The 57,531-nt window shown below is 46.2% G+C and overlaps 1 protein-coding gene across 1 annotated transcript; it reads left to right on the top strand.

Moving 5' to 3' along the window:
- The first annotated feature begins 37,658 nt into the window (after positions 1-37,658).
- On the top strand, positions 37,659-55,216 carry GPR139 (G protein-coupled receptor 139). Its single transcript, XM_035132234.3, has 2 exons — positions 37,659-37,764; positions 54,282-55,216. Exons 1-2 carry the CDS (start codon positions 37,659-37,661, stop codon positions 55,214-55,216), a joined length of 1,041 nt encoding a protein of 346 aa, XP_034988125.1.
- Positions 55,217-57,531: the final 2,315 nt, after the last annotated feature.

Raw genomic sequence — 57,531 nt, 5'->3', positions numbered from 1 at the left:
AAGTTTCGGACTTGCATCTAAAACTTCACTGGAAGGGAAATTACCTCTTGATCATCTTCAATCAGATATATGGATTAAGCCATTTGGGAACAGAGGTTAATTCTGAAATTTGTACCCATGGCCAACTGTGACATGAAAAGCATTTTCACACACAGGGTGAAATGCAGGTCTTGTTTCTGTCAGGTTTGAATGTTAGAACTTTGTTCAGGGCAGATGTAGAATCATAGAATTGTCAAGTTGGGAGGGACCCCATGGGTCATCTAGTCCAACCCCCCTGCAATGTGGGAATCCTGCCCACAACCATCCCTGGGTGCTCTCGAACCACCGACCTTCTGGTTAACAACCAGGTGCATTAACCCACTGTGCCACCAGCCCTATTCCACTGTTATTACCTGTTTATCAATGGAACCATTATATGGATCATGTTTTCCCATGAGCCTTCAATCAATCCATTGTACAAACACTTCGCCAATCAAGGGTTGTAGCCAACCAAGTTCTACACACCTCTCTTAAATGAGGGGACCAAAGTTAGTCATGTCCATTGATTTCAATGTGTCTGAATAGACCTAACTTTGGCTACAACTCCTAGTGTAGAAGTCCTGCAACAACATGTTGTAGTGTAGCTTCAGTCCCTGGCAGGCCTAAGGCAGAGAGAGAGAAAGAAGATCTAAACTTGGCCGACTCAATAAATTTACTGTAATAGGTCAGTGAGGAAGGGCCATCGCTCATAGGTACAGCATCTGCTCAGCATGCAGAAAATCCCACCATCGATCCTGGCTTGTAGGGCTGGAAGAGACCCCTGTGAAGTGTAGGTGCGTTCCCACAAGACAAGACACAATGATAACAGCAAGACTCTTTATTGAACTAACAGAACTGGACGACAGGGGCAAAGCAACTGCTTATATACGTTTCTGAGTGGGGCCACACCCACTCCCAACGTGATTGGCTGTCTAAACTTCCAAGCTGCGAATCATAACTCAGAGTTTAAGGGCCAATGGCAGAGGCCCGAAATACCGAAATGTTCTGTGATTGGATATCATGTGTCGAATCAGAACACAGGGGCTCAGAATCCTTAGTCCAGGCTCAAACTCAGGTAAACACACAGCATAAGGCAGCTTCCAGTGTGAGCTTACTTTGACCTAGTGGTAGGGACAACATCAGCCATAAAAAGGCAACCTAGCCTTCTGCAATTTCAAACCAGTAGGCTTGTTGTTGTTGTTTAGTTGTGTCCAACTCTTCGTAACCCCATGGACTAGAGCACGCCAGGCACTCCTGTCTTCCACTGCCTACCGCAGTTTGGTCAGGCTCATGTTGGTGGCTTCGAGAACACTGTCCAACCATCTCGTCCTCTGTCGTCCCCTTCTCCCAACATCAGGGTCTTTTCCAGGGAGTCTTCTCTTCTCCAAAGTATTGGAGCCTCAGCTTCAGGATCTGTGCTTCCAGTGAGCACTCAGGGCTGATTTCCTTAAGAATGGATAGGTTTGATCTTCTTGCAGTCCATGGGACTCTCAAGAGTCTCCTCCAGCACCATAATTCAAAAGCATCAATTCTTCAGCGATCAGCCTTCCATTACTAATCAAACTATATAGCTTCTAAGACAGGAGTTGCCAATGTGGTGCCCACAGGTGCCGATGCGCCTGCAGAGGCTTTCCTTGGACCCTGGGGGTTCACCAGCCCTCTCGAAATTTGGCTTGCAAAAGGCATTCCATTGTATCCAATAGAACAGCTTGCAGGGAGTGCTTGGTGTCCCCAAGATGGATAAGCATTTGCAGCTGAGCCCGCAAGCCCCGAAAGGTTGTCAACCTCGACCCTAAAACCTTGCTGTTTCAATGAAGCTGAATTATGGGTAGCTTTAAATAAGGCATATAGATGTCTTCTTCTGAAAGCTCTGCTTGGGTACAAACGTTTCAGGTGCACGATTTGAATGCCCTCAAACGGATAAATCCATATTTTATGTGGTGGGTTGGTCAAAATGTAAAAAAAATATCGATCTTCAAAAGTGCTTAAGCGTAAGGCAGAAAATAAGGCAAAGTTTTTTTTAAAAAAAAATCAATAGATCAACAAGAACTCCTTTTTGCTCTATGGAACCAAGGAGGACTATGGACATTAAGAGCTTTTTAAAAGAGAATAATCCAGCACAGCAAATGACAAAAATAGTTTGAATTGCCTTTTTATGATAATTTTATATGTGGAGTTAAGGCATCCATTATGCATGGTTCTGAATTTTGAAAGGCACCAGGTATTAGCCCTGAAAAAAGCAAATGCATTACCAGGCCATTATTATCTTCTGTTACAAAAACAAGACTATAATCTTAGATAAGGCTGCTGGATCGGACCAATAGCCCATCTAGTCCAGCTTCCTGTCCTCGCAGGGGCCAACCAGATACAGTGGTACCTTGGGTTAAGAACTTAATTCGTTCTGGAGGTCCGTTCTGAACCTGAAACTGTTCTTAACCTGAGGTACCCCTTTAGCTAATGGGGCCTCCCACTGGCGCCATGCCGCCGCCATGCGATTTCTGTTCTCATCCTGAAGCAAAGTTCTTAACCCGAGGTACTATTTCTGGGTTAGCGGAGTCTGTAACCCGAAGCGTCTGTAACCCGAAGCGTCTGTAACCCGAAGCGTCTGTAACCCGAGGTACCACTGTACTAGCAGGAAGTGTGCAAGAGGGACTTGAGTGCAACACCACTCTGCCCGCCTGAGATTCCCAGCAACTGGTGTCAAGAGGGATGCTCCCTCTGACAGTGCAGGTAGTACATAGTCATCATGGCTAATCACTATGGGTAGCCTTGTCCTCTATGAATTTGCCCAATCCTCTTTTAAAGCTGCCCAATTTGGTGGCTCCCTGTTCCATGGTTTAACTGTGCACTGCTTGTACTGGGTGACTCCTTCTGGGCCCCAACTCTCCCTGTATCCAGGCTGGTTTACCTGCCTGATGGACATGCCGTTGACTTTTCAAGCCCCTCTAGTGTCAGGAGTATGGGCAGGAGTCAGGCTCTGGGGCCTGTAGTGCTTTGCAGGACTGGGGCCTGCCTCAGCTTGTGCTGGAGAAGCAGGGAGTGGTCACTCAGGTGAGGCCTCAGCTTGTGCTGGAGAGGCAAGGAGTGACCACTCAGGTGAGACCACTTGATATCTCACTGCACCTGGTGGCAGGAGCTGGGAGGGATAAAAGCTCAGCATTTCCCTTCAGCTCTTTGCCACAGCAACGCTTATCCCTGCCTGGTTGCATCTGGCCTCTTGCTCCTTGCTCCTTGGACCCTTGCCTTGCCGACGCCTTGCTCCTTGGACCCTTGCCTTGCCGACGCCTTGCTCCTTGGACCCTCGCCTTTGCCGATGCCTTGCTCCTCGACCTTTGGACCTCTGCCTTGCCGACGCCTTGATCCTCGACCCTTGGACCTCTGCCTTGCCGACGCCTTGATCCTCGACCCTTGGACCTCTGCCTTGCCGACGCCTTGATCCTCGACCCTTGGACCTTTGCCTTGCCGACGTCTTGCTCCTTGACTCCCAGACCTTCGCCTCTGCCTTGCTCCTTGACCCTGCGACTGCCTGCTGCTGGACCCTCAACCCTGCACCTGTTCCTGCTTCTACACCACCATCTTGCCTCTGGTCCTGACGTCCTCAGCCAGGGCTTCAACCACCCACCGACTGGACCATGACATCTAGGGCCATCTGATCTGCTCCAGAGGGCAGGACCTGATCTAATGGACTTACGTTAACAGCAGGTGCAGCCGGTGTTGTGGGTGTCCTGTTGTGCAATGTGGTTCCACTCCTTCCTCCTGGATCGTGTCCAGAAAATGGTGTTGGGGTGAGTGTTTGGACACCTGTGGGGTATCTCAGGGCTCTGTCTTCTTCCCCATGCTTTTTAACATCTATATGAAACCAATGGGAGAGATCATCAGGGGGGCTGGACTCCTTTAGTTTGGAACCAGTGACAGTGGTGAACATCTCATGTGAGTGTCTGGAAGGGGTTGGAGGATGGATGGCAGCTAACGGATTGAGGTTGAATCCCAACAAGACAAAAGTACTGTTTCTGGGGGGCAGGGGGCAGCAGACATGGGGGACTCCCTGCACTTGTGATCCACAACAACTGGTATTCATAAGCATACGGCCTCTGACCATGGAAGCACAGCATAGTCATCTGTCAGGGGTTGGATTGAGGAGGAATGGTGGGGGCTGCTCCCCCTTCTCCTGAACCTTCCCAAGAACAGGAGGACAGTATAGATTTAGAGCAGTGGTTTGCAGAAGGGCATAGTTCAGAGGCTGCAGAGGGGAGAAGTTGGGAAATATTGGAAGAGGAACAGCAGGAAGAAGAAACACCAGGGGAGAGGCAGCTGACAGACTCGGTGTCTTTGGAAAACATTACTGACCATCCCTCCCAGGACCAGGCAAGTATTGAGGGTAGTAGAACAGAAAGCTCAGATTAGCTGACACAGGGGGGGGGGGGGCGTAGAATAGGAGAGGTGTAGGGGATGGGACTTGGAGCAACACCATTATCAAGTGGGGGGACTGCATTCCTTCACCTCTCACTGTGAATCTTGAAAAAATTAATTGGCAAGAACTTTTATTGTCTATCTGCTTCTTGGCTGCCACTATGGGAGGTATCAGATTCCGCGAAGCCTGACATCATCATGGCTTGTTGCCACGGATAGCCTTCTCCTCCATGAATTTGTCCAATCCTCTTTTAAAGCCATCCAGGTTGGGGGCCATCACTGCCTCCTGGGAGTTCCATAGTTCAACAATGTGCTGTGTGATGAAGTACTTTCTTTTATCAACTTTTCAGCCAAAGTAGCATCACTGATCCTTATCGGGACAGGGCAGAGTAGGAGCACCAGATGGGAGCCCATGCAGCCCTGACCTTCATGTTGCAGTGGCAGTCTGGGTCTAGCCATGCTTTGAATTTCTCACAATGCTTTGTTTAGGAAAACGGAAAGTAAAAAAAAGGGGGGGGGGACATGATAGCTGTGTATAAAATGATACATAGTGCAGCGACAATGGATAGCCAGGGGTTCCTCTGCCTCTCAAATAATGCGAGAACTTAGAGTCATCCAATGAAGCCAAATGCTGGGAAGGTTCCGAAGAGACAGAAGGAAAGAAACCTTTGCACAATTCAACTATGGAATCTACTCCTTTGAGTTGTGGTGGTGCTCATCAACTTGGGTAGCTTTAAAAGAAGATGAGACACATTCCTCGAGCACAAGAACTATCAGGGGTCATTAGCCATTGTGGCTGTGTGGTGCCATCACTTTCAGAGGCAGCATGCTTCTGAGTACCTACTCGCTGGGCCATCACCTTGTCGTGGTGAGTGGGCTTGCATGTTCCTATGATTCTTCAACATCAACTTCGTTGGACTGGTCATGCTGTGCGGATGCCTGATGATCGTCTTCCAAAGCAACTACTCTATTGGGAACTTAAAAACTGAAAGCATAATGCTGGTGGTCAACAAAACAGGTTTAAAGACTGTCTCAAGGCAAATCTTTAAAAATGTGGTATAAACACTGACAACTGGGAAACACTGGCCTGCGAGTGCTCCAGTTGGAGAACAGCCTTTACCAAAGGTGTTATGGACTTTGAATAAACTCGATCTCAGGACGCAAGGGAGAAACGTGCTAAGTGGAAGCCATGCTTGGCAAATCCACACCGTGATCAACTCCCGCCTGGAAACCAATGTCCCCATTGTGGAAGGACGTGTGGATCCAGAATTGGCCTCCACAGTCACTTACGGACCCATTGTTAAAACCGTGTTTATGGAAGGCAATCTTACCTGGCTACGAGTGATCGCCAAAGAAGAAGCTTCTGAGTACCAATTGCTAGGAGTTGCAAATGGGGAGAGCTGTGTCGCACTCAGGTCCTGCTGGCAGGCTTTCTGTGAGCATCTGGTGGAGCACTGAGAACAGGATGTTGGACTAGAGATCATTGTTTCCCAAACTTGGGTCTCTGGTTGTTTTTGGACTACAATTCCCATCATCCCTAGCTAGCAGGACCAGTGGTCAGGGATGGTGGGAGCTGTAGTCCAAAAACAGCTGGAGACCCAAATTTGGGGAACACTGAACTAGATGGACCTTTGGCCTGATCCAGCAGCACCCTTCTTGTGTTTGGGGGCATTGTGGGAAATGGCAAAGATGGCTAGCCTTGGTTGCTTCTGTATATTGTAGGATGGAAGGCAGGGAAGTGGAGCCAGCCCCAATGACAGACAAGAGCCAACTCATTTACAAAGGCAAGAATGTGCACTTGTTGCTCTACACACCGCTGGAACATGGCCCCTGAAAGGTTGTGCAGGAGGAAATGCAGCCCATGACCTGGAAAAGATTCTTCATCCCTGTCCTATACAAAAGGCATCTCTCTCTCTCTCTCTCCCTCTTGTAGCAATCAAATCGAAAACCTGCATTCTGCCCCCTTTTCCAGTTTACATACATTTATTTCTATCTCTCACCGCCAGTCCCGACAATGTCTTTTCTCTCTTCCTATATCTGTTTCCAGTAAAGGAAATGTTCAGAATGTATAATTCCTACATGAACTGAAACTCATTGACTCTGACAGCTTTGTAGCATTTTTAAGATTAGAACTGGCGAGGCTTCCAATTATTTGTGGAAGGAATCCAAGCAAATTGATTTCTGACAACAGGAAGTTAACAAAATGAATGTCGCCGGTGGAATATAACGTATGGCGCATCTCCACGCTTCCTGGTGTTCTGGTGGTTTTGATTGCTTTCCACGTGTGTAAATAACAGGAGATAATTTACGGCGCCTTTCCCAGTTTGTTGCTTGCTGCATTCTGACTTGCTTCCTTAAAACTGTCAGCTACCCTGAAACAACCCCAAAAGTGACAAAACGAAAGGGCTAATCAAGATCGCAGGATGAAGTGAAGAAGCAAAGGAACGAACCCCAAGTTTGTCCTGCACCAAGGAAGAAGAAAGCCACTTCCGCATCACACGGAGGTGGTGTTGTGGGCAGGGCCTGAGCGAACCCTCGCGAGATGGGAGTTCCCACCTGCATCATAACCAGGCCGACCAATTCGGGGGTTAAAGTATTGGTTGCGGGTGTGAGGCTATTGGCGGCGAGCCTCTTGAGGCTCGAGTGGCGGTTAGGCATTGGAAATTTGCATAAAGAAGAAGGGGGGCAGATTACGTCATCCTCTGCCCAGAAATTGGAGATTTAATCCCGTTAAAGGGGTTCCGGGGGCGGTAGCTTTGTCCTGAGCCTGCGGAGGTCAGGGCCTTATGGCACCCCCCAACAGTGGCCACAGGAGGTGTCTCAGTAGATGTACATCATTGGGCTCCTTTCTGGTGGTTAATTTCTCCCAGACTGTAACACACGGGTTACAGTCGGATATAGTCGGTTAGGTTCCAATGCCTAAGCCAATACCGCTCAACATCCGAAACCAATAAAGTTGTGGCCTTTTCGCCCAATTAAAATCATTTCACTGTGTCTTGCGTCTTATTTCCTGGGGAGCGAGGGTCATCGCCACACAAAGCACGAGAAGCAGGCAAAGACAAAGTTGTGGCCTGCCTCAGTCACCTCACCTCCCTCTCACCCCAGTGGTGAGTGGAGTCCTTTGGGACTGGCAGAGTGGCAGGCAGGGAGCCCAACAGCAGGCGGGACCGGAGCCAATGGCAGGCAGAGTCTACTAATCCCAGTTTTGCCCCCATCTCCCTCACTGCTGAGTTCTCCAGTGACAACCCTGAGACTAAGGAGGAGGAAGCTGACTGGCAAGGCCACCCCTTGGGCTGGTTGTAAGTAAGGAGGCAGGAAGATGAGGGGCTGGCTGTGGGCAGACTGAGGTCAATGTGGCGCTGCATCATTTCCCATAATGGATTTGCTTCCACGAACACCACCTGCCCTGTGGGAAGCAAGAAGAGTGTGAGGGAGACAACCCTATCACTAACACTTCACCTGCTAAAAGTACACACACACACACACACACACACACACACACACACACACACACTGGCCGCTGTACCTGCTACCCCAGAATAAAATCTAAACACTCTGGAACCAGTCCTGTGAACATCACTTTTTAAAAAGAACAATGAGGTCATGTTAACATGCTTTGAATATCCTTCCTCATCTCAGCCTTGACTTCATCTCCTTACTGTAAATCTGACACAGGATCCTGCATATCATTCTAAGCGATCAGGTAACATTATAGAAAGTTATTCCAGTGTGCGATTTGAAAAAGAAGGGGGCTACGTTATAGCTTTGAGTGGAACTGTTTGCTATTGTTTGGTTGCCAGCCAAATAGCATCCAGATGTTGGTTAAAAAAAAAAAACCTTTTCATGTTGTTGTTGCTGTTGTCATAATTTTTTTTAAAAAAATGCATTTCAATGCTGAGGAAAAATCTGGGGGCAGACTGAAGAGGGAGGTGATTGCATGCCACATCTGCAGTATAATATTTCTTTTCTGTCTGAAGGTTTTTTCACCTTCCTCCTTCTTTCCATTTTTTTTTAAAAAATGTAATCACTAGGATGAGAATTAAAGCCCTCTCCCTGCTTTCCCAACAGTATCCCCCCCCCATGTAAATGGGGGAAAAGGTGGAGATGTTTCTTCAAAATGTTGGTGTGTGTGTGTGTGTTGCTGCTTCCCTTTTCTCAGGATCCCCAATTGGCCGTCTCAGGTAGCAAGAAGGAAGGAACCTCCACACCAGGGGAGAGCGAACCTTGTGTCCCTCTAGGTCTCTCCCTCTGACTCTCAGGACTGTGTCCACACCGCATCCCCTTCCCAGCAAGAGGCAAAACAGACAATGTCCCGGACCTTCTTTGCTGCACACCTGCCATGCATCTGTGGTGGGCAGGCACATAACAGAGGAGGTGGAGGATGCAGTTGACAAGCACTGGAGGTCAACAAGTGTCACAATCTTTAGAGGCCAGATCTTCCACCCACCCCTCTGTCAGGGGCTGGCAGGACACTGGCAAGTGTGCACCAGGGGAAGGGGGGCTGGAGTCTGGAGAGGGAGACAGTGATTTATGGGAAACCTCCGGGCAGAAGGGAAGAGTCAGAGGCAGGGGGAGCTTCAGAGCTGGAGGGTGGGGCACAGGATGCGTTGGAATTAGGAGAGGGAAGAGGCGGGGCCGGCAAGTGAAGGGCTAGGTCAGGCATCCCCAAACTTTGGCCCTCCAGATGTTTTGGACTACAATCCCCATCATCCCTGACCACTGATCCTGTTAGCTAGGGATCATGGGAGTTGTAGGCTAAAACATCTGGAGGGCCGCAGTTTGGGGATGCCTGGGCTAGGTACTTCCCCACCCTCTCCTGCACCACTGTCTCCCGGAACTAGGAGGGGATTGAAAAGGGATGAGCAGAGGAAGTTGCCATGCAGGCACAGTCTCTGGCTGCATGCGTGCAGCCTATCGGGGAGGAGGTGCATAAACCGGTGGAGAGGGAGTGGCCCCCCGTTGCTACAACTGCTCCATAGAGCGTGGACTAGGAATAGCTGCCCGGGTAATAGATTGGTGTGCGTAGAAATCTAGAGCTGTAGAAGTGACTGTGTTATCTTTGCCCTTGACACCCTCCCAGCTGCCCAGGGCCTGCTGCTCTGAAGCCACTGCCTCACCTTGCCCCCATGGGCTTGGCTCTTGCCAATGCCGATGGGGGTTCTGGATGTCTCACCCTCTTAGGAAGCACTCTGTTCCCTCCAGGGGTGCCAACCTGAATAAGATATTGTGGGGGGCCAGGTAGGCACCACCCCACATAATCAATCACATGACACAGTGCACACACACACCATTTGAATGCCCATCAACTTGGGGGAGACAGCCCTCTCAAATATTTTATTGTGCGGGCCGAAGCCCCCCAGATCCCTAGGAGTTGGCTCCTATGGTTCCCCCATATCTTACACAGGAACAGAGCAAGTCACAGGGGTCAAGGCCAGGAAGGCAGAGCTGCTGCTCCGCGTGCTAAGAAACACAGCACCCTAAAGTTGTGTGCAGGGCCTCATAACTGCTGCCATTAGATTACATATCTCTTCGCCCACTAAAATACTCAAATGCAAAACACAATCAAATAGCCAAACACTGGCTCTGCCAGCAAGCAGGTCATTAGTTATCTTTGTTTCGGCACTCTATAAATTATTTGTGGCAGGTCTCTGCTTTTAAGAATAATGATAAAATAGCCTGTCAGTAAGAATAAGCCTCAAAGAGTATCTGAGGATGAGAAATGTGAAAATGCATTAGTTAGTAAGCTTGGCGGGCCAGATTAAAACAGGGACCATCTGAATACAATGGAAAAGCACGTGAATTCATCAAGGAAACACACATCTCCAATTCCCCTCCCCTGACAGGGTGTAGCTGTGAACACAGAGAAACATGTCGTCCAAGTTAGAAGATGATTCCTCAGCCTGACAACTCAGGCGGCAAACTAGGAGGTTTGAATATGTGCATTTGGAGCCGGTTCTCACATCACATTCACCCCATGCATTTCAAGCACATGGCTTCCCTCATAGAAGGGACTGCAGTTTCTTAATGGTTCTGGAAACTGCAGTTCTGTGAGGGGTCAGCTAATGTTCCCAGGATCCCTGGGGGTGGGGGGGAGCTATGTGCAAGAAATATGGGGTGGATATTACCTCGGTTGCCCCCTTGAGAAGATGGTTTTTAGCTGGCCTGTGTCGTCTACTGTCATGAACCTAGTGCCTCCTTCTCAGCCCATTTGGACAGAGTTATAAAGTTGTAATTGAACTTTATGGCTACCAGTTCCCCACCCCAGGTTTATAGTTGGTGCACTAAAAATTTCCATCTGTTGGGTATGGGGGAAAACGCTGCGGCTCCATCAAGGAGTTGACCCTTCTGTCGCCTTTGCCTGCCTTCCTGTAAGCAATTTTGCAAGAGCGGTAAAACTGCACATGTCCATTGGCTATCTAAACCAGTTAAGTTCTTCAATGAGAACAATCAATAGCTTCCTTTCGCCTTGAAGCGCTGTGCCATTCAGCTGGTAGACCCATCCCACAGACAAATGGTTTCCTATCCTGTCCACATTTTCAGACTGAACATAAGAAGCTGCTGGTGGCCCACCTAGCTCAGTGTTCTTTACCCTGACTGGCAGCAGCTCTCCAGGATTTCAGACAGCGAGTCTCTCACAGCCCTACCTGGGGATGCCAAGGATTGAACCTGGGACCTTCTGCGTGGAAAGCAGATTCTCTATCCTCTCTGCAATTCTATGATTCTATGGTCTATGCCAGGCATCCCCAAACTTCGGCCCTCCAGATGTTTTGGACTACAATTCCCATCATCCCTGACCACTGGTCCTCTTAGCTAGGGATCATGGGAGTTGTAGGCCAAAACATCTGGAGGGCCACAGTTTGGGGGTGTCTGGTCTATGCATTTAAAACAAGGATAGATGATTAGAGTTGTGTGACTGGGAGTGGGCACCAAGGCCATATAACACTGGTCCTGAAAGACCTACATTGGCTCGCAGTATGTTTCCAAGTATGTGTTGGTGCTGACCTTTAAAGCCCTAAACGGCCGCGGCTCAGTATACCTGAAGGAGCGTCTCCAGCCCCATCATCCAGCTCCGAGGGCCTTCTGACAGTTCCCTCACTGTGAGAAGTGAGGTTACAGGGAACCAGGCAGAGGGCCTTCTCAGTAGTGGCGCCCGCCCTGTGGAACGCCCTCCCATTAGATGTCAAGAAAACAAACTACCACCTGACTTTTAGAAGACATCTGAAGGCAACCCTGTTTAGGGAAGTTTTTAAGGTTTTATCTTTTATCGTGTTTTTCATGTTCTGTTGGGAGCTGCCCAGAGTGGCTGGGGAGACCCAGCCAGATGGGCGGGGTATAAATAAATAAATAAATAAATAAATAAATTTGTTGTTGTTGTTGTTACATAATAAACAGGTTTATTGAGCTTAATGCCTCTTAAACCTTGGCTGAAATTCAACCTTGGGGATCCATGATGCTGTAATTGTGAAATCTACTAAATCTACAACCATTGGACCTCCTTGGGGGGGGAGATCCAGTGCAGGGGTGGGTGGTGGAGACAGGTGGTAAAGCTTTTAGTGTTTCTGAATAGGATCTATCTCCTAAGAGCAGTTTGAATAAGATTAATAAGATGCATCTCTGACATGTATATGCAGGCTGAAATGTCTTTATTTCAGCTAACACCTTAGGTCAAAATCACAGCTTGCTGTTTAAACAATGAAACCAATTTGCAGGATATTTCTATTCTCCAAGTGGCTGCCCTCCAGCTGCCCACAAACACACAAGTACACAATTTACTGCTGGCTCTTCAGCAAAAACCAAGCAGCATAAAGGAGTAGCCAAAACACACTTAATGAGCCCAAAATACGGCTCAGATCAGCAGCGTATGTACATAGTAATGTTAGTGACCACTGGAAGCTGCCATACAGTGGTCCCTCTTGTTGCGAACAGGATCCGTTCCAGAGGCCCGTTCGCAACATGAAAAGGCCGCACCCTGAAGCGCCGCACCTGCGCACACGCGTGACGCAATACGGCGCCTCTGCGCATGCGCAAAGCGTGATTTAGCACTTCTGCGCATGCATGCAGGTTACAGACGCGTCGAACCCGGAAGTAACCCATTCCGGGACTTCCAGGTTTGGCGCATCCATAACCTGAAAAGACGCAACATGAAGCGGACCTATCATGAGGTATGACTGTATTACTGAGTCAGACCCATTGGTCCATCTAGCTCAGTACTATCTACACTGACTGGCAGCAGCTCCCCAAGGATTCAGAAAAGGGTCCCTCTCGACGCTACCTTGAGATGTTGGGGAGTTGCATCACTTATGTGGATATTACAGTTTCCACTCAGTTCATTTCGATGCAAAGGGAATGGAATGCAAACAGGGACAAGGGACATAATTAGTTGCATATCACTTCCAGACTGAAAGCAGCAACAGCAGTGAATATTAATCATATATATTCACAAGATTGATTTGCGTCCTGCACATGGGGCAAATATCCAAGCACGAGCAATTTCTGCTTCTGCTTCTGCTTCTATTCACCAACATCCCTTGCCTCAGGTGACATTGAACATGAAGAGGCTGCTGCTTTTTGGTGTGAAGTTTATATCTATGGTTATAGCCAGGAACGACCTTTCTCCATAGGTGCCTGGATATACCTGGCATATTACAAGTCTGTGCAAATCCTCTGTGCGCATTGCCCTTTCGAAAATGAAGAAGGAAACTAGCCAACAGCCATTTCTCGATTTCTTAATTATGTGGTAACTTGATATTTTGTTTTCTCCTTCACTGGGTGCAGCTGATCAGACCAAAGTTTTCTGTTCCAAGATATAATCGTGGCGCATGTTGCATTGCTTATCCATAATGTGTCACTTGTGAGTAATCAAGCAAAAGTGACATTTAGCCACCCACTTGTACCAGCAGTCACTGAATTAACAGGTGCTTTACCTCAAGTGCTCCAGACCAGCAGCTACCCACAACAACCAAAAGCTGTATTGGGAGCAGTGGTGGAGCAAGGCAATCAGGCGCCATGGGCGGTGGGTGTGCCCTGCGCCCAGGGGCGGGGCCAGCCGCCCACGGGGGCGGGGCCAGCCAGGGCAGGACGCTCTGTGGGGCCACCAAGGAGTCTGCCTGCCTCCTCCCATTCAGCCGCCCTACAGCTGGGGGGGAGGCAGCAGAGGGATTGTTTGGGGGATCGCGGAGCCTGTGAGTGCCCAAGCCACTGCATCACTTCCAGGAGAGATGCGTGGCTTGGGTGCACTGCAGGCCCCATGGTGAGTGTCGCCTGCCATTTTGTCACACACACCCCCGTGGTGACACCCAGGGTGGCCTGCCCCCAGCGCACCCCCCTTTAACCGCCCCTGATGGGGGGGAGCCTTGAAAGGGTCATCTCCGATAATGGTTTTCTGTATAAAGAAAATTTAAAAGATTTAAACAATAGCGGTTTTTAATAAATCATTCCCTCTCTTTCCAGCTCTGAATGCCAATCACTTTTGTTTTTAAGATTTGTTTGTACCTCTTGGAGATGAGGAAGAAATTGGATTTGATTTTCATTTGAAGCTGAATCTATTAAATGTGCGCTTTCTGAAACAATATGTGAACCAAAATATAGCTAGCCTTCGAAATTCACATTTATCCAAATTTTGCAATGGAGTTCTCCAACCAATATTTACAAAAATGCATCTATTACGCAGCAGTGCGCAAAAAATGAATACTATATTAGTGAAAACAACATAATACATTGAGAGAAATTTGCTTGCAAAAACGTGTAAAAATAGCATACAAAATATGTTTGTTATGAGAAATTTGCACTGAAATGCTGAAGGATTCTCATGAGTTTTCAAATATATGTTTTATTGACATTTTCAATAAACAGAACAATCAATTTACAACAAGTGGTGTCATTCTTTATAATACGACGAGATTTTATTTTTTTAATTTTAAAAGCAAATTGCTGAATCAATGTGGAAAACTGAATTTAAGATTGGAAAAATGAGAAAGCGAAAATGCACCCCTAACCTTTGCAAAACTTTGGGTTTCCCCAGACCTGCTGATAAACTCACTCCCTGCGCATGTATGCATGCTGCCATTTTGATGACATAAACAATAGCACTCACCACTGAGCCTAGGGCTTGCTGATCAGAAGGTCGGCAGTTCGAATCCCTGTGACGGGGTGAGCTCTCATTGCTTGGTCCCAGCTCCTGCCAACCTACCGTAGCAGTTCAAAAGCACATCAAAATGCAAATAGATAAATAGGAACCACTATAGCGGGAAGGTAAACGGCGTTTCCGTGTGCTGCTCTGGTTTGCCAGAAGCGGCTTTGTCATGCTGGCCACATGACCTGGAAGCTATACGCCGGCTCCCTCGGCCAATAATGCGAGATGAGCGCGCAACCCCAGTCGGTCATGACTGGACCTAATGGTCAGGGGTCCCTTTACCTTTTAGGAGTTGGGGAGGAGCATGGATTTCTAAGCAGACTTCAAGTCAATCACGTTTACATATGGGCAACTATCCCCACCCCAAGCCATACAATTTCCCTGGGGTGTCATCAAGCTCCTTTGCTCCTAGGGGAACTTGCTGTATGCCAAGGGCCCCCAAACTTACCCGGCTTTGGGCCGGATGCTCGCCGCACCGATTGCGTGGTGGGCTGGAGGGTGGGGCAGCGTGCGCGGGGGCGCACGGCTCTGCGCGCCCATGTGCACGCACAAACGCTATTTCTGGCCCACTCCCGACCTGGAAAGTGCCGGAAATAGCTTGTGTGCATGTGCAGAAGCCTCCTCCGATCCGGAAGTATACCGGAAATGACGCTTGCGTGTGCGCACAAGCTATTTCCGTTGTTTTTCTGGGTCGGAAGTCAGCAGCTGCGCCACACCACGCCGGTAAGAGCAGGCTGCGGCGGTCCCCGGCAGCCTCATAAAAGAGCCTCAGGGGCCAGATGCGGCCCCCGGGCCGTAGTCTGGGGACCCCTGCTGTATGCAATCAAAGCTCCCAGCAGCAAGAAGCTTTACTTTCTGTTTTCATACTAATAATGCTAACAGTACAAGATCACTCCCAGTCCACTGTGCAACGATTTGGAAAAATAATTTATGACCCAAGTGTCTGGGGAATACTAATCAATTAATGTTGATGATGATGCCTCAAGGCCTTTCTGTTTGATGAACGTGTTAATGATTACCACATTCTTCCATAGTAGTAGACCTGAAACAAGAAAATAATATTGTGGGCACTCCAGGCGCTTTGTTTTATACTTTGCAATATGTCATTGACACAATAATAGTGCAGTAAATAGAGCAGTCACGAAATTAAAAGACGCCTGCTTCTTGGGAGAAAAGCAATGACAAACCTAGACAGCATCTTAAAAAGCAGAGACATCACATTGCCGACAAAGGTCCGTATAGTTAAAGCTATGGTTTTCCCAGTAGTGATGTATGGAAGTGAGAGCTGGACCATAAAGAAGGCTGATCGCCGAAGAATTGATGCTTTTGAATTATGGTGCTGGAGGAGACTCTTGAGAGTCCCATGGACTGCAAGAAGATCAAACCTATCCATTCTTCAGGAAATCAGCCCTGAGTGCTCACTGGAAGGACAGATCGTGAAGCTGAGGCTCCAATACTTTGGCCACCTCATGAGAAGAGAAGACTCCCTGGAAAAGACCCTGATGTTGGGAAAGATTGAGGGCACAAGGAGAAGGGGACGACAGAGGATGAGATGGTTGGACAGTGTTCTCGAAGCTACGGACATGAGTTTGACCAAACTGCGGGAGGCAGTGCAAGACAGGAGTGCCTGGCGTGCTATGGTCCATGGGGTCACGAAGAGTCGGACACGACTAAACGACTAAACAACAACAAAATGTGAATTTGTCCTGGACGGCCCACTCATAATTCCACTTCATTGGTTGTTCTATGATGTTTCATTATTGCCAGTGCTATTTTTCTCACCGTTCTCTTAAACTGGCATTGGCGCCCACCTGAGAGGTGCCGGAACTGAGTTCCGATGAGTTCTAACTGAAACAAAGCCCTGATTGTTGCTGTCTGGAGGGGCATTGCATACACTAACTTGTCACATCTAAATAAACCGCTTGACCGATTGCATTCAAATTTTGACACGTCCCAAGCAAATATGAGAGTGACCCCATACCATTTGCGTAGACAGATGTTGCACCTGGGCCAGGTAAAAACCCCAAAACCATGTGTTTCAGAACTCACAGCTCAGACAAAAGTGCATGCTGGGAGCACAGGAGAGGCTGCAATACAGTGCCCTCTAGTGACGGCTACACTGGTACTGCACCTAGGAAAGCTTCCCTCTCCACAGCATCTCGGCTTGGCTTTCCAGACTGGGCCGAGTGGAGGTGGGGGCTCGCCTCGGTGGGGGATGGGGGGAGGAGGGGGCGGGATAGCTCATGGGTCGGGACAGGGTGGGGACAAACACAGGGATGAGACGGGGTGGGGGGAGGGGATGGATAGCTCATGAGTCAGGACAGGGTGGGGGGAGTCACAGGGATGACCCTGTGTAAACAGAACACACGTAAAACATTTCAACAAAATGAAGGGGGACTCTGAAGGTGAGGGGGGTCTGAAGGGGGACTCTGAGGGTGCATTTAACAGACTAAGCCACAGCAACGTGTGGCCGGGCCAGCTAGTTTGTGGTAGAAAAACAGAAGTTCAGCAGGAAAGTACAGGGTGTGCACCAACGGGGGGGGAGCAGTTTGCCCACCCCGAATTTTCTGCAGGTGCTTTTGCCAGATGCAAAGAGTATAGAAATGAGGATCAAGTACAATTGCCCTGACACAATCATAAGCTTGTGTCATCATGAATGCACAATCAAAAAGGTGTCTGGAGGGGTCTTGTGTTAGTCCATCTGTTATGACACTGTTGTTGACTGGGCCCTTTCTACTACAGGATTGGGGTCTTTATTAGATTAACGGCAATCCTATTTGTTTTTATTTCTTTTCTTTTAAACAATTTTTTAAAATTCCCTGCAACCAGGAAATCCTTTCCCCTATGTCATTATATTACTCCTTTTTTTGTTAATTTTTTTCTGCCATACAACATTGCCCTTCTCAAAATACGAAACATTTATGAAATGTCAGAATTAAGCAGATGCTAGCGCAGCTGTAAATTCCAGTCTCCAGGACAGACAGACGGCATTCTGCCACTAAACAAATAGGGGTTGTGAGTAAATGTCACCATTAAATACAGATTCAAAGCGGGAACTGCAGGAGGGTGGGTGCTGCCTGAGGAATTTGCCCAGTACAAATTCCAAAACAAATTCACCTGATCTGCACCTTCTGAACTAATGGGTAGTTTGCAATGCACTTCTCTTTGGGATTCTGCACTCAAATGAATTTTATGCCCATCAGCCCCAGCAAGCATGTGATATAGTCAGGGAAGATGGGAATTGTAGCTATGCAATATCTGCGGGGGCCATAGGTTCCCCACACCTTATTTAGAGCATAGGTGGGCAATTACTGGGCCACAAGCACTGCAGAAGTTCTAAATCAGTGGTCCCTAAACTCCCCGCTCCCCCACGGGACACTTGAAAATTGTTGAGACCACTTAATTATTTTGCTGCCTGTTGTAGCAACTGCAATGTGCTGTGTTGGGTGCTGTATGATTTTTATTGGTATTTTGTATGACTTCTTTTATTTCTTATATTGCATTAATAATACGACTTCCACAGAATTCGGACTGTAACATAATAAAACACAACATAAAAAAACGAAAGCAGCAATAAAACGTATGTGAATATTTCATGTTGAATGAAGCTCACAAATCCCTGTTTTGAAATCTTTGGAAGGCAAAGTGGGCTAGATACGGAATGCCTATAAATCAGCACATGTGAATTGTACACAAATCAGCATCCCCTTTTGCTCCTCTTTTCCAGCACATCTCACCCAAAGCAGCCATTGTGGCTCTGGCATGGCCATGGCAGGGCTGTTCCCTCCCTCCACATGGCATTGGTCCAGCAGGAGGAAGCATTTCCACCTCTTCTTGCTGTGCTAACTCCCGGGGACGCACCCGTATGACCCTTTGGCCAATCACGGCTATGTGCAGGGTTGGGGCTGGAGGTGGACCTGAGGGAAGACTTCATCCCTCTGGTCTGCTTCCAAGCCATATAAAGCCGGCTAGGCCGAGACCTCAGCAGCCAAAGGAAGAGAATGGCCACAATATCATTTATCCCTACAGGAACCATTTCAACACTTGATAGGCCAAAGCCTGTCATCTGACGAACCCTGAGGCCTATAAATGAGTTTCCTGGCCAGGCCTCATGCTTAGGTCTGAGCAGGGCCATCTTTAGCAGATGTGGCACTGGGGTGCAAATATCTGACCAACGCCATATCTGACCAGGGTGTGCAAATATCTGACCAGATAGTGTTGGGGTGGCCGTAGCTGTGCACTGCCAGCTATTGGGAGGCGTGCAACTCTCCCCATGCCACTGTGGGAGAGCAATCCCCGCAGAGGCTTGGGAGGGAAGCTGAGCACCCGCCAGCCATATGGTTGGTGGGGCGCAGCTCCTATCCTAAGCCTCTGCTGAGATCACTCACCTCCCGAAGAGGCTTGGGAGGGAAGCTGCCTGCCCGCCAGCCTTATGGCTAGCGGGGCGCAGCTGGCGGGTGTGCAGGGAAAGGGGAAGCCATCAGCAAAGCCACGCAGCTCCCCCACTTGCTGGGACGCCCCTGAGAGGCTGGCGCCCTGGCGCGACACACCACTAAGCCCCATGGGAAAGACAGCTCTGGGTCTGAGCTGTGAAGGGGTTTCACAGTTTTCTGCCTTGTCTCTTGCCATCCCTTGGTTATTTGGCATTAGCCAGACCTGGGCCGGCTACTTAGGAAATGAAATGGATCGTCTTATGGCACAGTTTTCAAGGGAAGCTCAATTTATGATGTGTACTAAAGCACCAAAGTTTCTCAGAGAAAAAGAGCTTTATTACAGAAAAGTCTGGCTGATGGGGAGAAAGAGAATATTGTCCTCAAATGAACTCAGTTGAGAGAGTGGAGGACCAGTCTTCAAACCTTCTTCTCCTTCTCCTTCCTTCATTTATTTATTGATCTGATTCCATTTATGAATCACTTCCCATAAAATAACTCAAAGCAATTCCACAGTTGCTGGTTTTTAAAACCAACAATAAAAACAATTAAAAGCAATTCTATATGTCAAAGCAATTAAAAACAATTCCACACATAAAAATCATTCCACATATACAAGCAAATTAAAAACGGCTCCCTATTTAAATACAATTATAGACGTATAAATTATTTCAGATCCAATCGAGATTGGGATTTCTCAATTTACAAAGCTTGTTGAAAAGGGAAGTCAGATCATGGAGATGAATGTCTCCCCTATGAGCAAAAGTTGCAACATTTGGGGCTTTTTTGTTGAGGGAAAAGAAGTAACATGATAGAAATTTATAAAATTAGGCATGTCATGGAAAAAGGGAATAGAGGGGGGTAGGAATTCACTCTCGAGGGACCCAGGTGGCGCTGTGGTTAAACCACTGAGCCTAGGGCTTGCTGATCAGAAGGTTGGCAGTTCGAATCCCTGTGACGGGGTGAGCTCCCGTTGCTTGGTCCCAGCTCCTGCCAACCTAGCAGTTCGAAAGCACGTCAAAATGCAAGTAGATAAATAGGAACCACTACAGCGGGAAGGTAAACGGCATTTCCATGTGCTGCTCTGGTTTGCCAGAAGCGGCTTTGTCATGCTGGCCACATGACCTGGAAGCTATACACCGGCTCCCTCGGCCAATAATGCAAGATGAGCGTGCAACCCCAGAGTCGGTCACGACTGGACCTAATGGTCAGGGGTCCCTTTACCTTTAGGAATTCACTCTAAAAACACTAGAACTCGCATACAATGAAGCTGAATGTTGGAAGATTCAGGGCAGGTGAAAGATAGCTCTTCTTTACAGAGACCGAACTATGGAACTCACTACCACAGGAGGCAATGTTTGGGCAGACTCATTGAGGATAAAGCTATCCAAGGATACTAGCCATGATGGCTGTGTTCTGTCTCCACAGAGACTGGAAACCACCAGAGGGGAGAGGGCTCTTGTACATCATCAGGAGGGTCAAAGGTTCCCCACCTTGGTTGGCGAGCTGCTGCTATTCAAAGCAGACAACACTGGGTGGGTGGACAAATAGTCTGACTTGGTAGAACGTTTACTTCCTGGACTTGTAAAAGGGTAAAAGAATATAGAGAGATGATCCATAATGAATTGGAAAAAATGTTTAAAAGTACTCACTCCCCCCCAAACAAACCAGAGTCCTTTCTATTGGGGATAATTCAGACTGAAATTCCCCCAAAAACGTTGTTTATGTATGCTACTGCGGCAGCCCATATTTTGTGAGCCCCAAAATGGAAAACAAGCAAGGTCCCAACCAAAGAAGAATGGTAACTTAAGTTGACGGAATATGCGCAACTTGCAGACTTAACATTTAGAAGAAGATAACACGACGCGGACCCCCCGTAGAATCCCGGGTAGAGCGTCCCGGGGGCAAATGACCTCGGCGGAGCTCCAGAAGCGACTCCTCCGCTGCCCGGTAAGCTCGTAAGAGCCCCGAGAGCCAGCGGAGTCACAGTTGCGGGAGCCATTTTGAGCACCAACGTTACCTCCAAGAAGCAAAGCTCCAAGCCTACAGCCTGCAAGCGGCAGATTCTTTCCTTAAAAATAAGAGATTTGGAAGAAGTAAGTTAAAATTTGGACTGGATAATTGGCACTGGGAGGAGGCTTAAAAGGGAAGTCAGCCCCCCCCCTTGAGTTATGGACGACGCAGTAAAGCTGGGGAAATCCCAGGAATCTTGCTTTTAAAAAAAACTTTTTCCTGATGCAGAGTAAGGGAAAAAGATAAAGTGCACATAAATCTCTGCAAAAGACTGTGATCTGACAAGGGGAAACCCCCCGTGAACTTGGAGTCGGGTCAAAGGAAGGATCGGCTAGCCGTCTTTATGACGTCACAATGGAAAAGAATGTGACTGTCTGAGTGCTTGAGACTGAGAGCTGCAGAGAAGTAAGCTTTGAAAATTAGACCTTAAGGCTACTCAGTAAGAACTTGAGACTGAATAATAAGAAAGAAAGTTTAAAAACAGAAGTTGGATCCAGTTCAGACAGGATTTTATTTTTCTTACATTTGGAAAATATAAAATATGGACAACAATAACACCACTTCCTGCTCTGCCACAAATATGGAGGCGGAGAGCACCAATAAGAAGGAAGAGAAGGTTCTGGACTGTGAGAAGAATGGAACACCTTGGGACTTGATTTTGACAATAATTTTGGAAATGACAGAGGAGATTCGTAATCCCAAATGTGTTCCAACAAATATGGATGAGAGGACTGATGAATTAAGAGAAAGGAACTGTGAATTAGAAGATTCATATGAATTTAGAGAGGGAGAAGAGGGAGAAGAAGACGTATGTTGTGACTTGTTTTTAAGGAAAACTTTGGAGATGACAGAGGAGAACCGCAACCTTGAAGGAAACGCAATAATTATGGGAGAACAGACTGCTGAACCTACAGAACTGACTTTTGAGATAGAAGAGGATGAAGAAGAAATCACTGTTTCACCGGTGGGAGGGGTGGAACAGGGAAGGGATTTGATCCAAAAGTCCCCCAAAAAGGGGAAAAATAAAAAGGAGGTTACCCCAGTGAGAGAGGGGGGAAAGGAAGTAGTTGGGGGGGCAGAAAGAGAATGAGATCGAAAACAAAATGTTGGGAATACAGTGGGGGGGTGGAAGGGTTAAGCAAAATTTAGATTGGGACAGAGCAGGAGTGGGGTGAAGAGGAATTGAGGTAATTTTTATAGGGGGAGAAAACACGGTTTGAACTCGGAAAGCATCAAGGAGCTGGCTGAAATCTCTGGAGACACCGATTCCAAGGAAAGGGGGTAGACTTAGTTTTGAGGGTGGGGGGAAAAGGGGGGAGATTTTGAAAATTAATTTTGAACATTTTTGGGTAAAAGGGTAAAGAATATTGGGTAATAAAGGTAAAGAGAAGTATGAAGGCTAAATGGTTAAAAAGAAGTTATAAATTGGAAGAAAGAATGTAACATTAGATTTGGAAACTGCAATAATTAGTGACTAATAAGGAACTCAAGAAGGGGGAATGAGGAAGTCCGAAATGATTAGATTAGAAATTGGAATATATCATTATGTCTTTTTTATTATTATTCTGGGGTTTTTTTTTCCATCTTTCCTTCACTCTTTTTATAATATGAATAAGAATTATGTATGAATAAGGTATGAAATGGGAGATAAGATTTAATTTTATGATGTTTGGATAAGATTTGGAAATTATTAAATAAGGATGGCAAGAAAGGGAAGGGAAGAAGCTTGAAGAAATAAGATGTGATAATATTGTTTTGTATTTTTGTATTTCTTTTTTAAAAATTTTCAATCTTATTTTCTTTTTCTTTTTTTCTTTATGTAAAATCCAATAAAAATTATTTAAAGAGAGAGAGAGAACAGTACAAATTCTACATATCTCCTCAAAATAATTTCTCCCGCATATTCTCCATCTTACCTTAATGGCACATGTTAATTTATCATTAATAGCTATATCCCATGTTACAGGTAGGTAGCCGTGTTGGTCTGGGTCGAAGTAAAATGAAAAAATTCCTTCAGTAGCACCTTAAAGACCAACTAAGTTTTTATTTTGGTATGAGCTTTCGTGTGCATGCATGTTAATTTGGCATGCATACCAAAATAAAAACTTAGTTGGTCTTTAAGGTGCTACTGAAGGAATTTTTTCAGCTATATCCCACACCTCTTTATACCATTATCCCATTTTATCTTTTGCTTGCCCCTTCCACTTCCTAACTATAATAATTCGTGCAGCTTTCAATAAATTTGTGAGCAAGTTTTTCATAGCCTGTGAACCTTCCACCCCATTGTAAATTGATAATAATGCTACCTCTAGACTTTTGGTCAGCTTTAACCCAGTGATTTCTGTTTTCTCCTTAAACACCCTTTGCCAAAAAACTAGTTCCCAGGATTCTTGGAGGGATGGGGTCATGTGCTTTAAATATGTGGCAAATGTATAGTGTAAGGCAGGCACGTCCAACAGGTAGATCGCAATCTACCGGTAGATCACTGGACGTCTGTGGTAGATCACCGGTAGATCACCGGCTCCCCCCAACTACCTTGGGCTCCCTAAAAAAAGCTCAATGACCTTGAACCCCCAAAAAGCAGGGTTTTCCTCCCTAGAAAAAAATCAACATCTTTAACCTGAACCCCCCAAAATGAGGTAGATCACTGCCTTTTTAACTATGTGAGTAGATGGCAGTGTCTCGGGAGTTGGCCACCCCTGGTGTAAGGTAAGGAATAGATCTTGTTGTCCTTCAACACCTATTGTCCCTGGCCATGCTGGTTGGGGTCCCCACCCTGATCTAAAATCTGAAAGAGTGGAGGAATCCTGTACCACATGGGAATGGGGTGTTATAATGCTTTTTTCTGATTAATTTTTTTAATTGGAAAAGCTCGCATTGAACATTTGGGAGGGTTGCATTATATTTCGTTCCTTCTCTTTCAATTTTAATAATGCGGAGTATTGTGTGACTTGCAGCCAAAAGCTAATTGAATGCGCCCGATAAGAAGGGGGATTATATTGCACAGGAAGATTTCTTCTACCAGGGAGAAGGCCAGAAAACAACAAAAGAGAACATCCCAAGATTACACACACACACACACACACACACCCTTTGTTAAATATATCACCATAAACCTCAGGCTGCTTTTATGCCTGTCCAAATACTTGCAACTTCACAAGACTCTTCCGGCTTGAAAGAAGTCCTAGCAATTTAAACAAACATCACGGATGAGAGAGAGAGAGAGAGGTGGGGAGAGAGCAAGGGAACAACTACCCTCTTGTGTGCTTAGAGGAGCAGGGTTTTTTTAAGGCATCACCAACGTGAACTGCAGGTGGATTTCTGAAGCCGTGCCACTGCTTAGCAACCACACATTAAAACCAGGGAAGGGAGGGCAAAACAGCCAGAAGAATCCTGGCCCAAGATGTTACTTGGCCATGTGAGTCGTATTGAAGGAAACACAATTCTGCAGAGGGAGAGAATTGTATGCAACTAAGTTGGGTGAGTAGGGACCCACGTGGCGCTGTGGGTTAAACCACAGAGTCTAGGGCTTGCTGATCAGAAGGCCGGCGGTTCGAATCCCTGTGACGGGGTGAGCTCCTGTTGCCTGGTCCCAGCTCCTGCCAACCTAGCAGTTCAAAAGCACGTCAAAATGCAAGTAGATAAATAGGAAGGTAAACGGCGTTTCCATGTGCTGCTCTGGTTTGCCAGAAGCAGCTTTGTCATGCTGGCCACATGACCTGGAAGCTATACGCCGGCTCCCTCGGCCAATAATGCGAGATGAGCGCGCAACCCCAGAGTCGGTCACGACTGGACCTAATGGTCAGGGGTCCCTTTACCTTTTTAAGATGGGGTGAGTAGTGTAGTTGCAAATTCAGGGTGATTTCATAGCGGTCGCAGCCATGCCTCTTCTAAGCTTATATAACCTTCTTAGATTATCTTTGGAGCCTACAGAAGAGTATCTCCGGGTGTTCTCCCCCTGTGCCTTCTCCAGATTGGCTCTCGGAGCCAATCCTCAGTGGCTGATTCTGGGAAATGATTTATAATGAGTTGAGGAAAATGTTTAAAGTAACGTTTGCAAAACAACAACAACAACAACAACAACAACAACAACAACAACAACAACAACCCAGAGGCTTTTCTACTAGGAATTTTAGGTGCAGAGGTACCAAAGGAGCATAAATGATTATTTATTTATGTATGCAACAACAGCAGCGCAGATACTACTGGTCCCAAACAGAGACGAATGGTTGATGGCTATGCCGAAATGGCAAAACTGACCGGGAAAATCAGAAACCAGGGAGAGACGAACTTTAAGAAGGAATGGGGGAAATTTATAATGTATTTAAGAGAACACTTTAAACAAAGACTGAGAAGGTTTCTTCTCAGTGGCTAAAATGCTCCCATTTCATGCAAATTGGGCAGCTCCGGGGCACTGGAGACAGGGATCCAATTGGGACTCTATTGCAGAAATAGTAATGGGGCTTCAGTCTCCTGTGACCCCCTCCCCCAACACTTCTGGTTAGGGTAGTTCCACTGGAATAAAAGTTAGGCATCTCCACTCATTTCAGTAGGTGGCACTGTGGGTTAAACCACAGAGCCTAGGGCTTGCTGATCAGGAGGTCGGTGGTTCGAATCCCTGCAACGGGGTGAGCTCCCGTTGCTCGGTCCCAGCTCCTGCCCACCTAGCAGTTCGAAAGCACACCAAAGTGCAAGTAGATAAATAGGGACCGCTCCGTCGGGAAGGTAAACGGCGTTTCCGTGCGCTGCTCTGGTTCGCCAGAAGCAGCTTTGTCATGTTGGCCACATGACCCAGAAGCTGTCTGCGGACAAACGCCGGCTCCCTCGGCCTATAGAGCAAGATAAGCCCGCAACCCCAGAGTCGGACACGACTGGACCTGATGGTCAGGGGCCCCTTTACCTTTACTCTGTCTATTAGACTTATGCCAGTATGGTGTAGTGGTTAGAGTTCTGAGAGACCGGGGTTCAGAACTCTGCTCAATCAGGAAACCCACAGAGCAGCCTTGGACCACTCACAGCCTCTCAATAACCTACCACCCAGGGTTGTTGTGAGGATAAAATGGGGAGGAAGAGAACCATGCACCCCTCCTTGAGTTCATTGGAGGAAAAGTCTGGTATAAATGTAATAGATCCATAAAATTATTATTATTACTGGCTGTAGCCAACAAAGTCCTACTCAAAAGTAGACCAATTGGCTTCCACGGCTGCTCGCACACTGTATGCCCAGAGATGGAAAGAAGAAACAGTTCCAACTAAGGAAGGCGGGCAACAAAAACTGGTGCAGAAAGGGTGGAACTTACCAGAAGGTTAAGAAATCAAGAAGAGAGGTGTTTTAATATGGAATGGGGAACATTTGTTGATTATCTGAAGAATTATTGTAAACCACTTTAATCCCTAGCAGGACTGATATAAAAATGTGCTGTGAGAATTACTTAAACAGAACATAAAGGACAACTAGATATGAACTGTCTATGCAGTGGGGGGAAATACCCGGTAAGTACCCTAACCACAGAAAGAGGGGGAAGGAGGGGTTGCCGATTCGATGTTTCAATTGGATCTGTAAATCCAGATTTGTGATTCTATTGTCAAGTGTGAAAATGAAAAATAAAATATTAAATTTTAAAAAAGGAAAGTTATCATCACACCATATAACAAAGTTATAGGGAGAAAAGGGCAATTTAGATGGGCAAAAAGTTGACGTAACTCTCTCTATTGCTTGCATTGAAGTCCCCACCCTACTCTCAGCCTGGACATCTTGCCCTAGAATTGTTTGGATGCTCTAATTACAAATTCCCATTAAGAGGCACATTTAAAAGCCAACAGGACGTTATTAGAGTCAGGATTCCTAAGATGTTCTTCCAGCTGAACATCTGCCACGGCTAATTAAAAACAAGTTGACGAGGGAACCTCTTTAAAATGAAACATCGATATCTGTCAACATGGCTGCTCGGTGGTGCGACTAGCCTTGATAGGAGGAGAATCATGTATCCCATCCAAAGTGAGGGCAAGAGATGGTTTTAGGTTGATTTCAGTGTGCATGTGCCCACCAAGTGTTGGCTTTGTCTCGGGGGGGGGGGGGGGCTTGGGTGAGAAGCCTTCAATGGGTCCCGAATCTTTTGCCACGGTCCCATTCACTCATGACTTCCCCCAAAGACACCTGGGTGCTGTGATTCGCTGTGAAGGTTAGGAGGGAGAAACTACAGCCCTCGGGGTTCTTTTGGAGGAAGTCGTGTGCTTTCAATGTGCATTGGCTGTGCTTTAAATTGTGGGGATGTTCAGGGTGGCAGGAGAGGATATAGTGTTTATTAATATCTATCCTCAAGCTTGCAGATGACACCAAATTGGGAGGGGTGGCTAATACCCCAGAGGACAGGATCACAATTCAAAATGACCTTAACAGATTAGACAACTGGGCCAAAGCAAACAAGATGAATTTCAACAGGGAAAAATGTAAAGTACTATACTTGGGCAAAAAATAATAATGAAAGGCACAAATACAGGATGGGAGACTCCCGGCTTGAGAGCAGTACATGTGAAAAGGATCTAGGAGTCTTGGTAGACCACAAACTTGACATGAGTCAACAGTGTGATGTAGCAGCTAAAAAAAAGCCAATGCAAATTCTGGGCTGCATCAATAGGAGTATAGCATCTAGAAGATCAAGGGAAGTAATAGTACCACTGTATTCTGCTCTGGTCAGACATCACCTGGAGTACTGTGTCCAGTTCTGGGCACCACAGTTCAAGAAGGATACTGACAAGCTGGAACGTGTCCAGAAGAGGGCAACCAAAATGGTCAAAGGCCTGGAAACGATGCCTTATGAGGAACGGCTTAGGGAGCTGGGTATGTTTAGCCTGGAGAAGAGAAGGTTAAGGGTTGATATGATAGCCATGTTCAAATATATGAAAGGATGTCATATGGAGGAGGGAGAAAGATTGTTTTCTGCTGCTTCAGCGAAGCGGACACGGAGCAATGGATTCAAACTACAAAGAAAGAAGATTCCACCTAAACATTAGGAAGAACTTCCTGACAGTAAGAGCTGTTCGACAGTGGAATTTGCTGCCAAGGAGTGTGATGGAGTCTCCTTCTTTGGAGGTCTTTAAGCAGAGGCTTGACAGCCATCTGACAGGAATGCTTTGGTGGTGTTTCCTGCTTGGCAGGGGGTTGGACTGGATGGCCCTTGTGGTCTCTTCCAACTCTATGATTCTATGATTCTATCCTAAACTTGCGCTAGCAAGTTCCTTTACTTAGCAGAGTTTACATTCCCCTTTCTACATGCACAGCAGGTAGCTGGTTGAAGGCTTGTGTGAGCCTCTCACTATTATACAATTCAGCCTGTGTCAGATTGAATTGTGCATTCCTGGTAAGTTCCCTTGAATCCCTCTTAAAAGAATAAAGATGCCACAATCTTCTTCAAAGTCAATAAAAGAAGTTTACTTACATTAGTTCACAGCTGGATCCCTGAAGGCAGACTTAGTTACAAATATGTACGTGTGGATCTACCCCATATGGGGGTATGATCCCAGAGAGCTAGTCCTAGCTAGAAGCTGGTCAAACGAACAAGGAAGTAAAAAAGAGAGAGGTGTGCCGCGTGACTTGTCCTGCTGTTACCTGGACAGGTTAGATCATGCCCACCTTCTATCACATGCAAAGGAAGGGTGTTCCAGCCAGGAGGAACAGGAAGTTTCGACTGGCTGCACCAAACATCCCCTTGCATGTCTACTCTCGGAAAACAAGGAATGTTGTATTTGACTGCTCCCAGTGGATTACATCCCACATAAATGTGTGGTGCGGATCTGCCCACACATGCAGGTGTCAGAGTCGCATCCCTTGCCCTCACCGCTTTCTCCTCCTCTGGTCCGAAAACCCCTGGCAAGTGGCCCTTGGGAGGTTGTGAGGAACCTCTATGGCCCTCAGGTTGGGACCGTTTCCCCAGCCCTTCCTTTTTTTTTATAATAATTTTTATTAATTTTACAAACAAAACTAAACAAACTACACACACATACAATATAACACTGTCCCTTCATTTTCCCTCCACCCACTGGTTCACCTCTGCCACCAGTGAAACCCGTGTGCTTTGAGAATCAAAGGGGTCCATTGTAGGTTGGGTTTGGCCTCCCCCCTCCCTCCTCCCCCCTCTTCCCCCCCCCCCTGCCACTGAAAGGACAGGAATGGAGGAGCTCTGAGGATTGGTTTCCCCCAGCTCATTCATAAGCATACTTAGACAAATACAAACATAACAATAATAGGGGAGAATTTTAACTCCCCAATTCTTATTACCTTAACCTTATACTTGTGACTTCCTCGATAGTCTTCCTCCTGGTTTTCCTTAAACAAAATCTAAAGTTTATGGCGGGTTTTCTATTTCAGTTTAAAATCCTTTTCTTATAATATTAACTCAACCCTCCTCCTTTTCCATGCTGCCCTCCCACGGGCCCCCTCCTGCCACAAGAGGAACCTGTGGGGCACAGCATTTCCAAGGTTCCATTATATCCCCTCCTCACCCCTCTGAGCACTCCCTGCCACTGAGTATCTCAGAGTAAGGAAAGGAGAGTAGGCAGCTTTCTGCCTAAACCTAACTTAACTTACAAAAATTTACATTAACTTAAATTCTTTCCAAAGCCGTTCTTATAATTCCCTCCAGAAAACACAGCTTTTTCCATTCATTTTTACACTCCATCTCCTCTCCCTAAGTCTTTTCCCCCAATTGGATCAGCATTTCCGTTAACAGGCCAAAATTTCAAAAACCGTCTTTCAGAGTCCCCAGCCCTTCCTGACAGCTCATCTGTTTTTTGTTTTTTAAAATATTTTTTATTAAAGATTTCTTGAATTACAAAGGTGTGTGCAGTATCACTCATATTTTAACATGTATCATTTTTGCAAATCCGTTTCATTTGTTAAGACACTAAGAAGAAAGAGGGAAAACGAGGTAGATAGGCGATGGAAGGGTAGATAGGGGTGAGAGTAGGTGGCGATGCTTCTGTTTTGCTTAATATATGTAGGGCTTGGTGTCAGCTTTGTTTGTGCTGGTACTCCTTTATTCGCTTGTGTTCTTTTGATGGTGAGAGAGATTTGGGTTGGCCAAGGATGTAGTTGTTCATTTGTGGTTGGCTAGGTGGCGCTGTGGGTTAAACCACAGAGTCTAGGGCTTGCTGATCAGAAGGTCGGTGGTTCAAATCCCTGCAACGAGGTGAGCTCCCGTTGTTCGGTCCCAGCTCCTGCCCACCTAGCAGTTCGAAAGCACATCAAAGTGCGAGTAGATAAATAGGGACCGCTCCGGCGGGAAGGTAAACGGCGTTTCCGTGCGCTGCTCTGGTTCGCTAGAAGCAGCTTTGTCATGCTGGCCACATGACCTGGAAGCTGTCTGTGAACAAAGGCCGGCTCCCTCGGCCTATAGAGCAAGATGAGCGCCGCAACCCCAGAGTCGGACACGACTGGACCTGATGGTCAGGGGTCCCTTTACCTTTATGTTGCCTTTATGTTCATCATCGCCATTCCCACCTCATCATAGCACACATGTACCCAATTGCTCTCCCAGAGAGTTGTTGGAAATCACAGACAAAAGGTCACTGTTACATTTGCTTCTGGCGTCTGAAGTCCTGGGCACATCTTCGCTTGGTCTGCAGGTGACTTGAATCTTTTCACTTAATTCAGTTTGATCCTTTATTGACAGGACACCCTGTGGAAGTGATACCAAAAATATAATTAAAGGATGAGTTCTCTTAAGGCTGCTGTGAACTGCTTCCACCTCCGGAAGGGAATGCTTCACACTGCGGGAGCACATAGCCTTGCTGTGAGCAGATTACATCATTGCCGCCCCCAGGAGAAGCATGATCCTGTGTATGAATCCGCAAAGAAGGGAGAGGGGGTTTCCCCGCCCAATACGGAACCTTAAAGCAAACAAACCGATAGAAAACATTCCAAAGATCGTATTAAGAAATAAAATGCGTAAGTGAACCATTCATCCTCATTACATACTTTGGAAGGAATATATGTATAAATGCCAGACACACAGGATCGATTGCAACAGCAGGCTTGTGAAATGAACACGAATCTTCTCTAAACTTTGGAGAGAGTCAGAGGCACGGTTATCTAAATAAAGATAATCCGGGAGTATCAAGATAAAGTTCAGGATAAAATACCTCTCCCAAAAAAATAAACTGAGCAGAAGATGGTCTATGTTCTTCTGGCGGGATACAAATTTAAATAATAATAATAATAATAATAATAATAAATGAAAGAGCAGTTATCATAGAATTTGTCTCTGGTAACGTCATCTCTGACTACTCTGCAATGTTGTGTTAGCTTGTCTACAAGCACAACCGTCCAAATCCTATCATACGAGTATTGCAGGGTTGTTGTTGTTTTACGTGTGTTTTTATGGTGTTGTGAAATTGCTTCAAGGTGCTTCCTAGGAAGCAATTCATAAATTAAATAAATAAGTAGATAATTGTATTATTTCATTATAAGAAAGGAAACAGGCCAAAAGGGGGGGGGGTGCTTAAAAACCACTCTCAGAAAAAAATGTTTCCTTTGGGAGGGAGCGTGAGATATAAACTGAATAAATGGAATGAATTCTAACTAATATGCTGGGGGTGGGGGTTTTATTATAAAATAAAATAAAATAAAATAATCTGCAACCAACACGAAGTCCTTCCATGTTTTAATACATGTCACAAAGTTAAAAGTTTGGAGCAGGCTTTCCAGCAGCTGTAAATTGAATTAATGTTATTAAAGTCAATGGGCACAGACAAAACCTCCACAAACAGAGGCTTCCTGTTCCCTTCTGCAGAGGGGACTGGTGTGTGCCACCCAGGAGGAATCACAGTGACAGCACAAGGAGGGAAATTACAGTGGAGGAAGGAGGGAGACTGTGGAGACGGGGTTTTCTCTGTTCACAAGCAGAGAATGTAGGAAGCTGCCTTAGACTGAGTCAGACCATTGGTCCACCCAGCTCAGTATTGCCTGCTCTGACTGGCGGCAGCTATCCAAGTAGCTTTAATTTTTGTAGCTTTAATTTTGATCATTCACTTAATAATAATAATAATAATAATAATAATAATAATAATAATAATAATAATATATTATTATTTATACCCCACCCATCTGGCTGGGTTTCCCCAGCCACTCTGGGCGGCTTCCAACAGAAAAATGAAATGAAATAATCTATTAAACATTAAAAGCCTCCCTAAACAGGGCTTCCTTCAGGTGTCTTCTAAAAATCTGGTAGCTGTTTTCCTCTTTGACATCTGATGGGAGGGCGTTCCAAAGGGCGGGCGCCACCACCAAGAAGGCCCTCTGCCTAGTTCCCTGTAACTTGGCTTCTCGCAACGAGGGAACCGCCAGAAGGCCCTCGGTACTGGACCTCAGTGTCCGGGCAGAACGATGGGGGTGGAGACGCTCCTTCAGGTATACTGGACCGAGGCCGTTTAGGGCTTTAAAGGTCAGCACCAACACTTTGAACTGTGCTCGGAAACGTACTGGGAGCCAATGTAGATCTTTCAAGACCGGTGTTATATGGTCTCGGCGGCCGCTCCCAGTCGCCAGTCTAGCTGCCGCATTCTGGATTAGTTGTAGTTTCTGGGTCACCTTCAAAGGTAGCCCCACGTAGAGCGCATTGCAGTAGTCCAAGCAGGAGATAACCAGAGCATGCACCACCATAGCTGCCAAGTTTTCCCTTTTCTTGCGAGGAAGCCTATTCAGCATAAGGGAAAATCCCTTTTAAAAAGGGATAACTTGGCAGCTATGTGCACCACAATCATGATGTTAGGACCACAGGAAGGTGTCTTATGCTGAGTCAACTTATTGGTCCATTGAGCTCAGTATTGTCTACACTGACTGGCAGCAGCTTCCCAGGATTCCAAGACAGGAGTATCTTCCATTCCAAAGATGCCGGGGACTGAACACAGTATGGAACACTGTGCCCTCCAGAAGTCACCTCCCATCACCCCTGACCGTTGTTGGCCAGGCTGGCTAAGACCGATGGGAGCTCTATTGCAGCATCATTTCAAGGGCAGCACATTGGCTACGCTGTGACCTGCACTGGCTGGCAGATCTTTCCCATCCTCATTTAGACATGGTGAGAACTGGACCCTTTGCATGCAAAAGAAAATCCACTACTGAGCCACTATTAGAGACTTACCTGTTGCAGGAAGAGACAAAGAAGGGGTAATTTGAGTTTGGTGCTGAGATTCGGGTTGCCAACTGATTGGGCAAAAACAATCGGCATTGTGCCTTTGCCTTTAAAAGCTGCTTGATCCACAGCAATGTATCTGCCGCTGTTATATGCTGCTTTTCTATTCAGGATCTCCAAGGCACCTAATAATATTGAAAATCAGGATTTTTTAAAAAAAACACAAGACAACAATTCAAAGCTACAAATGCCTAGTTCAAAATCCTTACATCAGCTGCTGACACCTGCATATTGGTATAGACCCAGGAAGCAAGGGAGGCTGGTCCATTAGGGCAACTGGGGCACTGACCCACCAACCTCAGCCCCACTACTTGCAGAACTCAGCAGCAAAGAGAAGGAGGGGGACAAAACTGGAAACAGTTAACAGTGGTTGCCATTGGCTCTGGCTCTGCCTCCTGTTGGCCTCTCCATCTTCTGCCCTTCCAGCCCCAATGGGTGCCACTGCCCATATCTTTGCAGCACTGCAAAGGAAGGATATACCACCTGGTATTTCTGAATGTGCAGGTTGTCTCTTAGGCTGCTGTAGTCTCTGGTGAGAGGCTCTCCAGGCCCGAGAAATTAATGTGCAATTCTTTTGTTGGTAAAGCTCGTTTGTATTAGAACAGTGAGTCATGCTTTGTTGTATCCTTCTGATCTATTATCCGGACAGGAACCACCTCTTCTCTTTTCAGTGGCTAAATGAGACATGCCGCTCTCTGTGGGTTCCTTGACTTCACCTTGCAATCTTTTGAGAGCAGGGATGTTTAAATGGCTCACACCAGTGTGACAAAATGAGACAGCCTTCCGACCAGGTTGCTCTCTGGATTTAGTGATTCACAGGGAGTGTGCAAGAGTCTACCCGAGACTTGTTGCAAACCACTTTTAGCAGAAACCAAGGGAATGCTAGATCAGGAAAGGGGGAAGCTTTTTCTCAGTCCAGGGGCCACATTGCCAGTGGTGGGCGTTGAGGTCCCAAATTTCAGCTGCCCCCTGTGCAATGCCAAAATTTAGCACCACTTGCCTCTCACACTCCATTCGAAGTCATATTTATGGCATCCCCTTCCCTCCACACCCAGTGTGACCTACTAAATCCACCTCTGACATTAACTTGTGGGAAACATTCTGGAGGGGGGGGTGCCAGGGATGGGTGGAGACAGGGGTTAAAGTGGGCAGAGCCATGGAGGTAACTCTTGGAGGTTCCTACACACACATCTATCCATCCAGGCAAGACAGGAGTGTTATAACATTTCAAGAACACATTCCATCCAGGAACAGTGTGGAGAAGGACTGGGGGGAAAGGCCTTGTGGTGAAATATTTCATAGTGGAACAATTGGGGCCAGAGGCACCAGCTTGGGAGGGTGATATTGTGTGTGTGCCAAATGTGGGCATCGCGCCTCCCTAAGCTAAGCAGAAGCTTTCCAGGCTTTGGGAAGAAGGCGCCAGGCCTCTGACAGAAGAAGAAGAGGAGGAGGAGGAGGAGGAGGAGGAGGAGGAGGAGGAGGAGGAGGAGGAGGAGGAGGAGTTTGGATTTGATATCCCGCTTTATCACTACCTGAAGGAGTCTCAAAGCAGCTAACATTCTCCTTTCCCTTCCTCTCCTACAACAAACACTCTGTGAGGTGGGTGGGGCTGAGAGACTTCAGAGAAGTGTGACTAGCCCAAGGTCACCCAGCAGCTGCATGTGGAGGAGCGGAGACGCGAACCCGGTTCCCCATATTACAAGTCTACTGCTCTTAACCACTACACCACACTGGCTCTCTGACAGGATGCTGAAGTCCTCCTGCCTCCTTCCCAAAGCTGGGCAGGCTTTGGGAAGGTGGAAGGAGGGCTCTTGGACACTGTCAGAGCATCATGCCTCCCTCCCTAAGCTGTGTAGAAGCTTTCCAGGCTTTGGGAAGGAGGCGCCAGGCTTTAATACTTTAATACTCTAATTACAGGTGCGTAGCCATGTTGGTCTGCCGTAGTCGAAACAAAAAAAATAAAATAAAAAATAATCCTTCCAGTAGCACCTTAGAGACCAACTAAGTTTGTCATTGGTATGAGCTTTTGTGTGCATCTGAAGAAGTGTCCATGCACACGAAAGCTCATACCAATGACAAACTTAGTTTTTATTTTGTTTTAATACTCTAATTTACTGTGAACATTTAGGGGACTAGCCTAGCCCCCCTGGTCCACTGACCACATGCCACTGGTCCAAGGATGGGTGAGAGACAGAGCTCTGCAGGGTTACATTTGGCCTCCATGCCTGAGATTCCCCATCCTTGAGATTGACGGTGACGGATCACCCAAGCATAGACGTTGCACAACTCTACCACAAGCACATGGGAAAGTCAGGTCTAAGGACATACAAACCTTCCCTTACCACACACCCCTCACCACTCCAGCATCAGGTCTGTTCCAGAACCTTAAGGCCAAACTTGGGCATTTCAAGGAGATACAGCACCTGTTTTTTTAAAGGAGGGTTTCTATGTGAAAGTTAGCAATGCAGCAGGCAGGTCCTGATGCCACCATGTGTAACCTTTCCCCTCCCGCTGCTGCTGTTCATTGAAGTTTTTAATGGTTAATGATTTATTGTGTTTTCAATATTTTGTTGGAAGCCATCCAGAGTAGCTGGGGTAACCCAGTCAGATGGGCAGCATGTTGTTGTTGTTGTTGTTGTCGTCGTCGTCAAGAAATTCCACCCCAAAAAACTAAACAAAAAACTTGTTTAATGAACCACTGCTGGCCACAACACTGGTGATTCTAAAAGTATACAAGCAGAAGGCTTGTTTAAGGATTTACGACCTTTCAAGGTTATGATTCAAAGTGGGCTGAGGATGAGGCGATTAATCCGGCAACATCCCAGTGGGTTGTTGTTGTCCGTCCATCCATCCCCCCAAAAAAATGAAAGGGGGAACAGGTCCTTAATTCTCCTGCTCTTCAGCTCCAGCATATTTCACTGCTGAAATATGAGCAACTCCACTCAGCTGCGATGGAACGAGAAATTTCCTCCCAAGAGTTAGGGAGAGGCCCATAACTCACAGGGAGCACAGTAAGTTAAAAGTTTTCCTTTCCCTTTTGAAAAATGACCTCTCTGATTTGATCACGTGCTCAATTTATTGCCACACATGGACTCCTCTCCTCCCAACGTATTTGATAGGACTAGTTCACAGATCAGGGTAAAATGCCAGGTTGTAGAGTCAATCCCTGCTGTCCCCATTATGTGCCTTAGATCTTGGGCTGCTGCTGCTGCCAGTCAGTGGAGAGGCAACAGGGTTAGGTGAACAAATAATCTGGCTTGAAATAATAAGCCTAGAGCCGATTCCTTTGTAAAACGATAGCAAAAACCACGAAGGAGACAGTGTGGAACATGAGAAGCCACCTTACATTGAGTCAAGCCATTGGCTTGTCTAGCTCAATACTGTCTACACTGACTGGCAGCTACTCTCCAGGACAGAAGTGCCTCAGCTGGGGATGAAGAGCCACAGCATAGCCTTGCTGCCACTTACAAGGAAGATGAGAAGGAGGGAAGGGGCAGCCCAGACACCAGCCTGCTGTGGATGCATTGCCAGTAGTGCTCGATTGGCACCTTGCCCTACAGCCACTTCCCTGCTGCCGCACCCCTTTGTGGGGATCCCTTCAACAACAACAAAACATGCAAATTGAAGACCCTTTTTGATTTGCTAGATCTGGCTTTTGCTTCCTTCCTTCCTTCTAAAAACAGTAGCTGAGGGGGCTATCAAGGAAGGAAGGAAGGTAGGTAGATCAGGGGGCAGTTGCTATTAGTAGTGGAAGGCGGTGAAGACTCCTTCACTGGAGCTTTTTAAAGCAGAAGTTGGATGGTCATCTATCAGTTGTGGTTCCCTGCATTGCAGAGAGTTGAACTGGGTGGCCTTTTGTGTGTGTGGGGGGGGGGGGGTACGTGCAATTCCATGATTCTATGGCGGGGATGAGAAGCACCAACGCTTCCACCCATCCAGAGAGACTGCCTGGAATGGGTGGTCCTTAGGACCCTGAGGGCAGCCCGGGAAGACTGTGTGTGTGTGTGTGTGTGTGTGTGTGTGTGTGTGTGTGTGTGTGTGTGTATCTGTCTGTAATTCGAAGGTGGGCAGCGCCAGCCAGCATTGCGCTGCCTGGGGAAACTGATGATAAGCGCCTTAACCCTTTGCGCGACTTACAGCTGCAGAAAAGAAGAAGATCCCTCCTCCTCCTCCTCCTCCTCCTCCTCCTCCTCCTCCTCCTCCTCCTCCTCCTCCTCCTCCTCCTCCTCCTCCTCCTCTACCCTCCCCTTACACCGGCTAGGAAGACCATGTGCTGCCGCTGCTACTGATGCTCCCTCCTCCAGCGACTGGCGGCGAGACTGCCGAGCGTCTTCCCCGCGACAGGTGCTGCTGCCGGCTCTCTTCCGCGGCTGATGCTGGGATGCAGAGCGCTGGGTCTGGGAGGCTGATTCTGCCCTCCATCCTTCCTGAGCGCTGCGAGGGGACCCGGGAGGTGCACGTCCAATGGAGCAAGATTACATCCACATGCACAATGGCTCTCTGCACGGCTGTGGCTTAGGATACGTACCTGTCGTCTACTACAGCTTGCTTCTTTGCCTGGGGCTACCAGGTAAGGCATCACTTGATGGGGGAGAAGAAAAGAGATCGGGGGCGGGGAGCGGGGAGGCTGGTCCAAGCCCCAGGACGCTACCTGGACCACTCTAGAGAGGGAGCGATTCGATGGCAGCCCGTCAAAACTTGGCGCCTGCTCCTCCGTGACCAATGGCTTTCCCCTACCCAACCCCACACCTACTATTGTGAATCTTTAAGGATGTGTGGGGCAGGGGACGGGGAGGTGGTCTGCAAAAAGGTTTTTGGGGGGGAGGGGTCACAGTCTCTGTGCAGAGGACACAGTGGCTGGTTTCCATGAAGAGGGACCCTGTTGGGGCTCAAGTATAGGTGCCGGGGCTGAGGTTTGGGGAGACCCCCAATAAATCCCCACTGGGGAGTCAACAACAGACAAGGTAGGATAGAGTGGGAGAGAAAGAAGAGAGTCGGGGGCTGGTGAGGCGTGTTAACTCTGCAAACTTGGGGTTTAGCAAGTATTATTGGTAAGTGCTTCATCCTGCCTCAGATCAAAAGTTCGTCTGGTCCAGCGTCCTGCTTTGAACAGTGGCCAACCAGATGCCTCTGGGAAGCAGGGCAAAAAAAGAAGCAGCCCTTTCTGTCTGTTAATCCCCCAGCAACTGGTGTTCAGTGATAGACTTCCCCTGAATCTGGAGGTTTTGTTTAGCCACCATCATGACTTATAGCCACCGATAGGCTCGTTACCTCCGTGAATCTGTCTAATCCTACTTTTGTTAAGAACTCCCCGTCCCCATTCAATGCCTTCCAAACCATGTCCCGATAAAAACTAAAGGGGCTTGCAGCACACTTCTATGCAGAGTGATTCGCATAAATCAGTGGGGGCAGATCTCGCCCACAATTACAGCCTGTGCGTGCTTACAGGTTTCCTGGCGTGCTGTTTTTGCCTCCCAACAAATGAGCTGTCCGTGGTGCTGACACAGCAATGACTGCTTTGAGAGAACACTTTTCTGGCTCGCGGTTCAAATGCATCAACTCTGTCTGCCAGAGAAGTGGTTTGACAGTTGTTGGTTGTTGTTGTTTTCTTTAAAAAAAATGCTTGGCAGATGCAAGGGAAATATGGGGTAAGGGGGGAGAGAACAATAATATTGCTCACAATACCTGTGAAAATTAGAAATGCAGACCTCCGAGACAACCTTTGCAGGGTCTCGCCTCATTACTTGTGAACCATTAAGCCAGTTCTTTAGGGAGCGAAGTCTTCTCTGAGCACAACCGCAGGGGCTTTGAAGCCTTAGGAGCCCAAGGTTAAGGTCTTGTATGTGTGAAATTGTAGTGAAATGGCTTGTTATACTGTAATCTGCCCTGTGGTCCTCGAATTAAGGGCAGTATATAAATTTAATAAATAAAATAAATAATAAACAGCAAGAAGGGAATATATATATATATATATATACAGGGTGCTTTTAAGTTTTGGCGGAGGAACTTCCTCTCTACTGAATAACCACACCCAGCTTCCTCCCTGGCCAATTGCACTTAGAGGTTTTCATTTCTTAAGTAAACCAAGGGGATTAATGCTCTAGAGAGAATTAGCCTTGTTAGGACAGAGGTATTCAGTGTGAAAAATGAGCCGCTACAGAGAACTGGCAAAACATTTCACCCACATCACTCAGCAAGCTCCTTTGCTACATTTTTTTTTAAAATCCTGCACTTCACTCAGGGAGCACGGGATGGAATTGATAACCTTCCCCCTTTTCATTCTCACAACAACCCTGTGAGGTAGGTTAAAAGTGAAGAGTGGCCGGCCCAAGGTCACTCAGTGTGTTTTGTTGCAGAGGGGAGATTAGAGCCCAAGGCTGCAATCCTATACACACACTTTCCTGGGAGGTAAGTCCTATTCAACTCAATGGGCTTTACTTCTCAGTCAGACATGGATAGAATTCCACTTCCAAGCCTCTTCAGGGCAACTCCAGCCCTTTAGCCACTACTCTATGCTGCCTCTCCACTCAGATTGTGGACAAAATAGGATTAGAGCTTCAGAAAAACCACATCATCCAATTGCCACCCCTGTGGATTTTATAACCAGATCATTTTAATAAGATCTGGTGGTCTGCTTTAAAAAAAACAACAACCCACAATGCTGGTAAAAAGTGCAATTCAACAGCAACAGAAGCTAAAATTCAGGCAGTTACCCTGCATAAACCAGCTTCAGAGTTATAACTCGACCAGTAAACTTCCAGACTTTTTGTGGGGGTTGCAAAATGCAGAATGTCTTCCTTTTGAAAGGAAAAAAAATAGTGATTCCTTAAAATCACTACATGGGTAAAGGTAAAGGGACCCCTGACCGTTAGGTCCAGTCGTGAACGACTCTGGGGATGCAGTGCTCATCTCGCTTTACTGGCCAAGGGAGCCAGCGTACAGCTTCTGGGTCATGTAGCCAGCATGACTAAGCCGCTTCTGGAAAACCAGAGCAGCACACGGAAACGCCGCTTACCTTCCCGCCGGAGTGGTACCTATTTATCTACTTGCACTTTGACGTGCTTTTGAACTGCTGGGTTGGCAGGAGCTGGGACCGAACAACAGGTGCTCACCCCGTCGCAGGGATTCGAACCGCAGACCTTCTGATCGGCAAGCCCTAGGCTCAGTGGTTTAGACCACAGCGCCACGCGTGTCCCTTAAAAAATCACTGCATACCTGCTGTGAAAGAGCTTCCCATATGGGAGATGTCCTTTTCTTTTTCTATGTACATCATACATTCCCTCCCAAGCCTGTCATCCAGTTCAATTACAGTAAGTACCATTAACAGTGCAATCCTATATACATGATAGCTTAGTCGGTTGAGCATGGGACTCATAATCTAAGGCTTGTGGGTTCGAGCCCCATATTGGGCAAAAGAGTCCTGCATTTCAGGAGGCTGAACCAGATGTTTCGACTACGATTCTATGATTCTATGCCCAGTCCAACTGAGTTCAATGAAGCTTACTCTCAGGTAAAGAGATATAGGATTGCAGCCTAAATGGGTTGTTCTGGTTTTTGCTTTTGCTTTTGCTTTTTAATAAGACTTCTTAACCATTCTTCACCATAAAATCCCAGAGCGGCTTACAACAATGAAGCAATACACAGTTATAAAAACAGACAAAACCATTATGATGATAAAGGAGGCAAAAGTTTTCCAAATGGAACAGGGTGGTATGAATTTGACAAGACAAGTGGGAACCCACAAAACAAAACACGTTGACTGTCAGAGGCTACGCTAAGGAGGTGTGTGTTGGGAAAGCTGTACAATGCATGACACCTCCATGAGGAGGGAGTTCCACAGTATAGGAGCTGCCACAGAAAATGTCCTCTCCTAGACCACCCTTCCCTACAATACTGAGGGTGGCAGAACTACCAAAAGAGACTCCCTATTAAGACCTGAGAAAATTAGAAGGGGTGAAAATGGCTTTTCAGGTATTTGGGACCTAACCTTTTGAAAGCTTTGTGGGATTGTAGTGGGATTATGAGGTTCCTACTTTAGAGTAGACACACCAGACAACAGCTGGATCCTTTTGAGCTGGGTCTGTCAAGTGGGGAATGGGGGAGAATTTTGTTTGTTTGTTTGTTTGTTTGTTTGTTTGTTATTGGATTGACATACTGCCTTCCGGCCAAAGCACCCAAGGTGGTTTGCAGCTTGAACATGAGAGCAAATACCTGACTGACAGAAGCCTCTCATTCCAAGAGGGAGATGGTGGGGGGGGTGCTTCCTGGCCCGGTGTTCCTTGCTTCTGCCTTCTCTCAGGGTATGCAGCCCCCAGGGAAGGTAGGATAGGAAAGAGCTTACCATATTTAAAGGCTAACCTCCCAAACTCACACGTTCTGAAACAGTGAAAGAACCTAAACGCAGCCATCCTTAGAAACCCATTCTTCTCCGAATTTTGCAGCGCAGTTCTCCTGCCAAGGAATGCGTACAAAAATGCATCCACTGAGATGAAGTATCCAACTTTCAACATAGTCGTGAAAATAACATGCAAAAATGTGTTAAACGGCATAGCTTAAAATGCATATATTAGGCAAAAAGCCATACTGAAATGCTGATAAATTTTCACGAGGACTTTCTCCCACCCCCGAGGGGATTCAGAGAATGATGTGGAACTCAGCTAATATTTGTGATTCTAAGCTGTTTTAAACTACTTTTAATGTTGTGTTTCGATGTTGTAACCCACCCTGGGACCTTGGAGTGAAGGGTGGCAAAATGATGATGATGATGATGATGATGATGATGATGTTAAGATTGAGGAAATGAGGTTCTGAGAGAAACAAGGAAAGACAGCTTCACCCATTCTCAAGTGACAGGCATGTTTTCATAGCAATACAGCTGCCTTATATTGAGTCAGAAGACAATTTCATCTAGCTAACTACAGGCTACACTGACTGGCAGGGTTTCAGCAGCGGAAACTCCCAGCCCCTCCATGGAGGTGGTGGGGATTGAACCTAAGACCTTCTGCATGCCAAGCAGATGCTCCACCGCTGAGCTACACCCTTCCCTGGTGACCACAGAATGCTGACTATTTGGGGTGCAGGTGAAAAAAAAATGGGCAGGAAAAGGGAGTATTGTGGGAGGGAGCACGGCTGCCTGGCTCGAGCAATGGCCAGGAGCACTCCAAGCTGCAACATTTTGTTGCAGGTTCTACTAGTCAGGTTGGGTCAAGACCCGATCCAAGGTGGGTCACGACATGAGCACAACCACCATGCAAATATATGGTAAAAGATTAAGAAATTGGTCCCCAAAGGTATGTTTGGGTTAAAGATAATTCCTGGGTCTGAAAAGGTTGGAGATACCCGGTCTAGAGATACCCAGTGGAAGGGAGGTGAACTGTGTGACCTTGGCAAAGGAACAAACAGGAGGGGAATTGTTAACTGAGGGTTTTTTTTGGGAGGGGGGGATTCCTAGCAATGGACCACATCAGCCAGTAGACAAACACCAGAGCGCTTGCACACAGGCACACGAACATTTGCTTCCACTGCAACTGAAGCAGACTAGACAGCCAGCCTTAGCAGCTAGACCAAGTCCTGGAGATTTTGAGGAGGCTTAATTATCAACTCCCTCTCAGAAATGATATATACCCTCTAAAGTGCCTCCCCCTCCACAGACACACATACAGGACCATTAAATCCAGAGATTACAATTAGCTAGCTGCACTGCTGTTGGGTTTTCAAGATCATCAAGGTGACCTCTTGTTCTCCGCCTGTTTTGTGGATCTGGAGAAGATTTCATTATGTCAAGCGCAGCCAAGCCTTCCAGAATAGCTAAATGGTGTGTTTTTGAAACACCATTCATTATAGAAAGAAAATCTGCTGCATATTGATCTGGCTGGGCAAGCAAGGCTTTGGAAGCGCCGTGTCATTTGCATCATCTTTATTTGTCAATGATTAATAGATAAAGATATAAAGGATATGCTCGCCCTTGCCTAATAGCATATCATTGAAATGCAAGGATGGAGGCTCTGCTTACTGACTTACAAATCCTTCGCTCAATGTGGAAGCGCTGCTGTTGCAAACAATACTTTATTGGCTCTTAAGCTGCAATTGCTCATTTTGGAAGCCGGCATTGCAAATTCTGCATTGCTGGGTAGTTAATCATGCCGTTGTTACTCTGCGTATATACACTGAAATATTAAGTATGCCCCCTCTCCCTCTCTCCCTCCCTCCCTCTCTCCCTCTCTCTCTACACCTCCCTCCTTTCCCATCTGGAATTGTATGCCAAGAATGCAGATGAAATGTTCCTAGAGGGGGAGAGGAAAACAGAGTGGATACGTCCACCCAGCAGGTTCGCTCTGGCTAAAATCGAGCATCTTTTTTCCTCAGTATCTGAGGATGGGGGCAGGGAAGGGGAACCTCCTACCAAAGGGGAGGGTTGGGTCTGCCTCTTGGGTCTCCTCTCACACAGGAGCCAGGATAGCTGTTGACAGAATTGATCGAGTCCACCTTAAGAAGCTGAGTGCAGAAAGTTAATAGAAAGCAATCAGACACCACCTGTATCTTCCTGAAAGGAGCTGAATGACAAGGAACATAGGAAACCCGCCTTATATTGAGGCTGGCCATTGTGTCTATCTACCATGGCAGTGGTGGCTGGTGCCCATTGGGGCTGGCAGGGCGAAAGCCAGGGAGCCCAAACAGGAGGGGGAGCCAGAGCCAATGATAGATTGAGCCAGCAAATTCTAGGGTTATCCTCATCCTCCTCTCTGCTGTACTCTGCAGCAGAAAAACCAAGACTAAGGAGGCGGAAGCTGACAGCCCCAACTACCCGCTGGAATGGTTGCAGGTAAGAAGGCAGACAAGTCAGAGCTGGCTGGGGTTTGTAGGGCAGTTCCATGTTTTCCCTAATGGACCAGTCTGTACTGCAGCTCTACACTGATCAGCAGGGTTTCATGCAAAAGACATCCCTGGACATGCCAGGGATTAAACATGGGACCTTCAGCATACAGGCCTCCCACTCTTGAGAGGCTTGGGGGAAATCGCTGAAGAATTCCCCCTTGGTTTCTTTCCACTGCAAATATCGGATAGGTAGTTCTTCTGAAGGAACAGCAGCTGTATTGTGGCTTAAGCTCTCATGGGCTAGAGTCAGAAGGGGTGTGCAAATATCTCTGTGTGTGATACACCTATACAGACAAACACGCATGCTCCCTCTCCTTGGACAACATTGGTGGCCTGTCTTTCTGCAGAGGCTGAATGAATTCAATTAGGAGCGAGGGCACTGCTAACGAAGTGATCAAAAGAGACCACAAGGATCCCACGCACGGCAACGGCGCATGCACTTCCAAAGCCTCAATTCGGGAATGTCATCTGAGGACAGGATTTCCATTGCTAGCTTCCACAGCTGTACATGTACTGTACAGTATGCTGAGCATGGAAGAAATGTGGGGATTTCATTTCAGGCTTGCGATAAGACAAGGACAGCTTGAGCCGCTGAGTTATTGGCAGGGAGGGTTTGTGCAGATGTGCTGGGGAACAGGACATTTATCTAAGGCAGGGGTGGGCAGATGGTAGATCTGGTCTGGCTAGTAAATTGCTGGGTGATCTGCATCAGCGAAAGGTTTCTGGCTTCCAGTCACACACAGCAACAACCAAAGCCTCTCTCCACCACCCCTAAATTAGGCAGCTGGAAATCTCGGACGTAGATTTCAATGTGCATTTGGAGGTTATCTCACTGTATGAAAGGGGCCGTAGCTCAGCGGTAGAACATCTCACATGCATGCCAAAAGCCACAAACTCAATCCCTTGCATCTCCAAGTAAGACAAATAAAGAGAGGTTAGACAAATATATGGAGGACAATGGCTACTAGCCATGATGACGACTATGTTCTGCCTCCACAGTGAGAGGCAGTAATGCTTCTCAATGCCAGTTGCTAGAAACTGCAAGAAAGGAGAGAGTTCATGTGCTCAGGTCCTGCTTGTGGGTTTACCCCAGGCATGTGGTTGGCTCCTGTGAGAACAGGATGCTGGACTGAATGGGCCATTAGCCAGATCCATTAGGGATCTTCTTTTGTTTTTAAGAATCTACAGCTCCCAGAATTCCTTGGAGGACTCCATGGCTGTTTAAAGTGGTGCCGTCATGCTTTAAATGTATGGTGTGAATGCGTTGGTATATAAGCATTTGGATAATGAGTTCACCATCAGTATATAGGAGATGAAAGAGGGAGAATGATAATGTTTCTCTCTGTCTGCTTTCTCTATATGGCAGCTAGAATGGAGGTCAGTGATGGGGAAAGCTTTGCCTGGTGAATTTCTGCCTGCCAGAGAAGAGCCGAAGCCTTGGGTTGCAGGACTGACAGATATCGAAGAGCAATTTATTATTCCTTCACATCAACCAGGGCTCGTGAAAATTGTGCCAAATGATAATGCTCTGAGGCTCAGAAAGAGGGACAAATGACGGCTTATGTGGTTAAAAAGTGAGATAGTGTCTATTTTTGTTGCAAGGGTAAAAGATCCATAAAAATGGCTCAGAGGGAGGTTAAAAAAGTAGCAGGTGGTAGGAAGGAGTATGCATTAAAGACACTTAGCCCTGGTCAATACCATGAGTCTGGCAAGAGTGTCTGCTAAGCTGCCACTGTTTTAAAATACAATTTCCATGGGATGGAAGAGCTGTGGTGGCAGATGTTGTTTAATTTCAGGCAGCAGGGAAACAGCAGCGCATTGGGCACAACTTGGAAGCAAGCCTGTGGTCTCGAGCTTTGAGTTTCTGCAAGGAAGCGCCGGCTGATTGTTTTGCTAAGCCAAGGTCAGAGCAGTGATCGCCAGCTGCTGAAATGAGCAAGGCACACGATGTTGGAAGTACAGCCATTTTGCACAGTAATAACAACCTCGAAGGAGTCTTATGCCCAACAGGCATGCCTGGGTTCCTCACACTGCATGGTATCGGCACATGGATGGACAGAATGTGCTCGTCGGAAGGAATCTCCACGAGGATCGTTCAGATGATATGGGTTTGTTCCACCTGGAGAAGAGAAGGCTTAAGAGGAGACACACCAGGTGCCTTCAAATATCTGCAAGACTGTCACGTGAAGGAAGCAGACTTCTTCTCCATGCACCTCTGTGTTGCTCAGAGTGCAAGATTAGAGCCAATAGGTGGAGACTGCAAGGAGAAGATTTTGGCTAAACGTTAGTAGGAGGTTCCTAATTGTAAGAGCTGTTCAACAGTGGTATGGACTGCCTAAGGAGGGGGTGGGCTCTTCTTTGCGAGAGGTATTTAAGCAGAGATGGGGCAGCTTCTGGGATGCTGTTGTTCCAACATCCCTGCGTTGAACAGGTAGTTGATCTCGACCCTTTGGCCTGCCAGACATCCTTTGTCTGCCGTTTACATAATCTGGACACTGGCCATGTTGGTTGCTGGAGGGCCACAGTTTTCCCATCCCTGGACTAGGTAAGAACATTAGAAGAGCCTAATGGATCAGGCCAAAGGTCCACAGAGTCCAGCATTGTGTTCTCATAGTGTCTATGGAAAGCTCACAAGTAGGATCTGAGCGCAGTAGCACATATGGAGATGCAGGGTTTGCTGTCCCTGGGAATTTCAATGGTCTTCACTGGGTTGTTTTAGAATTTTCCTACTTTAAGCATTTACCTCCTTGAAATAAAATTGCATGTCTGCAAAAAGTGAGGTTCCCCCAAATCAGTTCATCCCTGCCTCGTGTGCTTTAGTGACCTTTAGCTTCCATGCCTGGGTATTGGAAACAGAAGGAATGGTAAGCAGCATAGCTGATTTTTTTTTTTTTTGCCCTTTTGCAGGTCTATCTGATTAACAGAACCTACATAGATTGCACACACACATACCCAATGTTCTAAAAGGCATTGTTTGGTGCAAGGTTTTGCTGCAAACAATGATGGATTGTGGTCCAACTTGGGAAAGGAAAGATGACCTTGGGGCTTGGATCAGGGATGGAGGACAGGTTGGATGAGTCAGTTGCTTAGCAGCCAACTTTTTCCTTCCCTTACCTCAGGCACTGTTATATATCCGCATGGCAAGCACATCATTTAACAACAAAAGCGCTGGGTAATTTCTCCCCCTTTGTACGAGATGCTCAAGCTGCAACAGAGAACAAAGCCAGGACTCCGCTAGATCAGTGCTTCTCAAACTATCTGAGGGCAACAACAAAAAATTACCGGTGTGCTAGGGGCCAGTGCCACATTTGGTCCCTGAATTGTCCCACCCAAACTGGGCTGTGGTGGAGTCGCTGCAGACTAGCACCCAATGGCCTGTGGACCAGCATTGGTCTGCAGGCCAGCACCTTGAGTATCACAGCTCTAGATGGCCTGCTTTTTGAGCATTCATCCTGATTTGCTTGCACAAAACTTCCAGGGAGGTGAGGGCAGAGGAGAAATTCAGTTCAGTTCACCTTTATTTTTATTTTTTTAAAATATATTTTTATTAATTTTCCAATTAAAACCAATTATATCACATTCATTATTTCAAATTATACACATATATATCAATCAAACCGAATGTTATGCCAAATCATCTAGAAAAATTTTTTGGGTTCCCATGCTTCAAGAAATTGGGGATTCCTCGCAACCGTCCACTGCCGTCTTTTTTCTAAAGTTCAAATCGTCTCTCCGAGTTCATAATAATCCAGATCTTTCCCTTACAGTCACATAGATGTTTTCCTCTTTCAACCGATTATTTCCCAGCTGCTGAGATAAATGTCAAACAAAGTTTCACAAATGTTCTTTCTCCTGTGTGAGTTAATCAGTCCAGCCTCCCCATAAATCTTCTTGGTCTGGAGCGTCCCTATTGCGTCGACTCTCAACACGAAGCAGCACCATCTTAAAAAAACTCAAATCACTTTCGTTTTCTCTCATAGATTAACGATCTTTATAAAATTTACAGCTTTTCCAGGCAGAAGAACCAGACCTCACACCATGCATAGACTCTTGGTAAATTAATGGATCTCCTTGCCCTATAGCTGAACTTAGCTTCAGGTCACTGCTCCAATTCAAAGTGCGTCACAACTCATAAATCCTCCGAACGCGTCCAGGCACTCCTCCCATCCAACTAGAGGGGGGCTTTTCTCGTCAGCAACTCCTCATCTTCAAAAAATATACTCAATAACAACAGTTTATAAAGTTCAACTCACACAGTCTTTTGCTTCTCTTTCACTCCAAACAAGCCAGGACATCACGTCTGGGAAGGTACGAAGTAACTCATATGAAAAAAAATAAAAAAGAAAGACTCGCTTCCCTTATCTCTCCGTCCCCATCAATCCTTCTTCCAGATGAAATACAGCCTTTAACTCCTCACCCTCAGCAGCATAGATTTCTCGGCAGTAAACGGCGCTTCTGCCCCTCCTTCTGAAGTATGTCCATAGATTTAAGCCTAATTATCTTCTTTAATCATGGAAATCCCCGCCATGCAGATTAGCGTCCGGGAGTCCTGGCCCTCGTAAGTGCTTCAGCCCAAGCTCCCCCCACTCCATAAACAGTCGGAGTGGGTCTGGGGGCATCGCGGGCCAGCGGCCCCTCTCCGTAACCCCCGGAGAGGGTAGGGGGTTGCCATTTACTCCCCTAGCAACCGCCAAATTCCTTACGAAGGTCAGAGGGATGGAAAACAGGTCCGCCATTCCTGCAGGCGGAAACCGGAACCCAGTTCAGTTCACCTTTAAAGGTGAACTTTCCTAACTTGCTCTGGCAATATGTAAACTCAAAACACCCCAGTCCTCCAGAATTCACACTTCTTGGGATTTTGCAATGCAAATCTCCCACTGAGTTGTCAAAAATTGCATATGCTTGGGCAACATATGCATATATATGCTTATACTGTATTCACTTTAAAAATGCAATATATTAGGGGAAATTGCTTTGCAAACGTATGTATCAATTAGGCAAAATTACATACAAAATTGTGTATATGAGGAGAAATATTTGCTTTAAATGCTGATGAATTTTCATGGGGGCTTGCTTTTTTAAAGAAACAAATGCAAACTGATGTGGAAGAGCTGGATTTAATATTGGGGAAATGTAGTAGCAGTGATTTTACTTGTTTAGCTATAAGGCATAGCAACAATAACAACCATACAGAATTGAACCACAAATCTGGCTCTTAATTTCCTGACTGCCAACATAAACGGAGAAACACACCAAGTAACATGGTTTTACTTGTCTTACAGCAAAAGAACAAAAAAAAACCCACATGAACTCACTTGGTGTAACACAATTCTTATTGTGGCTATACTCAGACAGATATATTTTTTTCATGGCGAGCTTTAGAAAAAGAACACTGGGTAATATACTCCTCTATTGCTGCTTTGCAGAACACAGAGTAATTTTTTATAGCAGCCATCAAGAAAGGCAGAGGGCATAATACTAGGGCTTTGTTCTGTGAAAGCAATTCTACATGAAACCCTAGCAATTAACTTCAGATAGCTGCCCTGATGGTCTGTCTAAATACATGGATACATTAGGAAAATGAGAAACTGAGAGAAACCAAAACTGACACATTGCTCCACCCAACCACTGTTGAACAGGTGGGTCTTACCACCAGAAAGCTCTTCCTAACATTTAGTTGGAATTTCCTTTCTTGTCCTTCGGAGCCATTGGTTCAGGTCCTACCCTCCAGAGCAGCAGAAAACAAACTTGCTCTATCTTCCATGTGACAACCTTTTAGATATTTGAAGACAGCTATCATATCTCCTCCCAGTTCATAGCTGCCAAGTTTTCCCTTTTCTCGCGAGGAAGCCTATTCAGCATTAGGGAAAATCCCTTTAAAAAAGGGATAACTTGGCAGCTATGTCCCAGTTCCCCTCTTTTCCAGGCTAAACATACCCAACTCCTTCAACCATTCCTCATAAGGCTTGGTTTCCAGACCCTTGATCATATTCTTCGCCCTCCTCTGCAGACGTTCCAGCTTGTCAACATCCTCCTTAAACTGTGATGACCTCTGTAGACTATATCTTTTATTGAAAAGATGTGTGTGTGTGTGTATATATATATATATATATATATATATATATATATATACACATACATACACATCCTTTATTGAAAATACATTCTGATTTGTTTGTGGGGCATATATACATCTTCCTGTTCATCAGTCTTTCACCCCACACTTCTCAACGCATTTCCCTATCTGCAAAAAGGTCCACTGGCTTGCTTCTCAAAGGGGATTTGTTGTGCTAGGGTGGCAATACCGGTTTGACCCACTTTAATTGCACAGACCTAACTTTCCAGTATGCACTTGAATTCCTCTTGCAAAATACCGACGGTCTTCAGGCGCTCTTCTTCTTCACTCAGACAATAGGAAACAGACAGCTCTTGTTCATCTCAGACTTGCCACTTACCATCTGCACATGATTGGTGAGAGAAAGCTGCATCATTTCCATTTGCAGAACAAAAAAAGCAACCAAGGAGTGCTCTCTGTTCCTTTTGATGAGTGGAGGAAACTGCTGGCTATCTGCCAGAGCACCCCTGTGTTCATCCTTATAGGGCATGCATCACACACTCGATTGCAGAGTGAGAACAAGACCAGGCAATAGCTCATACCTGAAACTCATGGTATTTCAAGAGAGTCACACTGACATTTGCCTCTGGTAGGTGGCACCCAAACTGAAAACATGGGCTTACTTTGCTTGGTGAGGATTGATGCCTCAGAAGGGATCGCAAAAGATCACTGGCTTCTTGGGACAACAGGATAAACAGCCATCTTTGCCTAGGGATCTCACTAAATTCATAGGCAAGAATATAAGAGGCTAGGTTAATTGCTCCAGGTTAGAGAAGGAATACAAGAGGCTAGGTTAATTGTTCCAGGTTAGACAAGGAATATAAGAGGCTAGGTTAATTGTTCCAGGTTAGTCAAGGAATATAAGAGGCTAGGTTAATTGTTCCAGGTTAGACAAGGAATATAAGAGGCTAGGTTAATTGTTCCGGGTTAGACAAGGAATATAAGAGGCTAGGTTAATTGTTCCAGGTTAGACAAAGAATATAAGAGGCTAGGTTAATTGTTCCAAGTTGGACAAAGAATATAAGAGGCTAGGTTAATTGTTCCAGGTTAGACAAGGAATACAAGAGGCTAGGTTAATTGTTCCAGGTTAGACAAGGAATATAAGAGGCTAGGTTAATTGTTCCAGGTTAGACAAGGAATATAAGCGGCTAGTTTAATTGTTCCAGGTTAGACAAGGAATATAAGCGGCTAGTTTAATTGTTCCAGGTTAGACAAGGAATATAAGAGGCTAGGTTAATTGTTCCAGGTTAGACAAGGAATATGAGAGGCCAGGTTAATTATTCCAGGTTAGACAAGGAATATAAGAGGCTAGGTTAATTGTTCCAGGTTAGACAATTAGGGTTCACACAACTTTCTTAGATGGAACGTAAGAGGCACTTTTGCCCCAGGTTAGACTATTTTCCCACCTATACCGAAATTGTCTCCTGCAGGTCAGGGTCCGGGTCCAAGTTAGTGGAGTTTGCAACAAGTGTCAGGCAAGTGGCAAGGTCAGAGCAGCCCATGGTCAGGTTTGGCTGAGGCAGGAGATCCAGTATGTAGTATGCCAAGCACAGAGTTGGTATATTAACTTTTTAGTTCTGTATACTGATTTACTTGCTTGCTTTTTGTTGGCTTATTCAATAGGCAAAGAAACCCATGACAAACTACAAAGCCAGCTATATCAGAATCACCAATAAGACACATCTAAAAATGACTATATTGTGACTGTATTTTTTATTATTAAAAAAATGTTTTCTTTTACAGTGTCTGTGGACCTAGATTGAGCTAAAATGGATCTCCAGATCTAAGGCAAAAGAGTTAGTGCAAGAAGCTTATGCCCTGGATTCTAGCGAGCCTTATCTCTCCCCTATCTTAATGACAAGTCTATGGGCTTATTTGTTTTATCTATTTGTTTTATAGATGTTTATCTAGCTTTTCAGCAGACCTTTCTCACCAAGTGGCAAATGTAACACACTTTAATGAAACAAAAAAGCACAGTTTAAAACTTAACACTAACCTTAACAATAACCAACACACACACAAAACACCACAATTCACAGTCATGAGGGGGGGAACCAATTTCAGCAGTGTGGAGGCAGTGTGGTGTAGTGGTTAGAGTGGCAGGCTGGGACCTGGGAGACCAGGGTTCAAAACCCAACTTGGCCATGATGCTCACTGGGTGACCTTGATCTAGTCACTGCCTCTCAGCCTAACTTACATCACTGGGTTGTTGTGGGGGATTAAATGAGGATGGGGAGAAGCATCTGGGCCACCTTGGGTTTGCAGGGAAAGGTGAGCTATTAATGCAACAAATAAATTCCTTCCACTTAAAATCAGTCTACAAAACATCAGTCCAGGGATGAGGCCTGCCTGAGCTCCCTTGGAAGTTGGGATGGGGGAGAAATTTGATTCAGTTTGCTCCCAAAGGTGCATACAATCTCATCTCCCCATGTCTGTTAAGAAACGGGCAGCTACATTTCTGCCTGGTGGTATCTATTAGACCAGGCATCCCCAAACTGCGGCCCTCCAGATGTTTTGGCCTACAACTCCCATGATCCCTAGCTAAGAGGACCAGTGGTCAGGGATGAAGGGAACTGTAGTCCAAAACATCTGGAGGGCCAAAGTTTGGGGGTGTCTGTATTAGACCAAGCAGATCTAATAGCAAAAATGTGTTAGCTTGAGTGTTGAGAGATGGATTATGAGCAGCGATCGAAAGGATTTCCTTTAGCAAAGCGATGGTGCTCAACTACCAAGACATGAAAATTATCTGGCAATCCATTTAAGCACCAAAAACCCATTTTCAAAGCTGAGTAGGAGCCGCTTCTGATGGAACAGAAAAGCACAGTGAGCAAGAAGCTTAATGACGGGCCAGTCATGGAGTCGTAGAATTGGAGAATCGTAAGGGACACCAAGGGTCATGTAGTCCAACCCCTTACAGTGCAGGAATCACAGCTAAAGCATCCTGGGCAGAGGGCCACCCAACCTCTGTTCAAAAACCTCCAATGAAGGAGAGTCCGCCACCTTCTGAGGGAGTACTGTTCCACTGTTGAACAGCTCTGGCCATCAGAAAGTCCTTACTCATGTTTAATTGGAATCTCCTTTCTTGCAAATTGACTCCATTGGTGCGGGTCTTACCCTCTGGAGCAGCAGAAAACAAGATGCATCTTGGGAACTGCTGTGCCAAATTGGGCAACAATATCTCAAGAGGCGTCCAAATGCATAGAGACAGGCAGAGTGATGGACAAACAACTATCCAAAATATATTATGGAAAATATTTCTGGGAAATGAAGCTTAAAACGGCATTTAGAAATCTAAGAGGATGAGCGGTAAATGTCAGGCCATAAGTGGCAAATAATATGCATTCAAGCTTTCACTAGAAGGTGGATATAAGGACATAATTTCTGTTGCTCCCGTCATTTCCCTTGCTTCTTATTCGGAGGAATCCTCCTAATTATTCTTGATTGCCTTTTCAAGGCCAATCAGCACGATCTGGAGTTTAACATTAAATGTGGTGCATTTAGCTCCGCAGAAGTACTAATTGCTGTACACATAGGAAAATGTCAATACTTGGCAGCATGCGCTGTTGGTAAACCAAACCTCTGTGCTTTTGTTCATGCACTAATTAAATGGGCTTCAGCAAGTGTGGGTGGGTAGAGATTTGCATGAGGCTGAGCCAGCAGGTTTTGCAGGGAGGGTGGAATTAAATCAGGGCCCAATTAAAGAGCGTGTCCTGGATCCATGAAACACATCTCCTCCTCTTCCAACACTGAGATCAAGAAAGCTGTGGCCCTCCCATTGTTGGACTACAACTCCCATCAGCCCCTGCCAGCATGGGCAGTGATCAAAGATGACGGAGATTGTAGTTCAGCAGCATCTGGAGTGCACCCGTTTCCTCACCTCTGATTTTGATTCCTAGACAAGTCCATGTTTTATTCCAAATTTCTTTATATCATGCCCCATCCCTGAAATTAGAGATGACAACCTCTGCTTGGAAAAGGACCCACAGGCAGGCAGGTGGGGTTTGGGGGGGGGGCAGAACCCCATCAGTTCCATTGGACCAGCCTCCCTTTCTCCTGTAAAGCTAACAAAACTCTCCTCTCTCTCTCCCTCCCTTCAGCTAACATTTTGACCGTCATCATTTTGTCCCAGCTGGTGGCACGCAGGCAGAAGTCCTCCTACAATTACCTTTTGGCTCTGGCAGCCGCTGACTTGCTGGTGCTCTTCTTCATTGTCTTTGTTGACTTTTTATTGGAAGACTTCATCTTGAAAAAGCAAATGCCAGAGGTCCTGGACAAAATCATCGAGGTCTTGGAATTTTCGTCCATCCACACATCCATTTGGATTACTGTGCCACTGACCATTGACCGCTACATTGCTGTCTGCCACCCTCTCAAATATCACACAGTTTCTTACCCAGCCCGCACTCGGAAAGTCATTGTCAGCGTTTATATCATTTGCTTTCTGACCAGCATCCCTTACTACTGGTGGCCCGATATTTGGAAAGAAGACTACACAAGCACACTGGTCCATCACATCCTCATCTGGATCCATTGCTTCACTGTCTACTTGGTGCCCTGCTCCATCTTCTTCATCTTAAATTCCATCATCGTGTGCAAGCTTCGCCAGAAGTGCAATTTCCGCCTGAGAGGCTATTCCACTGGGAAAACCACCGCCATCTTGTTTACCATCACCTCCATTTTCGCCATCCTTTGGGCTCCAAGGATCACCATGATCCTCTATCACCTTTACGTCTCGCCAATACACAACAGCTGGTCGGTCCACATTGTCTCCGATGTTGCCAACATGCTGGCGCTGCTGAACACGGCCATCAATTTTTTCCTGTACTGTTTCATCAGCAAGCGCTTCCGCACAATGGCAGCCACAACGCTCAAGGCTTTCTTTAAGTGCCAGAAGCAACCTGTCCAATTCTACACAAACCATAACTTTTCCATAACCAGCAGTCCCTGGATATCTCCAGCCAACTCCCACTGTATCAAAATGCTGGTTTACCAATACGATAAGAACGGAAAGCCTATAAAGATATCGCCGTGATAGTCACCCAAAAGGTTTCCCAAACGGGGGAAAGTTCTTTTCAAGCGGTTACGTCAATGGGCTGCGACTGGCCGGAGGAGCAATGGTCACTGCTAAGAGTGGCTGTTGGGTTTAATTTCTCTCCCAGAGTCAGGGGAGTTGGCTAGAACTGTTAACAGGAGCCGTTGATATCGGGGAGAACAAAAGAGGCAGCAAAGCAGTTACATCTCCTACAGGGCCTTGAAAAAAGAGGCTCTCTCTGAAGTGGCAGTTAGATGTCCGAGCACTGGTGCCATGCAACATAGTTGGTGATAATAAGCCACTGCGAAGTGTACCTGAATGAACTTATGTTCTAACCAAGCATACACCTGTACTGAACGTTTTCTCTCTATATATACATATATAAATATATATTTGATGGGGTTATTTACATTATCTGCCCTCGCTTGGTTGTTTGTTTGTTTTTTGTTTACAAATTGTCACGGAGTCCTACCACATGGATTGTTCCAATGCTGAAGACAAGAAGCGATCCATTTCCTCCACATTAACTGGAAGAAGCCATCCTGCGGCCCACAAGGCAACATGGGAGCTGTAACTTATTCTTTTCACTACGAGTGCTGTGTTTTGTGGAAGGGTTGAGCACATTGTGCTAAAAGCAGGGAAGGGATTTCTTGAGCAGAGAACAAAAATAACATATTTGAGCATCTTTTTTTTTTAAAAAAAGAACCCTTTTTGGAAATTCCATATTGAAGCTCACTAGGTGCTTTGTTCCCTGGGCGATGCTGAATTATTTTGTGATCTATATGGAGACAATAAATCCACAGAAGCCCGAGGAGACAGCAAGACTTTCTTGAGTAGGCTCCTAATGGTTATTTGTACACATCTGAAAGAGAAAAAACACACATGAATGTATGGAGAATGGGGTGCTTTTTGTTTTTTTTAATGAGCTCCAGAATTAAATCAAAGATCTTTCAAAGTTACCTCTCTTTCCCGCTAAAAGGGGTTTGGAAGGAACATCCGAGAGACCTCATAGCTTAACAGTGACCAAGAATCACATTCTTTTGGCAGTATGGTTAGAACATTTTTAAATAAGCAAGTCCTTCAGAAGCCCAGCTTCAAAAGCATGTGACAAATGACACCAGAGCTTCTGAGACGTTTGGGAAACGGTTGAGGGGAAAGTGTACTTCATGGCTTGCTGCTGAATAACTGCGTTGGTCAGTTAACGCTGGCCGTAAAGTACGAGGAATGTAACTCCTGGTGTGCTAAGCACCATCATAGGTGTGGGATTTCAGCAGACCTGCGCACACTGGACTGCATTGTTTCCTTACAGGTCTCAATCAACTTGTTCATTGCTAGCCCAGTTCTTCTGTCTGTTGCTTTCAGGAACAAGAATATGAACCCCATGACAATGAGTTGTGCAAGTGCATTGCTGGGGCTGTGTAATATGCAGAGACCGCGCTGCCAATCGGCAGCTATAAAGAAAGGATGTATTATTATTATTATTATTATTATTATTATTATTATTATTATTTAATTAATTAACTGAATTTAGGGAAGCTTTTAATATCTGATGAATTATTGTATTTCAATGTTTTGTTGGAAGCCGCCCAGAGTGGCTGGGAAAGCCCAGCCAGATGGGCGGGGTAGAAATAATAAATTATTATTATAATTATGATTATTCAGTACCGCCCTTCATCTGAAGATCTCAGGGTGGTTTTCAATCTAAAAACACAACAATGCATTCACATAATAACAAACATAAACAATAACACAAACACACAAACACACACACACACAGTTTAAAAGGCCATCGATTGTTTAATTAGCCAAAGGCCTGGTCAAAGACGAATGTTCTTGCCTGGCGCCTAAAGATATGTAACGAAGGTGCCAGGCAAACCTCTCTGGGGAGAGCATTACACAAGCGGGGTGTATAGATTTGTGGTGGTGGAAACACATGCAGGTAAACTGTAGCTTGTAATTAAGTGAAGAACCCATTTTCAGGAGAGAACCATGAAAATTTGCACATGCAGTCAAAGTGTAGGATCGGGGCAATTGCCTGATATCTTCATCGGAGACCAAAGGAGAGCGACTCACCTGTGTTTTATGTGGATACTGGGATTCTATATCCCTCAGGGCCTTGAGCCTATATGGAAGTCACAGCTATGATCAGGTCTAGCCCATGATTTGGGGACCCCTGGGCAAGTTGGGCCATCCTATTTTAATGCTACTATGGCTTCTTAACCACAGGGTTGGCACCTTACTTGCCACCATTCCCCATGGCAAGGGGGTGCCCTTCAGATGTTGTTGAACCAGAACTCCCACCAGGTGCAGACAGC

This window comes from Zootoca vivipara, chromosome 13 (genome assembly GCF_965207765.1).
Source record: "Zootoca vivipara chromosome 13, rZooViv2.hap1.1, whole genome shotgun sequence".
Taxonomy (NCBI): domain Eukaryota; kingdom Metazoa; phylum Chordata; class Lepidosauria; order Squamata; family Lacertidae; genus Zootoca; species Zootoca vivipara.
The sequence above is the reverse complement of the archived record's forward strand: the minus strand, read 5'-3'. Positions and strand labels throughout refer to the sequence as shown.

Bases quoted from the DNA above. Each gene is read 5' to 3' on its own strand.
- GPR139 (XM_035132234.3), top strand. From the start codon at position 37,659: ATGGAGCAAGATTACATCCACATGCACAATGGCTCTCTGCACGGCTGT. The intron at 37,765-54,281 runs GTAAGGCATCAC...CCCTCCCTTCAG, and splicing joins TCTTTGCCTGGGGCTACCAG to CTAACATTTTGACCGTCATC.